This window comes from Terrapene carolina, unplaced genomic scaffold (genome assembly GCF_002925995.2).
Source record: "Terrapene carolina triunguis isolate 2854851 unplaced genomic scaffold, T_m_triunguis-2.0 Scaffold714, whole genome shotgun sequence".
Classification (NCBI taxonomy): Eukaryota; Metazoa; Chordata; order Testudines; family Emydidae; genus Terrapene; species Terrapene triunguis.
This window is the reverse complement of record NW_020665065.1, coordinates 11377448-11449536: the sequence shown is the minus strand read 5'-3', so window position 1 is coordinate 11449536 and position 72089 is coordinate 11377448. Positions and strand designations below refer to the sequence as shown.

At 47.0% G+C, this 72089-nt stretch overlaps 1 long non-coding RNA gene across 1 annotated transcript; it reads right to left on the bottom strand.

Annotated features, from left to right (window-relative positions):
- Nucleotides 1-42608: 42608 nt before the first annotated feature.
- Nucleotides 42609-47894, bottom strand: LOC112114077. Its single transcript, XR_002908719.2, has 3 exons — nucleotides 47789-47894; nucleotides 46532-46643; nucleotides 42609-44325 (listed from the first exon to the last, which is right to left on the bottom strand). It is a non-coding gene; the product is annotated as an uncharacterized LOC112114077 (long non-coding RNA).
- Nucleotides 47895-72089: the final 24195 nt, after the last annotated feature.

Here is a 72089-nt window from a genome sequence, read left to right as displayed (position 1 = left end):
AGTTCACACATGGTAACCCATGTCGGTCAGGGGGCCTTCTCTGTCCCCAATGTGAAACAAAAGGGGAAGCTGTGAGGAAAGGGGGCAGTTTGAAGGGAAACTGCGGCACCCTCGAGACATGCACATAACAACCAAATTAACCCTGTGTCCTCATTGGGGGCAACAGGTGTGTCTGTCTGTCTCCAAAGCTGAGGTAACGTGGTGGGAGAGCGGGGTGGAAACTAAAGTGGGTTAACAGAGGTCTCTACAGAAAACTGCTGAGGTGATCAAATCTATGAGAGATGTTGGTGTGGGATAGCAGGGCTCTGATGGATTTGACTGGTGGGGATAGGTTCTGTGGGAATACAAAGGAGGAGGTGAGGTCTGCGATGAGATGTTGAGGCAGGATGGTGGAACTGGCAGCAGGCTATAAAAGCGCAGGGACATCCTAAGTGTGATGGAGGATGATATGGATGGGGGGGGAGTCAACGGTGGAATGGAGGGAGATGGCTCTATATGTTGTGATGGGATTTAAGGGGGAGTAGGGTAGAAACTGGGGTGGGTTTTTGAAGGGACTGACAGTGTCTGCATTAGAACTTAGAAGCTAAATGGGAGTGGTGGGCGTGCTCTGCAGCGTAGGGTGGTGGCAAAAGCTGCGTGCTGACAGGGCTGAGCGAAGACGTTGAGGATGGAGAAAAGCTGATGCAATGGTTTATGGAAATAGATGGTAGAATTTGGCTGATGTGCGGCAGGGAGGCTGGGGTCAGGTGTGGAGGGAGAGTCCCTGATGGATGCTGAAGCTGCAAGGGAGGCTCTGGGAGCCGAGTAAGGCCTGTGAAGGAAATACTGGAATTGAGTTGCCAGTTGGAAGAGAGAGGTCTTGGCAGGTGAGTTGAGGGGAGGGTCAGCTTCCCCCCCCCCACCCCCTGCCCTTGCTCACTTTTAGATTTTTTTATAGCTCTACCTCAAAAAAAAAAAAGACTGACTGTGCATGCAGCACTTCCACTTCCCTGACTCTTCAGCTCCAAATGGTTCTTATAATTTATTTGTATTATGGTAGAGCTTAGAGAGCCCCATTCAAGCAGTGACCCCATGGTGCTAGGCCCTGTACCGACAGGGTAAAAGCCAGCCTCAAAAAATTGATAGTCCTAAATAGGCAGAACTAGACAAAAAACAATAACTAGAGCTGGTGGAAAAACTTAATGACCTTTTTTCCCATTGAAATTTCAGATTTTTGACACCACCTCGCCCCCAAAATGGGCCAAAATTTTCACCAAAACACAGACCTGTTTCCATTCTCACTGACTCATGTCGATGTCGCATCTCCAAAGTACAAAGCTCATTAATTACGCTTTCCCCGCAGAGCCCCTTTCTCCAGAGCTCAGGGCTCCCCTTTTCCCTATCAGAAAATTCCCCCAACGGCCCCTTTAAACCACCTCTCACCTCCCCATCTCTCTGATGCCGAGCAAAGAGAAGAGCAGCACTAAACTGCTGAGGAGTCCTTTGCAATCCCCCCTTCCATCATTTGCTCTAATACCTTTTTGATTATCTTGGTGGACACAGATATAAATGGTGCGCCTCCGATCCCTCACTCATGAGCCATCTCCATATTATTATTATTTTTTTTGCATTTTCTTTTTAAAATAAAAATGACTGCTGATGTTTATGCCCCTGTAATACATTATGTATTATTTTGTTTTAAGCGCTGCCTTTTGCATCCTGACAGTAACAATAAAATGTGAGTATGGGATTCCTAATACAGACAGACTAATGTTTCCACTGCTAGCCTTCCCTATCTCTTCTTTTTTTTTTTTTTCTTTCTGCTCTCTAAGCACTTTTGAAAAGGCTCCTTTTATATTCCTAATAAAATTAGAGCAAAATACATCCATTTACTGGAAAAGAGGTTTTTTGTTTTGGTTTTGGTTTTTTCCCCCTTGATAATAGCACTTTTCCCCCCTCTGCCTCCACCTTTAAAACACTGGTGAATATTCCAGTTCAAAGTTCTCTAAATTCATCTTGACCTTTGACTGATTCTCCCCTGTTGTAGAGCATTGATTAGTGCCCCCAGTCCAGGCTCATTCTTCTATGGGTGTCTGATGATATAATTCTCTCTCCTCCCACCATGTGTTTTATTTGCACCAAGCACGTATTTGCAGAGCCCTTGTAAATGGCGAGTCCTCCTGCTATAGCTGGGAGCTGAACTGGGGGGGACCTCATCAGTCCTTTTCTATCTCTAGATTCTCCGATCCAGATTCTGATCTCACTTACACTGATTTTTTGCCTTGCTGTTCCTTGTGTTGTTCCTTACCCAGGGCCAGGGGGCTGTAAAATGCTACCAAGTCACAACGGCTGGGGTTTGGCACTTGCTTTATGCTGCTGTCGATGCCCATACAAAGTGCAAGGCCATGGGGACTCAGGCCCATTGACTTCAGTGGCGTTACTCTTGATTTGTACCACAGAGAGGTCAGAATCAGGCTCTCTGCCTCTGGTTGGATTCCTTTCTTGTGGAGCACTCTTGCAGGCAGCCTGGTTGGAGCTGCTGGAAGAGGAGGGGAGGATTGGAACCTCTCAATTGGAAAGCTTTTGGAATCTGTCATTGTGCTTTGGAGATTTTAAATTTCCAGGATATTCACTTAGTTAAGGAACAGCCTGCCACACTGATTTAATGAGAGTGGGGAGGAGACAGCCTCCCCCAATTTTCCTTGTAACAGTTGTGTTAAAATATTGATACAGACACTTAAGTTTTTCCATTAACTAGTTGTTAGTTTTTAAAAAGAGTGCCCATTCTAGAGATCTCCTTGCGAGCAGAATCTTCAAGACAGGGCACCTCTTGCTGAGCACCAATTCATCCATTCAGGAGAACCAGGCTATAGATAAGGTGGGCTAGATTTTGGAGGTGCTGAGCACCCACAGCTTCCACTGAAGCCAGCAGAAACTGCTGGTGCTCAGCTCATCTGAAAACAAGACCTCACTGCAACTCTGGAACTGCTGCATCCAGTCAAATCTCCAGCCTATCCACTCCAGCATCCTGTCTCCGAGACTACATCTAACACTGGCAAATATAGGTCCTGTGGTTTGCCACGGGTAGTAGTGGAGGTGGAAGCCATAGCATAGTTGGGGATCAGAACAGGGTTCGACAGCCTGATGGTGAAAACTCCTGAGCCCTGTCTGTGCTCCAGTTTCCACTATTACTACCACCAGTGGTGAACTATGGGTCCCAGTCTGAGGATGGTCTTGCGGTTAAGGTATTGGAAGTCGATTCTGAGCTCTGCTGCAGTCTTGTTGTGTAGCCTTGGGCAAGTCACTTACCCTCTCTGTGCCTGAGTTCTTCATCTATAAAATGGGGCAGTAATCTTTCCTTTCTCCTGCCTTGTCTCTGTAGATTGTAAGCTCTCTGGAGCAGGAACTGTCTCTTACCATGTTTGTACTGTGCCTGGTACAATGGGGGCCCATTCTCAGCTCCAAAGTTTTGACATCCAATAACAAGAGTTGCTTGGGCTCTTTCTTGGACTGACGGTGTTCAGGCCTCAAAGGCACTGGCAGGATCCCACAGTTCTTCTCTCTGGGGTTAGAGGGGGTCTGGGTTCCTTCATCTCCATGCAGTCTTGAGCTTCATCAGTGGCTCCTGACCCTTGGACTGGAGAGTGTGCTACCTCTCTTGCTGCATGTCCATTCTCCATGTGCAGACCACGAATTGAGCCAAACTGAGTATGCTGGTGGCTGTTAATGCAGATCTCTGTTCGCGGGGACTCAGCCCAAGCTGAATCCAAGCGTTCTTTTTAAGATGAAAATGAGAAAAGAATTAATTTTAATGAGTGATGTTTTTGCTGCCGCTTGCCCTGCCATGTGCCCCCCTCCCCGCTGTGCTGCACGATCTGCCATCATGTCAGCATTCTGTGATCAAACTCCTTCCATGAGGGGATACCTTACAAGGGTTTCTGTGTCAGTTCCAGTCCCCAAAGAACTTTGCCAGTCCATTAAGAGCCTGGCAGGCTGTACAGGGAAATGCCAGAACAAGAGGGGAGGAGAGATGCAGGCTAGAGAATAAGGAGGCGGGAAAGAGGAAGAAAAGATTAGTTTGAGCAGAAATTCAGCATCTGAAAATGGCTTTCGGGGCCTTCAGCAGCCTCTTTGCTGCTGAGGGTGAGGGGAGCTGCAGAGAATTGCTCACCTTGGAGGGCACAGGCAAAGAGCCTTCTGAGCTCAGGAGTTCTACCCTGGGCTCTTGACAACATTCCCATGGTGCCCGGTTTGCTCTGCATCCCTGACTCATGGCTCCTAGGGCAAGATTCTCAAGGAAACTCAGCACACTGAAGGTAGATTGGGTGCTGGGCTGCTCTGCAAATCTGGCACAATTCAGATGACTAAGTGGGAGCTGAGCCCTCTTGAGCATCTGGCCCTGACTGCAGGTACTGAGCACCTGAAAATATGGCCCTTACAGCACGATCCAGTGCCTACCGAAGTCAATGGAAGCCTTTCTGCTGGCTTCAGTGAGCATTGGATCATGCCCCAATGAGGAAGTAAGAAAAAATTGAGAGAGTCAGTCTCTCTCTCTCTCTCTCATGCATGCCAGACTTGTTTTGCTGCTGCATTAGCCTCTCCAGAAGGCCAGGGGCAGAGAAGGGTGGTTAAGCCATAGTGCCCATCATTGCCCTTTATGGTGGTTACTCTTGTGATGCAGGCACTTGTGAACTGTGATCTGGACTGAGGTCAACCCAACTGGTTTCACCTTACTTTGACACAGTCTGCAACCTGGCTCCGATCTGGATGCAGTTTGCATACAGCAGTGATAGCATGTCCCATTGAGAATGATGCCAGGATGGGTGCGGTTCCTACACTGGAGAATGAGAGCAGGGTGAGTGATTGGCTGCCTTGACCCACGGGCTATAGGACAGAGTCTAGATGGTTGCGTGGTGGTCCCTGTAGCAGACTCAGCCTGGTTCCTTGCAGGGCACTAACCCTTCCCCCAACCATGTCTACACATGGCACAAATCTCACCCCTTGTTGGCAGCCTCAGCACAGAGGCCAAGGTGTGGATGGGCACCAGAGGCTCAGTTAATCCCTCACATCTAAGAGCGGTCCCCGCGAGTCAATGGGGATGGAGTTCGGGGAGTCTGTGCCATAACTGAGAACTCCAGGGTGCAGGAGGCCACAGCAGCTCTCACTCCAGGCTGTCCAGGTGCATAAGCAGGTACATATCCTCACCACAGTCTGTTGGGTCCCGTCTGAGCAGGGCTTCAGTCTGGACCTTCCCCCTGCATCCAAACTGAAAAATTCAACCTCCCACTAATGAAAGCCCTGATCACATTTAATCACAGGGTGGTACAAACCCTTGCAAGGATCCACACAGGACTCACCAGCAGGAACTCTAGCAGAATGGCGTTGTCTAGTGATCAGAGTGCGGTGGCTAGGAGTCCAGGAAGCTGAGTTCTAATCCTAACTCTTCTACTGGAGGATCTTGGGCAAGTCACCAAGGCCCCAGCTTTCAAAAGCAGCCCCTAATTTTGGGGTCCTCCATTGCTGGGTGCCCAACATTAGATGCTTATGCTTGAAAATGAAGACACCCAAAATCAGTGGAGACCTTTGGAAAAAAATGAGATTTCACCACTTGCTGCCTCAGTTTCCCCACCTATAAAATGGGGATGTTCCCCCATTTTTGCTCAGCACTTTGAGAGCCTTGGGGGAAGGCTTCAAGCTATTATCTTCACCTGCTCCGCTGTCCATTCCAGAGCCTGTTATGAACCCAATCCTGTTCCCATGCCCCCTCCCGATATTACATGTGATGCATGAGCTGAGGGTGTCCTGCTCACTCTACCCCCACCATCCAGCACACAATTCCCAATCTAACCCTCTTTATCTGTGAGATTCCCAACTGGGGCAATTTCCTCCCTGAGGTGCCAACACAGCTGAACCCAGCAGGAACAGCTGGAGAGGGAGGAGATGGTGGATTCTTGGCATGGATTTATATATATTTGGTTCCCTTCTGATAGGGATCTTGGGTACACTCCATGCCAGGCCATGCTGCTGGCTGTGCTCCTTTTACCAGCACACCGAGGTGCCCCCAAAAACCACATGCCCAAACAACTCCATTCAGATTCGGGTGTCTCCAAATCCTAGCTCACTTGGTCCTTGAAGCAGGTTCTGAGAGCAATCAAAGCTGCTGCAGTGCAATTTCCGACCTGAGAATTTCCTTCCTATTTGTGTGTGTGTATTTACGTGTTTCAAAAAAAAAAAAACCATTTTGGTTTTGTGCACTAAGCACTTTTGAGGGCGATATGGGGCCCCGTAATATGGAGGTTTATAACCTCCTCGGCTAATGCTCTCTGACACTCTGTTTTGATATCATTACTACATTATACTCACAATTTTTGAGTGAAAAAATACAGTACTTAGAAAGTCGAAATTCATAAATAAATTCATGTCAAACCGCACTTAATATTGATTTTGTTAGTGTTCAGATTCAATAATAAGGTACTGCGTGCATGAATATTTAAATATAATCATCATTTCTGCATCTCCTAATGGCCTCTGCTCTTCTACACTCAATTTAAACACAATTTAAAAACTATAATGTATTGAAAAATACTAGGATTTAGCAATAAATCACCATTGGGATACTCCAAGCCTTTTATAGGATGGCTCAATATCTGCTTCTCAGGGGACAGCACAATTAGATTCATGTTTTTAAACTTCTCAATTATCCATATACCATAATTTTATGTGAAAGTTTGTTTCCCTTCCTCCCCCCAACCTCGGTTCCCCCCTCACCCCCCCAGCTCCTCTCCCAGTAGGAAGCGGAGAAATCGCTAAGTGTTCTCTTAGCTGGGTTAGTATAGTAAAAAGGAGTCAAAGGTTGCAGTCCTCAAACTGAATTAAATCCAGAGACTGCCAGGGAAAGCAGAACGCTGACTCACTTAATCACATTATTTGGGGAAAAAATCTGGGAGGGGGGGATGAAAGAGATAAAATGACTCAAAATGAACTCGCCAAGGAGGAAGCAGAGTTTTTATATTTATTTAAAAAGCAATATTCATCTTTATCAAATAGAGGCAGGGTGGTTCGATGAGGATGGAACTGGCTGGACTTCTGCGCAGTTGCAGGCAGGAGAAGGATAGCTCCGGCAATTGTTCTTCCTGGCAAGATTGGCGATGGGATGGGAGAAGGGAAGTTCACTGGGACCTCTGGTCCCCTGGTGCCATCTCTGTTTGTTTATTGATAGGCAGTTTCTGTGGTGCTTGTTGCTGTTGGAGCTGGATGCCCCAGGCTCTGAGGTCAAAATTCTTATCCTCATTCTGTGGATGGGGAAACTGAGGCACAGGTGGGCAAAGCGACTTGCCTGAGAGCACGCAGTGAGTTGGTGGTAGAGCTGGGGGCAGAACCTGTGCCCTATATCACCAGGCCCCCCTTTTTTCTTGGCATCCTAGCAACAAGAGGTTGGAAAGGGGCTCAAATGTGTCTAATGCAAAAAAAAAAAAAATGGTGCCAGCCCCTATGGAAGGTAACAGCTGCTGATGGCACACTGGTATTGCTGGCTACACAGATGCAGATGGCATGTGTTACAAAATGCAGGTAGGCCACCAGTATGATTGGATAGGGATGGCACTCTCGTGTCTGATGCACATGGTACGTGAGTACTGCTAGGTGATGCACAGGAAGCAATAAATGCAGAGGGTGCACTGGCAGTGCTATATGCAGAGGGCACAGTGATAGCAACCCATCACATGGGTAGCATCAAAGGCTACCAATGGATCACTGGCATGAACAGGTTGTGCAGGGATGTGAGTAAATGGTGTACACTGCACTGGTAGAGAACACCTGATGATGTGGGATGGCATGGCACAAACATTGCATTGACGTGAACATGGGCTGGCTGCCTTTGCCACGAGTCAGCTATCGCAAATGAGTGGCGGTGAACCCATTAGACCACGTCACATCCACCTAAGTTATGTTTATGCCACATAGTTTGCTGAAAAACACCATTGTTGCATCCGACGAAGTGGACATTCACCCATGAAAGCTTATGCTCCAATACGTCTGTTAGTCTATAAGGTGCCACAGGACTCTCTGTTGCTCTTTACAGATCCAGACTACCACAGCTACCCCTCTGATACTGAACATTAGGAATGTGTTTTAATGTTGCATCTGCACAATTTTTTCCCTCCTGCAAAGCCAGGCTGCCTTAGGGCCATGCATCCAACTGCACAGACCTCTGAGGGGGGAGGAAATGATGATTAGTGCGGGGCAGGCAGACTAACCATGATCTCAGGGAGCTGTTCTGTGTACAGAACCCTATTGGTTTGAAGGCCTCCTAGCTTACCTGTCTGGGAGGTCAAGAACCAGATTCCTTGTACCCGTGGGAAGAGGAGATTCTCAGCAATTCTCATGAGGATGAGGCTCCCACTTTGAGCCCTAACGATTTGCAGGAAAACCTGCTTGAAATCCGGTCACCGGTCCAGGATTTGGGTATTGCCCGTCTCTGCCCTATGCCAATTGGCTGTTTCCACCAACCCCCTGGGGCCCCCTTCCCCTCCTCCACACTTTTCCATCTTACCCTCTTCTCCCATGCTCTATCCTCCTAACCACTCCCTTCCCTTTTATTTTCATTTAGCTGATTCTCTCCCAACTAATCCTCCCCCTCCCCGGCCACCAAAACACAGTGGCACTAACATGACGTTTGCTGAAATCCTCTGCTGCTTTCCCCACCCTGTGTCTGTTTTATGTATTGGGATTGGAAGCTCTTTGGGACAGGGACTGGCTACTCTTCTATATTTGTGCAGCGCCTGGCACAACGGGGCCCCATTAGTGATTTGGTAGCGGAATGGGATTTTTTTTTTTTTTTAAATGCAGCTGTTTGCAAGGTATGGGAAGGTAGAAGCAATCCGAGCTGAGAGGGATGAATGGGGAGCATGCAGGTGAGGCAATCAAAGTGCATAGCAAATTCAATTTCCCGGCAATTTATCACATGGGCCCCACCCTCCGCTGTGTGGAATCACTATGGAAAGTGCTTGGACATTGATAGATGCTAGCGGATTACTGGCATTAATAGGTGCAGATGGCACACTAGCAATGACAGAAGCAGGGGTTACCGTGGCGCTGATAGATGCAGGTGGCAGATACCAAGATCAATAGGCTGATATTCAGCGATGGAGATGGCAGATCGATAAATAGTTCCCTGGAATTGATAGATTCAGGTGAATTGGGATACAAAAGAGTCGTCGCACTTTTCTGTGTCCTGGCCTCAAACCCAGCTTCACCCATGCAAGACACCGCAATGAGATGACACTCACCATAGACTGTGCAGCTCCTCATAATATGATTGTCTCCCTCCTTTTTTGTGTGCTTTGGTCAGCAGTGAAATGGTTAATACTGCTGACATGTAAATAGACTTCATTAGGTTTCAGAGTTAACCTTTTGTTGAGCTGAAGAGGGGGACAGTTCACACCTCTACCAGTTAGAGCAGTTGTTCCAGGCAGTCTGCAGAGTTAGCCACACATCAGTTACACTCAGTTCAAATTCTGAAGATTATTATCACAACCAGGAGGGATAGAAGCTTTTTTTTTTTTTTTTAAATGAAGGTGTAGAATCAGTAGCTCAAAAAGGGAAGACTTTAAAAAAGATAGACTGACTGGCAGAGCCAATGCAAAGTGACCCAACTTAAGCCCTGCAGATGGCACTGTTGGGTTGTGTAGACAGACCCTATCCAGAGGTTGAAAGGGCAGGGCTTAAGTCTCTTCCTCTGACCAGAAGAAGTACCCCAACTTGCCTCTCCTAAGCACAGGCATTTGCATTACATTAAGACTGCACCAGAGAATTAACTAGTTCTTCCACCCAAGACATTCTAATGGGTGAGGTGTTTTCTGGGGAGGTGCAGGTGGCATCCTGGCACACAAGGTGCTCATCAGACATTGTTTATAATAGGTGAACCACCTCTGACAGCTGTGGCTTGCAATGATAAATGTGAATCGCAAATGGGTATTGATACATGCTGTCGGTGCTTTGGCGCTGGTAGATGATGCAGATGACATATTGCTATTAGTAAATAAATGCAGATGGCACCTTGGTACTGAGAGACATGTGTGACGCAGTCGGATAAAGTGGCATTGATGGCTGAAGGCGTGCACTGTTGATAGACTTGTTTTGCTGCCCCCCCCCCAGCTCTTTGAACCCCTCCGTTGGCTCCCTGTCTCTTATGCATCACACTGAAGCACCTTATCCTCATTTGCGAGCCTCTACATAATCTTCCCCCCTCTCTGCTTCCCATTCCCTGGGTTGGTCCCAATCCTTTGGTCCTGCTTCTCTCTACTGCTCCACTCCCGCTTTCACCTTTGGGCCTTGTCTCATACTGCCTCCTCGGCCTGGAGTACTCCCTGTCACCCATCAGGGACCCTCTTCCTCTTCATCTGTCTCAGCACTTGCTCAGCACCTGACTGTATTAAGGGGATGTCTGTCACAGTAGGGGGTTCTCTCAAGATCAGGGAAGTTTTTTTGCTGGCTGTTGAGGGAAGGAGGTAGGGGTTGTGTCGGGACTGAGGACAGAAATATGGGTCCCTTTGGAGAAGCATCGGAACGTTTGGCTGCTTATCTGACCTGAACCTTCGTTCCAAACTCTGATGTTCACTCATCACTACCTGGAAGACTGGATTTTCTAACCTTATCAGATTGTTGCTTTAGCCTTTGGAAATGGGAGACCTGGATTTGAGACCTACCTTGAGACCTAATTTTCCAAGGTGATGATTTTCTGCAGCTCTGCTTGAGGTCAGTGGGCACCTCTGAAGATTAGACATCTCAGGTTGAGCATGTAAACAGTGAGGTGTCTACAATTGCTGGCCACATCTGAAGATGTCTGTCTGTACGTACATACTCAGGTGATAAATGGGGGACCATGTGCATCTATCACATTGAGAGCATTCTGATCCCTAGAGCTCTGTGCGGATACAAAATTTGTATCTGCATCTGATCCACTATCTGCAAACATGGTCCAGAGATACCTGCAGATTTGCAGGGCTCTAGATATAAAATTTGGATCTGTATCCATCCACGATCTGCAAACATGGTCCACAGATATCAAGCTGCAGATTTGCCTGGCTCTACCGATCCCTCTATCTAAAATATCTTCAGAAACGGCTCCCCTTCAAATGCTGATTTGATTTTTGTTCTTTTTCTTTCTTTATCGAATGCTGAACTAATATTGGTTAGACTCCTGATTGGCTGACCAAAATCCCCAGTCACTGACTCCAAGATGCCAAATGAGATTGGAAAAACCCATAGGAATTTTTAACGCAGAGAAACAGACCAAGGAACATCCTGGCTTCCTTTGTCCCATCCTGGCTTCCTTTGTTTGTCCCAGCCAGACAAACAAGTAACTCTGTTGGCCATTTATCTCTCTGAGAGATCTTTGTATGTGGCCTTGTACACCTTCCTGGTGGTGCTGCGAGGTCTGAGCTGAGTGAGACAAGCTGGCTGTGACATGCCCTTGCCCTTTTCTTCTGGTGACCTGTGGTGAAATGTACCCTCAGTGTGAACTCTTCCTCGAAGGTGGAGGCAACAGCCCAGGAATGAGAATTAAGAGACATGGATTCTATTCCTCGCTCTGCCACTAATTCGGGGTCATCTGTAAAACAGGACTAATAATACCTTTTGTGAAATGTTTTGAGATCGCTGGATATGCCGAAGATGATGATAATAGATAACACTTGTCATCTTTATGGGTCATTGCAACACTTGCTAATTAAATCCGGAGTTGGATCTGGATGTGAACTTTGTTGCTCAGATCTGAATTCCCCTGAAGTTCAGATAGTTTGGATCTGGGGCTTTGGTTCAGATCCATGACAGCAATTAGGCCCATAAAGTCAGGATCTGGTTCTTCTTTCTCCCACAACTTGTCTAGACCAGACCCATTCTGTAACTAACTCAAATAGCATATAACTCATTGGGTACCATGGCTCCAAGTGGGCTCAGAAGGGGCCAGCTGCTTTCAATGACATGGCAGTGGAGAGCTTGGTGCTCTGTAGGGGATGTTCCTGGCACAATGGACTTGCTGCTGTATGTGCTAATGTATTAGAACTGCTGCATTTCTGACCCCTGACTTGCTGGGCCTAGATTGTGTTCTAGCTCTGGCATTGGCAAACACTGTATGCTGGGGTGGGATGGCTCATAATTAGGGACCAGCTGGCAAGGAGAATCAGTGGGTCTTGGTCACTAGTGGTTGGTAGTTGGTACAACAATTGTAGCATCTGGCAGATGAAGTTATGGCAGGTCACTTCAGAGTCTGAGACTCGCTTGCTGAGAGAAAAGCACAGCTAGTGCCCAGCCCTTCTAGTGGGAGTTGTCTCCTGTTATCCCCCAGCACTGGCAGCTTCACCTCCTCATGGCAATCTGCTTTGCATTACTCACAGTTCCCTGGCCTTGTGCTGTGGAAGTTACAGCTCATTACCCAGCTTGCCCAGCATGTGAATCTGCCTTCTGTTGCCCACAATGGCCAGCATGGAGCTCTTGTCACAGTAGCTTCAGTACCACCTCAGGGCCTCCAGCCTTGACCTGTGACCCCACATCTCACTTGTCACTGTCTCCACCAGCACATAACATCTTGTCACAATGACTTGCAGTCTCTTACCCCTAATGTCCAGCAGCTGAATCTCAATGTGGTGACCTATAATGTCACACACGGACATTTTCCCCATTAAATCAGAGTGCATTGGGAGGTCAGGGGAAGCATGGCCAAGGGAGTAACCTAGAGTGGGGATGCTAAGACCCTCAATCTCTCAGATATCCCCCCACTTTTCTCCCCATATAGGTTTTGTGTTGAAATGGTCCGTGTCACCAATAACCCCTTGCAAAGTCCAAGGCGTAGCCAGGTCTTAAGAGGTCCTTTCCCTATAGTGACGTGGGCAGATTGTGCCTGGCCTAAGTGGCCTTGCTTGGGGACTGCCCCCCAACTTCTTGCAGCCGGACTGAATGGAGTTCAGTAGCACAAGGGCTGCGCCAGGCTGCTATCACCAGCAGCATTAGTCCCTTCAAAGACAGCAGGGATGGGCTGTGGCCTCACCTCAGTTCCTGGAAAAATTATGGAGCAGGTCCTCAAGGAATCCATTTTGAAGCACTTGGAGGAGAGAAAGGTGATCAGGAACAGTCAACATGGATTCACCAAGGGCAAATCATGCCTGACCAACCTCATTGCCTTCTGTGATGATAACTGGCTCTGTGGATATGGGTAAAGTGGTGGACATGATATACCTTGACTTTAGCAAAGCTTTTGATATGGTCTCCCACAGTATTCTTGCCAGCAAGCTAAAGAAGTAGGATTGGATGAATGGACTATAAGGTGGATAGAAAGCTGCCTAGATCGTCAGGCTCAACGGGTACTGATCAATGGATCGATGTCTAGGTGGCAGCCAGTATCAAGTGGAGTACCCCACGGGTCAGTTCTAGGGCCGGTTTTGTTCAACCTCTTCATTAATGATCTGGATGGATTGCACCCTCGGCAAGTTTGTGGATGACCCTAAGCTGCGGGGAGAAGTAGATATGCTGGAGGGTAGGGATATGGTCCAGAGTGACCTAGACAAATTAGAAGATTGGGCCAAAAGAAATCCTGATGAGGTTTGACAAGTGCAGAGTTCTGCACTTAAGCCGGAAGAATCCCATGCACAGCTACAGGCTGGGGACCGACTGGCTAAGCAGCAGTTCTGCAGAAAAGGACCTGGGGATTATGGTGGATGAGAAGCTGGATATGAGTCTACAGTGTGCCCTTGTTGCCAAGAAGGCTAACAGCATATTGGGCTGCATTAGTAGGAGCATTGCCAGCAGATTGAGGGAAAAGATTTGTTCCCCTCTATTCGGCACTGGTGAGGCCACCTCTGGAGTACTGCGTCCAGTTTTGGACCCCCCACTACAGAAAGGATGTGGACAAATTGGTAGGAGTCCAGCGGAGGGTGACGGAAATGATTTAGGGGGCTGGGGCACATGACTTCTGAGCAGAGGCTGAGGAAACTGGGCTTATTTAGTCTGCAGAAAAGAAGAGTGAGGGGGGATTTGATAGCAGCCTTCAACTACCTGAAGGCAGGGTTTCAAAGAGGATGGAGTTAGGCTGTTCTCAGTGGCAGCAGATATCAGAACAAGGAGAAATGGTCTCAAGTTGCAGTGGGGGAGGTCTAGGTTGGATATTAGGGAAAAACTATTTCACTAGGAGGGTGGTGAAGCACTGGAATGAGTTACCTAGGGAAATGATGGAATCTCCATCCTTGGAGGCTTTTAAGGCCCGGCTTTACAAAGCTCTGGTTGGGATGATTTAGTTGGGGTCGGTCCTGCTTCGAGCAGGGGTTGGACTAGATGACCTCCTGAGGTCTCTTCCAACCCTAATCTTCTATGAGTTGTGATTGAAGTTCCTCCTCTGCCTTGGTGGGTTCTGCACTTTCTAGAAGATTTGCTCGCCTCAGAGGTTCATGGCCGTCCTCAGTTTGGCTCCTTTTGTTAGTGGCACAAACCTGCCATTCACTTGGCTAACCATCACTGGCCAGCATTGGGAAAACGAGAACAATCCCTGCAGGCTCTGCTGGCCCACATAATGGGTCGGGAGAAAGGCCAGAGACCTTCCCCTCTGGTGGGACCCACAGTCCAGATCAACTCCTCTTATATCAAATAGGGAGTTGAGGGGATGAGGGGGGGAACCCGGGCCCACCCTCTACTCCGGGTTCCAGTCCTCTTCCCAACACCTTCTTTATCCTCACCACAGGACCTTCCTCCTGATGTCTGGTAATGCTTGTACTTTGCAGTCCTCCAGCAGTACGCCTACTCACTCTCAGCTTCTTGTGCCTCTTACTCCTCACACATGCCCCTCACTGACTGAAGTGAGGTCCTTTTTAAACCAGGTGCCCTGATTAGCCTGCCTGTCTTAATTGATTCTAGCGCTTCTTAATTGGCTCCAGGTGTCCTAATTAGCCTATCTGCCTTAATTTGTTCCAGCAAGTTCTTGATTGTTCTGGAACTGCCCCTGTTCCTTACCTAGGGAAAAGGGACCTGCTTAACCTGGGGCTAATATATCTGCCTTCTGTCACTCTCCTGTAGCCATCTGGCCCGACCCTGTCACAGATTCTATGACCCCTCCTTACCGGCCATTGGTACTGGTCCAGCGCAGTGAAGAGCATGTGCTACAGCCTGTAGAAGACGTCTCAGGTGCTGCTCTGGCCTGTGCTCTCCCCAGAGCTTGGATCCTCCACCTGAACTGAGCTCTGCTGGAGAAATAAATTAAGGAGTGAAGGGAATGGGAGCAGAGAGTGGAGAGGGGCTGGATAGCGTATTTTAATCCCTGTTCTCTGAATTTCCCTTTCATCTGGTGCAAAAGCAATTACCTTTGATTTCTTCCCTGGCTGCAACTCTCCTTGTCATCACAGTTCCCAGATTGCAGGAAATAACCTGATTCTGTGTCTGAGCTGAGATGACAGCAGGTGAAACTCCTGGCCATGGCGTGGCTGGAGCAAGCCTGTTTGCAGGGGAGAAAAATCCAAGCTTCTGTAGAAGCTGCAGCTGAATTTGGCCCGAAAGCTTCTGTTTTTTAAAAACACACACTCTCCCCAAACCCCCCTCAAACCAACCCCGAGGACACTGATTCTTTGAAAGCTGCAGAACTTTGAACAGGTGCAAGCGGAGACAGCTGCCTGGACCCTTTGTGCAGATATTCCTGCTAATGCTTTCTTAGAACTTAATCTCCGAAACCATCTGCTTATGGCAAGCACATTTCCCTGAGGGTGAAGCAAACCCCTGCTTTACTCTGCTGCAGCCAGAGCAAGGATTTTTAACAGCAAAAAAAAAAAAAAAAAGGGTTCAAGGGATATGACAAGGGGCCTGATTCTCCTCTCTCCTACACCAAGTTGACTCTGGTGTCACTCCACTGACTTTAGGCTGGTTTCTCTAGCTTCACCTGTGCTCAAGATCTGTCCCAAGGTCATAGGGACAGTGGTCACGCCGGGATTTGGAACTGCTGTGGGTCAAGAGGAAGATCATGAACGCTGGAAACACACGGGGCCAAATCTTCTTATTCAAGCTTTTAATTAGGTCCTTACTCAGGCAGAACTTCCATGGGGCCAAACCCTGAAGATCTAGCCCTGACCTGCATACTCTCCACCCTCCCCATTGAGGGATTGACCGACCAAGGCATTCAGCCTATGATGCTAAGGAACCATTCTGGTGAGCTAGACAGAGCGTGCTGCATGTTTATCCAGGAACTAAATAAAGTGGAGAAGCAATTGGAAAGACTGTCTGGTCTCATGGCTGGAGCCCTACGCTGGGACAGGGGAGACCTGGGTTCTATACCCGGTTCTGCTGTTGGCCTTGTGCAAGTTTTGTAGCGTCTAGTAGACAAGGAGGGTGAGGAAACAGAGCAATTTGAGATGGGAATACTCTCTCACAAGGGGGCCCCTTATCTTGGTTGGGGCTCATAGGCACTGCCTTGCTAATAGTTCAGAACAAGCCAAAGAAGCTCCAAATTAGTTCAAACCTACCCATTGCCATCAGCCATTCTCCTCACTCATGACCTGTGGAAATTCAGGAGCAGAGGCCAAATCACTATCACCCAATCAGCTCCTGCTGCCGCCTGAACCATTGAGCTGCTAATGAAAAGCCAGTCTGTCAATTTCAGTCAAAAAAAAAGAAAAGAAAGAGGAGCTATTAGCCATTGCTGCCCTGTGACTGCCAGAGGCACTGTGGTGACAGGAATGGGTCACACTTCAGCGTGTGACTGAAGGGTCCGTAGCTACAGAGAGACACTTAGGGACTTCCCCCTGCATTTGGTGCTGGCCATAAAAAATTGATCATCCTTTGTTATAGCTTCACTTCTGTCACTTTCCATCCTGGAGTCTGTTTTTTACGGAAAACAAGCTACATTCATCAAAAATGACAGAACACAGACTTAATGTAATCATGTATGAGAACATGAATTGCAAATGCAGAACACAAGCACTAAAATGTATCTTCCATTACTGCCACAAAATGAAATAATCATGAACGTTTTCCCCAAGAATGAGAACACATGTAGAGTACACCGACACCTCGAGAAACGGCACCAGGCCCTGGCTTTAGGTGCAGGTGGGCATGGGACCTGCTTATGGCACAGGGCAGCATTCTGTGCTCTGCCATCATTGGCAGAAATGGCTGCACTTGTGGGTCCCAACAGAGATGCTTGTGCTGGTTATCAGCCACTGCTGCTTCATTGCTGTCTTTTTGGATGACACTTAAAGTCCTGGACATTTGTGCTTGCTAAAGATCCCACGGAACTTTTTACAAGAGTAGAGGTGCTAGATTGAGATGCTTTATTGTCTAGCACTTAAAGCAGAAACTGGGGAGTCCAGGAGACCTGTCTTCTATCCCCAGCTCTCCCATTGACTTGCATGTGACCTGGGGCAAGTCACTTTAACCTTTCTGTACCTCAGTTTACCCAGCTATGGTAATAAAAATTAATAATGCAAGTTTGACAAATATGGGTATTTTTGTCTCTGCAATTTGTAACTTGGTTAATTGCATTCTGTCTTCCCCTTCCAGATTCATTGGGGTGCAGCATTCCTGTGCTCTGTTAAACAGCTGCTGTCTCGCAGGTAGGTGAAATTATATGTATCAGTTTGAGAAGTACTTTGGTGCAAGGTTCTATATAAATGTGAGTGACTGGATTGTCTCTGCTGTTCAGGATGTCAAGAGAGAAGGAAGGCTGGTAATATTGGGAATTATTTAACAGATTTGTAGATGGAGGAGGATTTAGTTCATGTTAGTTATTTAGATTATACGCCCATTTCCCCCCTTTCCTTCCCCCCCCAAAAAATTCTTATCTAGCCTGTAGGCACATTTGCCACATATTGAAAATACAAAGCAGCTAATGGAGGAATTGGAGTTTGCCTTGCAGGAGAACAGTCAGGCGTCCAACATGATGGTGTCCAGAAGCGAAGCTACTGACTTTATCAAAGCATTTAGGCAGCACTAAGTGCTGCATGGAATGATCTAGAGCAGGGGTTCTCAAACTTCATTGCAGCGTGACCCCCTTCTGACAACAAAAATTATTACAGGACCCTAGGAGGGTGGACCGAACCCTGAGCCTGCCCAAGCCCCACCACCCTGGGTGCGGGGGAGGGCAAAGCCAATGCCCCAGGCCAGGGGGCCAAAGCCTAAGCCCGAGGGGTTCAGCCCCAGGGAGGGGGCCTGTAACTTTAGCCCTGCCGCCCAGGGCTGAAGTCCTTGGGCTTGGGCTTTGGCTTTCCAGAAAGTCTAAGCCATCCCTGGTGACTCCATTAAAATGGGGTCCCAACTCACAGTTTGAGAACCATTGACATAGAGGGAATAAGGCAGGGAGAGAGAGGCTGGTCTCAACCAGAAGAAGGCGCTGTTGGGAGTGGGTTAGATGCAGAGCAACATGATGTTCTTGATCTCCATTTTGGCTGCAGGCCCTGGGTTAAATGAAGGGATACACGTGGGATAGACCAGGTTCTGCTTCAGTCGATGGGGTGCTGAAGAGAACGGGGAGTAGCGAGATGTGTAGTGGTTAGAGCAGTATATGCCTCAGGCAGTGTGGGGCACTGTAGAAAATGGAACAGTGAGATTTTATTCTCTGATTTAAAATTGTGTCTCTGCATGAGAGCAGTTCAAAGTATAAAAAATACATAAAACAAATAGGCCCCGCAGCTGTAAAATCAGAGAGAAAATCTGTGGATCTGGAAAAGATTTTAAACTTTTTTTTGTACCGTATCAGTAAGGAAGAAATGTGCTGACACACTTCCTCCCAGCTGCTTATGAATCTCATGCTGTCAGGCATGTTTGCTCATCCATCTTCGTGTACCTATCCATATGGACATTCACACTCATACAGCCATGTATATGTGTTGCATACTTCATGTCTGATGTACGTGGACTTACACAAATCTTATATACAGCCACCCAGCTTCCTATGAGTTAACATGGACTCACATGCATGTATGCCAGTGCACTTCCATGTACATGTATGTACCTGTGTTCACACATTTGAATATGCAAGGACTGATGTACAAGAGGTGAACAAAATATTCACAATGAAGCACAAAGCTGCTCCAACTTTGTCAGGGCCGCCCAGAATTGGGGGAAGTGGGGCAATTTGCCCCAGGCCCCGCTGGGGCCCCGCGAACCCTGGCCTGGCGGTGTGGGTCTTCGGTGGCATTTCGGCGGCGGGAGTCCTTCAGTGCTGCCGAAGACGCGGAGTGACTGAAGGGCCCCCAGCCACCGAAATGCCCCGTGAGCCCTGGCCCGGGGGTGGTCCGGGTCTTTGGCGGCATTGCGGCGGCGGGGGGCCCTTCAGTGCTGCCGAGGACGCGGAGCGACTGAAAGGCCCCCCCGCCGCCTAAGACCCAGACCACCGTCGGGTGAGTACAAACGCCGCAGCTCCCCCCGCTTTGCCCCAGGCCCCCTGAATCCCCTGGGTGGCCCTGAACTTTGTACCGTTTCCATTTCATGCCCAGTGGGGGTGTTTGGCCTATTTTAAGTGAAAGGTGACAGTCCTGGGAGTCTGAAGTTCAGCATTTTAATATTTGGCATGGTTTTAACTAGCCATGCCTTAGCTCAGAAGCTCTTCGGATCAGGCAGTCTGTCTACCTGTTTGTCTGTACAGCATCTAGCACACAGGGCCTGATTGGGACCCCAGGTGCTGCTGCAAAGCAAGTATGCTAATTAGGAACAATAGCAATTGTCCGATTTTGATGGAAATTTGAGGGGCATGAAATTGCCTTAAAGGCAACATCAAAAATGTTCACATGAAATTCTGGAGAAAGTTGGTCATCTGATTTACTCAGCTCTGTTTCACGCACTCTGATAAGCTTTGCACGTGTCCATCTATTGAAACTTGCACTTCACACATGCACATGTACACTCAGAAAGCCATGTGCACTCTCGCATGAATGTAGATGTCTACTCACACCGCTTGCATAGATGTGCACACCTACAGATTTCCATGTAGCCACATGTTTGTAAGTCATATCTATGTGCCCATATATTCTCCCAGGCATTCATGTACAGGATGTGTACATCATTATAAGTGTGCATGTAGAATATGTACATACAAATGTGTGTGTATATAATATATATAAAATATGCTTTATACATGCGTTTGTTTATATATATATATATATATATATATATAGTGAGAGATACGTAAATGTATTTGTGTACACACAGAATCAGTACATTTGTTTATCCTCCCACTATAAATACCTTCCAGAAGAGGGCACCTATCTCCCAGCCCAGACAGCCTTCTGTTAGCCCACAGCCTCTTACACCTGGGCACTTAAATCTTTCTTGCCAACTAGAGGTTAATAATGCCAGCACAGAGTGAAATATTAAGGCAGGCACTTGAAATTCAAAGTGTTTCTTTTAATTAATGGGTGGATGCCACAGGATGATCCAATCCAGCTCTTAAATTAATCTTAATTACATGGATTTTGTAACTTTGGCATTAGCCAGCCTAACAAAATATGTATTTCATAATCCTAGAAACGACTGAAAAAGGCTGTAGCTGAGTAGTCAGCCGATGATGTTATCAGCCTCTGTGGCTGTGGGTGTAAGTGTCATCAGGGAGTGTCTGAGATCTTATCTGAAAGCCCAAATTAATTCACTTCTGCAAATATCAAAACAAGCTTTTTTGGCTGGCATGTGGGGAATATGCAAGACTAATTTCTGAGCTGTTACATCTTGGAGGTTCTGTGCTGTCTAATGCTAATGGAATAGGGAGTCAGGATGGGTAGGAGGCAAGGGAAGGAAACCCGTCATACATCCTGCAAGACAATGAGTACCGGCTACAAAATAATACAAAAAGCCCTCTGTTGCTCATGTTCTATTTTACTTATTGTTCTAATGGTTTGGGTACAGGACAAGGAGTCAGGAGACCTGTGTTCTACTTCTAGCTCTGCCACTGACCTGCTGTGTGTCCTTGAGCAAATCACTTTTTCGCTCCCATCCTTGGTCTGCCTTGTCTGTTTTTTAAATTGCAAGATTTTCTGGGTAGGGACTGTCTGTCTGTACAGTGCGTAGGACAGTGGGGCCTTGAACTCGGTGGGCTTCTCTAGGTGCTACTATAGCACTAATAATAATGGGTGGACGGTATTGTCCTAGGAGACTTGATACTGGGACTCTCTATAAGGGATGCACCTATGGGGTCTCTCTAAGTGGTCGCTGTGCCAACCTTAAATATACAACAGAGCCTGGGCTAGATCATCTGGGTTGTTCATCAGAAATATACGCCCACCTAACCAGCCACCAGACATCCTTTGAACAGGAAGCATGGCCTTTGGTATTCACCAGGGAATAACATAGCTGCTTCTCACAAATGAAATGGAAAGATGATCGAGCTGCCTGGAAGTGAACGCCATTGGGAACTGCCGTTTGGCCTCCTTTTTCCAAATTCAAACCAGAGGGACGATGCAAGGGTGGGGAGTTTGTTTGTGGCCAAGAGTGACCAAATGTGGGTCAGTGGGATGTCACCACTCCCCCACTGTCATTACGAGGCTGCATGGGGCCAGGATTCAGCAGTGTGCCCCCAGCTCTGAGAGGGAGCTGCCTGCATGAGCGTATCCCAGAGCACACGCTTTCTAATACGCACGGACACAGCTGGCCATTCACACCTGCACATTTGATTCCCATGGCATCACTCCCCAAATCTCCCCAAACATCCTCTCATTAATCTACAACATAATAGAAGCCTCACAAATGGCTGTAGCAGTTTTCCCTCCACCATGGGCAGGTGGAGGCTACCTGCGAATCTCTACATCTGGCCAGGTTTGCCCTCTATGTGTGGTTGTTTGGGTGACAGAGCAGATTGTCCGAAGATGAATTCTCCAGCATCCCTGTATTCTGGTCCCTATGATCAGAACCTCTTTGCGGTTAGCTGATCTTCTGTTACAAAAGTTTTCTCTTGTCCTCATTAACCATGTTTACCTGTTTGAAGCTTTTTCCTGAGAGTATTTTATCAGGGCATTTTGTTTGTATCAATTTGGGTGTTTGCTTTAACAGCATTTTCGCAGGCATAATTGGAAACAATGTTAAATCTGATGTCAATTTGCCTAATTGATGTGAAAACTTGATTTAGGCCAGGGAGGGGTGGATTTCCTCACCTTGGTCTTATGAATAAACTGCTCATCCGGAAAGAGAGGTAAAATCCAGCGCATACTAGCAGCCAGTAGGGTTCTGTCTACAGGGCAGGTTTTTCAAAGGAGTCAGGTGCTCATCTCTCATTGAAAGTCGATGGGATTTGGTGCTTAACTCCCTTAGGCTACTTGAAAAGCCGAGCCCCTTTTACACATTACAAACATACATTACAAACAATGTATGTTTGTATTGACTGGAGTTGAGGGCTGTAGTAGGACACTGTTGTTCCATGTGTTGGGGAAGGGGGGGAAAATGTTCAAAAGTGGGATCTAATGGAATGAGATGATCTTGGAGGCAGAGTGAAGAAGATAAGAGCAGACACACAAGGAGCCATTCAGTCAAGACAAGGCAAGTTGCAGGATGATAAGGCAACTGGAGGCTGAGGACCAACAGCAGCCCAACCAGTAACCAAACCAGTGCAAGGGAAGTGCCAAGGAAGCGGAGGCAAGGGAGCCAAAGGAAAAGGCATCTTAGGCGGCTTTTTTTTTTACCAACAGGGAGCAACTGATCTGGGAACATGGGAGTACCAGGGAACCTGGTGTGTGTGACCCTGAGTTCCTTCAATTCAGCACACAAAGAAATTGGTTTGTATAGGAATATAGTAGCACGAGGGGTTAGATCTGAAGGAAGCGTATTATCGCTCTGTCATTAGCCAGTCTCTAGCTATTGGGAGGAAACTTTCCTTTGTGGGCAGGTTATCTCATAACTGCATTCCCTGTGGTCTCTTGCACCTTCCTCCAAAGCAGCTGTTCCTGGGCCAACATTAACTCTGTTTACCTGCCCTGTAAACTGTAACTGATTTCTCTGTTTGCTAGTTGGCTTCCCTTTCCTTTCTCCATTTGCAGTATGGCTTCCGGTGTTCAAAGCAGCCTCAGATCTTTGAGACGGTCCCGCATGAAGCTAAGGTAGCTGCTTCTTCAGAAGGACTGTCATTTGCCCAGCCTTAACTATGGAGTCTTCTAGGATGCCACAGCCTCCTTCCTTGCTCTAATCAGCAGGCCCAGTTGATAAGCATCCTGAGATGCTGAACTCACTGAACTGTTGGTGGATATTTTTGAAAAGTTGTAGCTTAAACAAGCAGGTCCTTGATGTTGGTTCTATCCCTGCGGCCTGGAACCAAGATTGCTTGGTACTGATCTTCCAAAAAGGCCGAGAAGAGTAGTGCTGGGCAATGACTGGCTTGTCAATCAAACTTTGATTCAGAGTAAAACAATTTGAACAAATGCAAAGGGGGGAAGATCATGTAAGCGCCATTGTGATAGCAGCAGCACAGGCATCACAGAGCATAGAACATAAGAACGGCCATACTGGGTCAGACCAAAGGTCCATCTAGCCTTGTATCCTGTCTACCGACAGTGGCCAATGCCAGGTGCCCCAGAGGGAGCGAACCTAACAGGTAATGATCAAGTGATCTCTCTCCTGCCATCCATCTCCACCCTCTGACAAACAGAGGCTAGGGACACCATTCCTTACCCATCCTGGCTAATAGCCATTAATGGACTTAACCTCCATGAATTTATCCAGTTCTCTTTTAAACGCTGTTATAGTCCTAGCCTTCACAACCTCCTCAGGCAAGGAGTTCCACAAGTTGACTGTGCGCTGTGTGAAGAAGAACTTCCTTTAATTTGTTTTAAACCTGCTGCCCATTAATTTCATTTGGTGGTCCCTAGTTCTTGTATTATGGGAATAAGGAAAAGTTATTTACTTAATCTACTTTCTCCACATCACTCATGATTTTATATACTTCTATCATATCCCCCCTTAGTCTCCTCTTTTCCAAGATGAAAAGTCCTAGCCTCTTTAATCTCTCCTCATATGGGACCCGTTCCAAACCCCTAATCATTTTAGTTGCCCTTCTCTGAACATTTTCTAGTGCCAGTATATCTTTTTTGAGATGAGGAGACCACATCTGTACGCAGTATTCAAGATGTGGGTGTACCATCGATTTTATATAAGGGCAATAATATATTCTTTGTCCCCTTTTTAATGATTCCTAACATCCTGTTTGCTTTTTTGACTGCCTCTGCACACTGCATGGACGTCTTCAGAGAACTATCCACGATGACTCCAAGATCTTTTTCCTGATTAGCTGTAGCTAAATTAGCCCCCATCATATTGTATGTATAGTTGGGGTTATTTTTTCCAATGTGCATTATTTTACATTTATCCACCTTAAATTTCATTTGCCATTTTGTTGCCCAATCGCTTAGTTTTGTGAGATCTTTTTGAAGTTCTTCACAGTCTGCTTTGGTCTTAACTATCTTGAGCAGTTTAGTATCATCTGCAAACTTTGCCACCTCACTTTTTACCCCTTTCTCCAGATCATTTATGAATAAGTTGAATAGGATTGGTCCTAGGACTGACCCTTGGGGAACACCACTAGTTACCCCTCTCCATTCTGAGAATTTACCATTTATTCCTACCCTTTGTTCCGTCTTTTAACCAGTTCTCAGTCCATGAAAGGATCTTCCCTTTTATCCCATGACAACTTAATTTACATAAGAGCCTTTGGTGAGGGACCTTCTCAAAGGCTTTCTGGAAATCTAAGTATACTATGTCCACTGGATCCCCCTTGTCCACATGTTTGTTGACCCCTTCAAAGAACTTTAATAGATTAGTAAGACACGATTTCCCTTTACAGAAACCATGTTGACTTTTGCCCAACAATTTATGTTCTTCTATGTGTCTGACAATTTTATTCTTTATTATTGTTTCAACTAATTTGCCCGGTACTGACGTTAGACTTACCGGTCTGTAATTGCTGGGATCACTTCTAGAGCCCTTTTTAAATATTGGCGTTACACTAGCTAGCTTCCAGTCATTGGGTACAGAAGCCGATTTAAAGGCCAGGTTACAAACCATAGTTAATAGTTCTGCAACTTCACATTTGAGTTCTTTCAGAACTCTTGGGTGAATGCCATCTGGTCCTGGTGACTTGTTACTGTTAAGTTTATCAACTAATTCCAAAACCTCCTCTAGTGACACTTCAATCTGTGACAGTTCCTCAGATTTGTCACCTACAAAAGGCGGCTCAGGTTTGGGAATCTCCCTAACATCCTCAGCCATGAAGACTGAAGCAAAGAATCCATTTAGTTTCTCCGCAATGACTTTATCGTCTTTAAGCGCTCCTTTTGTATCTCAATCATCCAGGGGCCCCACTGGTTGGTTAGCAGGCTTCCTGATTCTGATGTACTTAAAAAAACATTTTGTTATTACCTTTTGAGTTTTTGGCTAGCTGTTCTTCAAACTCCTCTTTGGCTTTTCTTATTACATTTTTACACTTAATTTGGCAGTGTTTATGCTCCTTTCTATTTAACTCACTAGGATTTGACTTCCACTTTTTAAAAGATGCCTTTTTATCTCTCACTGCTTCTTTTACATGGTTGTTAAGCCATGGTGGCTCTTTTTTAGTTTTTTCTGTGTTTCGTAATTTGGGGTATACATTTAAGTTGGGCCTCTATTATAGAGTCTTTTAAAAAGCATCCAGGCAGCTTGCAGGGATTTCACTTTAGTCACTGTACCTTTTAATTTCTGTTTAACTAACCCCCTCATTTTTGCATAGTTCTCCTTTTTGAAATTAAATGCCACAGTGTTGGGCTGTTGAGATGTTCTTCCCACCACAGGGATGTTAAATGTTATTATATTATGGTCACTATTTCCAAGTGGTCCTGTTATAGTTATCTCTTGGACCAGCTCCTGCGCTTCACTCAGGACTAAATTGAGAGTTGCCTCTCCCCTTGTGGGTTCCTGTACCAGCTGCTCCAAGAAGCAGTCATTTAAAGTATTTAAAGGTTTATAAAGGACAACCCAGACCAACTTTAGTGCTCTTCTGATTCAAATGACTAACATCACTTGTCTGAGTCCTTGTCTGTGATGGAGAACTTTCCCTGGTATGATTGAGGCTGGTCCAGTTGTGCCGTGCATCCCCTACTATAGATGCACTTAACCTTAAACCGGTGTATCTTAAACTGGGTTAGCGTTGTAGGGTCAACTACTGCATTCAGCTCAATCTGTTTAGAAGAGTCTGTTTTGCACCGGTGGAACTGGATGGGTTTTGGTGTAAGCTTTTGATTATTGGCAAAGCCTCAGATTCTCTTCCTCTGAATTAACTGGATTTCCCACTAACTCACAGGGTGGTGTCAAATTAGGGGCTGATCGGTACCTTTTGTGCCCATTTCTAAGGTCCCCTTTTGAGCTGAAGTGCTGTGGCAGCTGGCAGGCAGAGTTCCAGGGCACAGCCAAGATCAGAAAGACAACTGCCGCTCCTGGCTGGTCAGGAAGGGACAAAGTCATTCTCTAGGAATGACGACAGAAGGAAAGCTGATGGCAGACACCCCCCCATGACTTAAATATTCTTCCAGATCCTGCCTGCAAGCTACAGTGGCATCTCTCCTTCAGAAGTCCATGGAAATCAGCAAGCAGAAACCGGGGTGTATCTGAGCCTTGAAATGAAGGCTGAGCAGGATAAAAAGGAACCTGCAGAGATAGAGAAACAGGGGAACAAACTAACAGGACCTACAGGGAAACAAAGTGTGTCAGGCTGAGGCGCAAGGTCTCATCTCTTGGGTTACTAAACAAAATCGAGCTGGCTGAGTAAGCTCATTGGACAGGGTTCTCATTAAAAGTCTATGAAACCACAACAGCTGCCAGAGTATGGACATCTGCTAGGTGGAGAGAGCCAGGGGGAAGCAATGCACAAAGCCCTTTCCCCGATGGAAGCTGCTTGCAGATACAGTAGGACATGGAAGGTGAGTCCTCATGTAAGATGCTGTTACTTGCAGCAGGCAGGTTCTCCTAGCTGACCGTGGCTACCAGGAGACAGTTTTACTCAGAGAAGCGATACCTAGTAGAAGAGCAAGACCGTTTAATGCATGGACAAGTTCGTCAGGGTCTTTACTGGTACCCCTAATGCCCTTCTCTAAAGGCTGCTGAATAAACCCCGCAGCTCTGCAGCGCTTCCCCAGGTGACATATTGTTCCCAGTGATGAGCAAATTCTCTGTCAGCTTTTCCAAGGTTCCTCCAAAACACAGGTTTCTCCTGGGACGTTGGCATGACATTGAAGGCTGCTGCCTGCAGTTGTCTTCATGGTCTGTATTAACTTCTGGGCTGAGGGTGAATCTTCTCCTTTTACCAAAGCACTGTTCCCTTTCTGAAAGTCCACACTTAGGGCAAACCCATCTAATTGTCAGAGAGATGCTCCAGCGCTTCTTAGGCCTCCTACTTATGGGTATGCCCTCTTTGACCTCCCAGATTAATAAGTGTTCAGCCAAGTTTGTGTATTTCAAGACAGCTTGCTAAATACGCCCACCACTACCCTCTGTGGACTTCTTTGACATTCATATTGAGGGAGGCTCTGTGGTGGTTGATGTCTTCAGGAGTATGTAGTGGAGAGAGGCAGAGGAGAATAACCCTCCCCAGGTATTTAGTACCCTGATTGTTTAGAGTCTCCTGTTTGCAACGAATATGTGGAACACGTTAGCAGGGAGACTAAGATCCTCCAGCCACTCTGTTTCAGATTCTGTCCCTTTATCTATGACTGTACACACCCCTCTATCTGTCTCTGCCCACAGTGATGCAGGGAGCCCAAGCTCACAATTATTCAATTGCAAAAGTTATTTAATGCAAAAATTATTTTCATTCATTGGTCTGTTCTTTGCACAGGGCCCAGAGGGGCTCCATGTCCATTATCTGTGACACTGATGCCTAGCTTCAGGCTTCTTTTCTCTGGCCTAAGCATGTATGATCCTATAGACTTATGGGGTGAGAGCCTATCCTCCACCATCTCCATGTCTTATGGGGAGGTCTATTGATTGAGGCCTCAGACGGAACATGGCATCTGAACTCCCCGCTCTCACACAAGGAAAGAGATCCCAGGCATGTGGACCATTGGAGAAGCCTGGGATTACATTAAATTTCACCACGGAGTCTGCATCTCAGGCTGATTGCAGGGGGAGATGGCATCCTTGCTTGTGTCCATTGATGAAGCAGTGGTAGGATATTATTATTTATTAACACTAGTACCTAAGGACAAGCCAGGTCAGGGTCCCATTGTACTAGGCTCTCTACTAGGGCTGAACAGGGCCACTAAGATTTCTCTCTTGCTTCTTCAACAGCAGAGTTCTGGTCCAGGGCTAGGGCTTCCAGGTGCTATGGTAATACAAATAGCTAGTAATAAGAGTAGGCCAGCCAATACCTGCAAGTTAGGACAGGGTTTGGTGGAGGAAGAGTTTGTAGAATTAAGCTCAATTCCCTGGGCCTGATTCTCGTTTACACCAGGGCTCTGGCTTTGCAAAGAGGCCTTAAAGCAGGGGTCAGTTGCCCCCTGTTGAGTTCTGTCTCCTCCAGTTTCTCGAGAGGCCTGGGATGTGGTGGTAGCAGTAGAAGGTCAGTGTCTAGTTCTCTAGCATGGCGTCTGTCTCCCTGCTCCTGCTACAGAGCTTGAGGGTACCAAGGGCTGAATAATCACACAGGGCCAGCTCCCCAGCTGGCATGAATCAGCATAACTCCCTAGCTGTGAGCAGATCAGTGCCAACTGACGGAAGTAGAGGACCTGGCCCCGAGAATGCATTACTCTCTCACTACCCCCTTTGTAAGTCAGACAAGTCCTTTGAGTGTCCTGTCCCATTGCAATGTTAGAGAAGGTCACCTCCCCCCCCCCCCCCCCCCGCTTCCCCTTCCCCCTTGGAAAAGCAGCATTCCCCCCCCCCCTTTGCATTCCCAGTCCCTCACGCTTCACCAGAATTAAATTCATCATTCATTTTTTATGGTTTATACATAGCAGTAATTTATGTTTTCAAATATATTGAGGTCACACTTTAGCAGAAAAAGAGTGTTTCACATTTAAATTGAAGGCATGTTCGTTCCATTAAAGGGAGATGTTTTGGACAATTTTAAAAGGCTAAAAGTAGTAGAAAGTAACATTAAAATAAAATTTGAGAGATGTAATTACACCTAATTGTACCATAAAATAATCAATACCGCATTACATTATTTCTGACTTCCCCGGTTATAGCCTTTTTTTGTTAAGCTTTTGAATATTGATGAGGTGAAAGGGGTCGCAGTCTACTCTCGGAGGTCTAATGGAGGTGGAATTAAGGTGATGTCCTCTCCTATTATATTTGCACGGAGGGGCGAGCGCTCGCCTTGCTCGAGCCAGGGAGATAACATGGCATCAGAAGCCAATACCTCGGCAACATTTCTTGAGCCAAGATTAGGCTGTCAGTAACTGCTGACTGGGAAGCTGGGAGCAGCCGCATACTCTCCCCTTCGCAGACCCACTCAATTAGACACGGCAGAACGCAGAGGAAATGATGTTCACGTCAACCGAGATCATTAACAGCTGGAGACCAGGGGGGAACCAGTTCCTTCCAGTTCAACCAACACTTTTTGCTTTGTCTCCTCGTTCCGGGAGTTTGAGGAGGCTTTTTGTGGTGTGTTTATATTTGTGTAAGTTCCTTCTCTCTCCCCCTCCGCCCCCCAACAGACCCTTCCTCTGTTAAAATGAAAACCCCACCTGGTCTAGGGGCATTCACCCTCCACCCCCTTACATACGCACATAACCACACCAAGGAGGGTTCTGCAGCTGTAGTGATTCGCTGCAGGTGCTCAGGTTGGAAGCTCACCTCCCTCTGCATTTTGTCCCAGCGAGTACAGATCTGGATGCATGTTCCTCCATCACCCCAGAGTTCTCACACTGGAAGAGGACTGTTTATGGGCCTGAAAAGTGATGTTCTTCATTTGGTGCAGCATCCCTGTTCCTGTTTAAACTCCAGAGTTTCTCCTGGCCTGTGATAGGAAGGGGTCACGTGCCAGGAGGGGACTGGCTAGACCCTTCTCCTGTCCCTGTGCAGTTTTCTCCTGAGCTGGGGATGAGTCTGTCTGTCTTTTTCCTACCCTGGGTTGGAGTCATCTCTGCATTTTTCGAGCAGTTTTGTCTTAATAAAAATCGAATAAGGACCCCAGGATTGGGTCCTTAACTTCTGTGCCTCTCAGTGGCTCCAGCTGTAGAATGAGGATAATAGCCATTTGAGTAAAGGCCTGAGATCTCCAAGACCCAGGTGCTATCAGGGTAAACTCTGCACCCATTGAATCAATGTCAAAACTCCCACTGACTCAGTAGTGACAAATAAAACCATTTATAAGAGCAAGAAAGTATTATTACTGTTGTTTGATTTTCCTGAGATCTCTCTTTCTGTCCCCACATCTATCTATCTATCCCTCTTTATATTGGTTCTGTTTTAATAAATAAACAAAATCCAGCGGTACTTCTGCATTATCCATTTCACATTGCATGGCATCATCAGATTACAGCGTTCTTTACAAAAGAAAAGATAATGAGCAGGCTCAGATCATTACCATTAATAATAAAAAACGATATAATGTATTTTTAAAACTTTTCTTAATGCAACACCAGCCCATCTGCCCCAGCTGATCCTGTCTTCCAAAATTAAACAAATGAATGAAAGTGGTGGGAGGGTGGTATCCAAAGTACAGCTCCAATCCTGTGATCTCACTGTTCTCTGGCTGTGGTATCTTTGCAGAGGGCCTGTTCTCCTCCCCACGCCTCAAACATCACTGCATCCTGGGAAAGTACCTTCCTATGGTACCCTGCAAATTACTCCTTCTCTTCCACCTGCCTCTGTGCATCTCAGTTTATTGCCCTTGAGCCGCTTGTTGTACACCTCTAAGCACTCCGCCTGTACCACTCACTCTGCACTCCAAGTTATTCCTCACTGTGACCCCCAATGTGTAACCCCCCAATTATTCTTTCCCTTATATTGCCCCCAGGGGTATCCAAAAATTATTCCCTTGTGTCTCTCGCTGGGCACCCCATTGTGCCTTATCTCCATGTGGCACCTAGTGTATTTTCCCTGTACCCATCAGAGTGCACCCCATTGTGTTCCCCTCTGCAGGTCAGATGTTACCCCTTTTGTTAGAACAACTGGGCAGTTTATTTGCACAAAAGCAGACTCCCGGCAGCCCCCCGCTGAATTCCGAACTCTGCACCTATGAGCAGATTGAATTTGTTTCAATTGACTAACAGAACAAGCAGCAGCAGCTTTTTTTTTTTTCTAATTTGGAAATGGAAGGGACAGTATTAGGAAATTTACATTTGCGAATATGATATTTAATTAGCAATATTAATAAATTAATAGAAGTAAAGAGCCTTGGTGAGACTCCAGATTAATAAAACATGCTCTAGCTGAGTAAATGAGGTGAGCTGGAGATGTGATGCCCATAGAGAATTGAGGGTGAAACTCATTCACCAAATACCCCTTTAACCAATGAATGAGGGGCAGTGCTGGTCGTGGTCAGGGACGGCAGGGCAGTTATGCAGTCGGTCACTTCCAGAGCAGAAGTGCAGAGGGCTGGATTCTGCCACATTTACTCATGCAAGTAAAGTTATCCCAGAATCGATGAGGCCTCTTGCATGGGGAGTCCGCACTCCCCTGCATGAGGAAGGGGTGCGCAGTCTGTCCCAGGGCGTGTAGACGTTCATTTTCAAATGAAGGCCCTGATCCTGCAGTCTCCGCTATGACAGCAGATCCTCAGGCAGGTGTGGAGGGAGCTTCTCTCACAGATCAGCTTGCAGGACTGGAGCCCTGACTGCATGTTTATAGACCATCCCCTGGGTATTCTGGCAGCACTAGAGTTAGGGGTGGGGAGGGAACCAAATCACGACCCCCAGTCTGAATCCCTTTGGAGAAGCTTGGCTCCAGATTGATCTACCTCATTTCTATAGGGTCCATCAGAAGAGGAGCAAACTCCTAAAGTCCATGGGGGACCTCCCCAGGCAAATCTGAGTCAGTTGGGAAGCACGCAGCTGTTAAACAAACAGCGAGGTAGATGACTGAACCTCATGGCTCAGGCTCTTTTCTCTGAGATGGGGCCAAACTCTCACTCTCCATTCCAGTTCTGAACCTGGTGGCCCACCCCATCTCAAGTTATGAATGAAGTGGCTTTTTCAGCCCTCAGCCCTTGTTCTCAGTCAGTGGCCGACACTCAGTGATGGCTTCATTCACCCTCACTTCTTATAGTGTTAGATTCAAGATGGTCAGTTACCTTGGGCTGCCAGCTGGCTCAGAGGCAGCTCTGGGTCTGTCTTGCCCTGCTGTTGTCATCATCCTCAGCTGCTTTCAACTGCTTTGTATGTTTTGGTGGTGGAGGAGGGTTAGAGAATATCTTTTGGGATGAAAATCCTCTTGCTCCTTTCTATCTGTTAGTGTTTGGTTTATACCACGCACATTTACATACTTAAAAAACCTCCATCCCCACTACACCACACAATATTTATACACCTCTACCCCGATATAATGCGACCCGATATAACACGAATTCGGATATAACGCAGTAAAACAGTGTTCCGTGGTGGCGGGGCTATACACTCTGGCGGATCAAAGCAAGTTCGATATAACACGGTTTCACCTATAACGCGGTAAGATTTTTTGGCTCCCGAGGACAGCGTTATATCCGGGTAGAGGTGTACGTCGTTTGTGGGCTTATTGTATTAGTTTTATTATAGCCATGATAGAGGAAGTTGAGTGACTTGGCTATAATGAGGCAGTGGCAGAGATGTAAATAGAACCTGGTGTCCTGGGGCCTAGAAGAGCAGGAGACCAAGGGAGAAAATTCTTTGACAGAGCCATAGATTTTTTTTTTAAAGCCAGAAGGGACCATTATAGTCATTAGTTCTGATCTTCTGTGCATACCAAGCGTAGAATCGCACCCAGAGGTGGCTGTATCCAGCTTGGTAGCTTGTGTGGACTAGAGTCTGTCTTTTAGAAAGACATCAGCTCCGGATTTAAAAACTCCAAGGCCTGGTCTACACTAGGACTTTAATTCGGATTTAGCTGCCTTAATCCGAATTAACCCTTCACCCGTCCACACTACAGAGCCAGTTAATTCAAATTAAAGGGCCCTTTAAATCGATTTCTGTACTCCACCTCGACGAACGGAGTAGAGCCTAAATCGATTTTGTTAATTCGAATTAGGGTTAGTGTGGACGCACACCACCGTATTACTGTGTTTAAGTTAATGGGGTAGTGTGGCCGCACACCACCGAATTAATGTGGTTTAAAACCGAATTAAGGTGCTTAGTGTGGCCGCGCACAATCGAATTTATACAACCTGTTTCCCAAATTCGAATTATCTAAATTCGGATTAATCCTGTAGTGTAGACATACCCCAAGTGGCAGAGAATTCACCATGTCCCTTCATAATCTGTTCCCCTGGCTTACTGTGCTCCCTGTGAAAAGTTTGCTAGTTATATTGTAATTGGCTGCTTTTGCACTGTTCATGTGCGGGTGGGAGTGGGGGTGGGGATGGGAAAGGGGTGCAGCGGAGCAGTGGGATGTGAACTAAATACTTAAAATCTTTGAAGACACTTGTTGTGAATGCTGTGGTGTAGTGGAGAGGGTAAAGGGCCAAGGGTCAGGAGACCTGGGTTCTAAATTCAACTCTGCCACTCGCTGCAGTATGGCCTTGCATGAGTCATTTGGGGCTTGTCTACACAGCGAGCCAGCATGTGGCAAGCCAGGGTGTGAATCTATAGCAGGGGGTTCTCAAACTGGGGGTCGGGACCCCTCAGGGGGTCGCGAGGTTATTACATGGGGGGTCGCGAGCTGTCAGCCTCTATCCCAAACCCCGCTTTGCCTCCAGCATTTATAATAGGTAAAATATATTTAAAAGTGTTTTTAAGATATAAGGGACGGGGAGGGGGTCACACTGAGAGGCTTGCTATGTGAAAGGGATCACCAGTACAAAAGTTTGAGAACCACTGATATAGCCTCCTGCACGCTAACTCACTGTGTGCACCCTGCTGCTGTGCAGTAAAAGTTCTTTGGCAAACTCCTGTGTAAAGCATTAGTGCTCAGTAGCTGGGCCCACATGGTCATTTAGCATGCTATAGATTTAGACCCTGTCTGGCCACGCTTTAACACGCCATGTAGACAAGCTCTAAGCCCCTTTTTTGTGCCTCAGTTTCCCCATCTATATAAAGGGGATAATAACATTTACCCTTTGTCAAGCACTCTACCTTGTTTGCATGAGGCGTTCTGCTCTCCCTTCCTTTGCGGGGTCCTCGTCATTTCAAGCCCAGTCTGTGCTACAAGGAATCACAGTTGCCGCTGGGCGCAGGCTCTTAGTAGCGCTGAGCGCCGTTTGCCCTTCTCTGCACTTGTAGCTAACCCTTGTTCTGCACCAGTTCTGCTGCCACCACCTGCTGTCAGCAAAGGGGGATTCCTGTAGGGCAGACAAGACCTTGGAGCAGTGACTTTCTCTTATGAGGGGTCTGATTCTGCCTGCCTCATTCCTGCCAAGCAGCATTCCATAGGCTGTCCCATTGAAATCCGGGCAGAGGACTAAGATTCAGTTTAGCTTGAAGCAGGGCATTGGAGTCACCCAGCTGGGGTGCTGGGGCCACGGTGGGAGTAGGGCTTGCAGGTGCTATGGCAACAATGGAACGTGCTGTACATGTGCTCTGTGTTGTTTAAAAAGGTTTCCCCTTTGAAATGCCCGCCTGATGTATCGCCACAGGCAGAGGCCTCCAGCAAGCTGAGTGGCTCTGCCGTCCTAGGGAAGGTTTGCCCCAGGGAGAAGAAGGGTCTGAGTGCATCATCGGACGGCTCCAGCCAAAAAGGCAGCTCTTCTCAAGGCAGACCCAGCAGGGGCGACGGCAAAGCGATGTCAGCGCGGGCTGAGCGGAGAAGAATGGACGCATTAAGCAAAGGTCTGACACAGCAGGAGATAAACTACTGTGAGGTTCCCAGAGGCCAAGCGCAGCTAGGTGTCCCAGTTTAAATACAGATCTGTCTTGCAGCTTGGAGCAAGGGTGCCAATCCAACCTGAAGGCTGCCGTGAGAGGAACATACTGTCTGCTTTGGGCCAATCGGCTGCTTTTCACAGAGGCCCCCCAGTCAGCAAAGCACTTGAGCAGCTGCTTAAAGGTAAGCACGTGCTTGAATGCTTTGCTGAATTGGGGCCAGGGCATCCGGGTTCATCTGCACTGAACAATGTTAGATCTCTTCATGGCAAAGGGAGAGTGAGATCCGCTCTTGCCCTGGCCTCCCCCGCCCTGCTCCATCACAGCAGGCAGTGACCTTTGCAGAATTGGGGCATCAGGCGGCCTGGCTTCCATTCTGAGGCAGGCTGCTGAGTTGCTGATGTGGTGAACTGGGATTTTTTGGGGGTAATATTTGTATGATTCCTGTGTGTGTCTTGGTTTCCTCCTACACCTTGCATGGCTACCTGGGGTGGGGTGGGGATGGTTAAGTCTGCTCTGAGGGCAGAACAAGAGACATAGATAGGCATGTGTCATCGAGCTGTCTGGCCCATTAAAGAACAGGCTGAAATGGACCCAAATCAACAGAGGATCTGGCAAGATAAAGAGACGCACCGACAACTGAACAATCCACACCCAACAACAGGAAACCCAGCGGGCAAGACGTGAACTGAGCTGGAGAGCAAAGGGGAAAAGGTGGCAGGTGACGGAGAGAAGGGCTGACCCTGGGAAGGAGTCTAGTAGTAGCCTTGACCTGGGTGATCAAAGGGACAAGAGACGGAGACAGAGACGGAGTCCATCACAGCTTGGCTGGCTCGTAACGTTGCTGGTTTGACGAGGATAGACTATGATTTAACTTCCTGCAGGAGTCTGGCTGGGCTAGATTCGCTGAAGGGAACCACGAAGAGAGACGGAACGCTGGTGCCAAAGGCCCAGTCTCGACGTTTTAGAGGCCACAGAAACTGTGCGGGTCCTTGGGGCCAGGCACAACGCACTGCCTGGAGACTGGTGATGAGCTGGGGCATAGACCAGTGCCTGTGACTCTGTACAGCTGGGAAACCTTGATCATTTCACCCCTCTGTGCCTCAGCCTCTCCATCTGTAAAACTGGGATGCGAAGGGCAGAATGAAGCCGGCTCTTGAGTCTGCCCTTGCAGAGCCTGTGCAGCGAATTGCTGTCAGAGGAACACAAGCTGAATGGAGCCTTGCTGGCCCATTCAGCACCCCCAAGCCTGTAAGCAGTAACGTGGTGGAGGCTCTCACCTGGACACCTGGCTCAGGAGGGGATGAGAGGGAAGGGCAAAGGGCCCCTCAGGAACTGAGCTTCTGGTAAAGGCAGCGGCTCTCCCAGGGCCTGTGTGACATCCACGCGCATCGCTGTGGCTCCTCTGCAGAGCATGGGCGAGGTGATTTTTTTGTTAGTGGACAGAGCTCTGGCCCCATGCGGCTGTGCAGGGCGAGATCCAAGGCCACGGAACACTCAAATGCTACAAACTCATGGCACCTAGCACCTGAAGGGAAGAGGCATCTGTGGCATGGATTGGACATGGCAAGTGAACATTCAGTGGAGGGGCAACTCTCCTCCAGAGAAGGCAGGAGGTTATCGATAAGAGGAGGAGATCTCTCGGCCGTTCTCCACATCCTCAGCACTCGCGGGAGCTCTTGTGCTTGAGTTGTGGACTAGGCACAAGGGGCCGTGTTTCCTCACTCGTTACACAAGGCCCTAGGACTCCTGGGTTCTAATTTCAGCACTGCCACTACCTGTCTCTGGGCAAAGCTCCTTGCCTCAGTTTCACCATTGGCAAATGGGAACAGTAGTAGATGATGGGGCTGTTTGTGAGGCTTGATTCACCCCCTGCTCCTGTGTGGGAAATGCGACCAACTCAGAACCTTCCACTCATTCCAGGCAGCACTTTGCACTACTGTAAAGGATGACATCAGGGGCCAGGCAGAAGGGGGAAAACCAGTGCATGTGATTACCCCCTCTCCCTTTGTTCCTGTGTTGCTCAGCCTCCTGAGCAGTGTTTGAGCCCAGCATATGGCTCCCTGCACTGAGTCATGTTGGCCTTGCCCGAACCCTTTGTTAGCTTTGGAACGTTTGCTGACAACCCCACAGCAACACCAAGCCCAGTTCTGAGGCAGGATGTGGCCAAAGTGAGCCCTGTGCCCACAGGCAATGCTTTGCACATTCTCCGATGGGATGGGACATATGCCAGAGAGCCAGGGAGCATGTCCGCACAAGGCTCTTCCTCATTGGTGAGCTGTGCAGTACTGGCTGAGTACATAGCTCAGCCCAGCCTCCTGGACGGCTCCATCTCTCTGACCCTCTCACTCCCCGCACTCTGACTGCTCCTCTCCTTGGCTCTGCTCCCACCTGTGCCTTTCTTCATGCCACCCTGAATCCTGGAACAGCCTCCGTCTTGCTGTGCACCAAGCGAGCAACACTTCTTCTCCTTTGGGGCCATATCAAAACTCATTTTTTTCAGCATCTGCTCCCGTAGTGCTTTGCACTGCATCACGGCTCCCGTAGTGCTCAGCACTGCATAATGGCTCCCCCCTCCCCTACTGCTGTGACTGCATCATTGCTCCTTGCTCCTTATCACTTTTCCTTGCGCTGCATCACTGCTCCCCACTCCTCTACTGCTCTGCACTGCATTACTGCTCCCATCACTGCTCCCTGCTCCACTACTACTCTGGTCTGCATCACTGCTCCTCTGCTGGCCTATGCTGGATTATTGATCTCCACCAATCCGCTCTTCTTTTCTACTCCTCTGCACTGCTGCTTTCTGCTGCAACACTGATCTCTCGTGCATCACTCTGGATTGCTCTACAGTGCATCACCCATCTGCACGGAGCCATTTGTCTCTGCTGTGCACAGCACCACTGCCTCCCTGCTCCACCTCTGTCTGCTCTCACACTAGGTATTTTTTTTTAAATATCAAACAAGTAATGTATGAAGCCAAGTCACATAGACAACACATGTCTCCTGAGATCCCCCATGCTCTCTCGTGCTGTCATCTCTCTCCCTTTCCTACCCCTACATGCTGCTGCGTTTGTCTTGTGTTATCTCTGTGAGCTCCTTGGGACAGAGACCCTCTCTGTTTATTCAGCCATGCGGCCTCTCCACACCCATGCTGCCAGCTAGATGATTAACAATCGGGGCTACAGAGCATGCTGCTGTAGTGAAAATACACATCAAATGGTGTGTCTGATGCAAAGAGCTGAGAATCCAAGGGTCTGGCCATGCGTTCCTTGTGTGCCCCAAAGTCCCATTGGCTTCAGGAGGAGCCTGAAGATAGTAGAGCCCTAGAGAAGCTCACAATGAAGTGCTAGTAGCACAGGTAGCAGTTGGTGCAATGGCATACGCAGGTCTCCCGGGACAGGTGGGGTTTCCAGCGGAGATCTGAAGGAGGACAGAAGGGTACTAGGAGAATATAGATAATGATCCCGTTCGTGGCGTAAGGGCCCACCTGGAAACAGGAGTGGGGGAAGGAGACAAAGGAGAGGAGTGAGCTTCGGCGGGTGCAGGGTGTAGGAAGTGATGAGCTCATCGAGGTAGGTAGGAATGGAGCTCTGCAGCATCAGGATGTGGAATATGCATTGGGATCATCCAGGGGTAAATAAAAAGCCGTGGTGTAATCTCCAAGGTGTGGGCCAGGATGGTACATTCTGGGATTTGGCTGCCTTTGATGACAGCAGCACATGCACAGGCTCTGGGACTGACGCACCCATACAGGGAGGGCAGCTGTGTTGGAATCTTTTGGTGACACTGCTGCTGGGATCATGCTAGGCAGTGAACACCTATTGGGCCTTAGCGGGACTGGGCCTTTAAGCAGTCAGGCCGCTTTGCTTAAGGTCTGAAAGGTGAGCTGCCCGGTGTGCAACAAATGAGCCCCATCTAGGTGGCAAAGTGCCAAAGACAGCATTGTCAAATAATGCAGGTCCTTCCAAGGAGGAGGCTGCAGGTGCCTGGCCCTGGGGCTGTATATGCCGCTGACTCATGGCCCTTGGATACTGTGCTGTGCCCACTGGGCCTTTGCTTCAGCTAAGAGGTGTGAGCAGTGCTCTTGGCCAATTACGCTCACACACCGTTCCCTTACCCCCTTTGGTGTGAATGCCAGAGTGTTGCACGCGCAGATGCTGCAGAAAACCGAATCCCGCTGTATTTGTCCTTCCACTTCTCCTGGGCTCCCTTGGCCTCCAGGAGCCAACTGTGGTGTCCAGATTGCACCAGAGCCGGGCTCCTTGTGGAATTCCACTGTCCAGGTGCTGAAATGACTTGCCAAGACAATAGCTTGTTCTCTCAGCCTCACCAGCAGCTCCCAAAGGCCCTGAGAAAAGCCTCTGGCAAATATAGTATAGCAAAAGGAACATAAAGTGATCTCTAAGTGAAATGCCCTGGGCCTGGGAGGAATCAGGATCCTGGTCTCTGCATTTAAGGCCCATCCCTGGGGCATGCACAATCCCAAGAGAGAAATATAGCAGTCCCCCGCACAGGGCCCTGGTTGTTGGTGTGCGTCACATGGAGCGTGGGCCTGACACACGCCAGAGGCTGGCAAACGTCATACAAATTCCTGGAGACACCCTGCTGCACCACGCCACCTCCTTCCTGCCCTGCCCTTCCAGTCCTGGCTCCCTAAGCTGAGGCTGCCAGTCGGATCAGACTTGGGCGCTGGTGTCGTGAAAAGGAGAGACCAAGTGGCACACGTTCCTTGGAAGCCTGATAGGGGGTTGTTGGCTGAAGTCAGTAGCCAGGAATTGGCTCTGCCCCCACTACTTGAAATGGAGCTCCATGTAAACGACTAGAGTGGATGTCGCAGGAGACAGATGAAAGAGGGTCAGGGGCACTTCAGTGATATGGACCAGAATGGGGGTGGAGCCTGACTCCTGAAGGCACAGCCCAAGGACGTGGTTTCAGGCCTGTTCTCGCCTCTGACTCAGAAGAGCGCAGCTGGGCTCTGGGAGCTCCACTCTGCCCTTGCAGCCACGTCGATGATGACACAAGTGTAACCCCAGGCAGAAGGGACCAGGGCCAGCTTTGTGCTCTGCAAGTCCTCAAGCAAGGGGAGATCCCAACCTGCCAAAAGCTGGGGCCAGAACTGGCTTGCGAGTTTTCCACACTGGCCCCAACAGGAAGCATCATGCTTGGCTGCATCTGGAAGACCAGGGGAAGGCTGAATACCTGGGGAAGGGAGACTTGGTCTTCATCCTTCTGGTAACACAGCCAGAGGAGTGAGAGTCTGGCAGTGGCTGAGTTTCCTTCCCCTTGTGTCCAGCTGAAGGACACAAGGAGTATCATGCTGGCCCAGTGTGAAACCGGAATGGAGAATAAAGGCTGCAGCCTCCCAGGGCACCAGGCATCCCCTTGCTTTGTCTGGGCTGCAGCCCAGCTCTGCAAAGGGTTCAAAGCCCCAGATGACACTGGCATTGCTGCCTGAGCTTGAAGTCAGGGAATTTCTGCTTCCCCCTTCTTTGCTCTGGCCCTGAAATGTGGCATCCTCAGCTGAGCAGCTCATTACTTTGTGAAATGTGGCAGGGATCCAGCATCTGTGCCAGGGAGGGCAGCAGGAATCTGATGCTAGTGCACAGCTCTCCCAGCAGTGTGATCCACCTGCCCGCATGCTAATGCCACGATTCACACTGCCAGCCCCAGGTAGGGATAGGAGCCTCTCACTAATACACTAGTACCTGGATTCACACTCCCAACTATTGAGTATGGCATGAATCCGACACACCATGCACTGGTTCCAGGAGTCACTCTCCCAGCTACTGAGCACGGGATGGAGCATTCTGCTGGCTTTATTTTCATCCGCTAGAGCACCAACACACTAGCTTCCTGTAAAGATCCAAGGCGTCTTCTGTACTAGGTCATGTTCTCCGAATGCCAGAAAATCGACTTCCGAAGCAGGTCATGTTCTCACTACTGAGCCATGGCTCACGGATAAGGGCTGGGCAAAAAAAGTGCTTCAAAAACACCCTCAAAGCCAACACAAAGAAGTGCAATATTGACATAAACTCACAGGAAACCCAAGCTCTCGACGGACCAAAATGGAAAAGCACCTTGTGTCAAGGATTCCAGTATTTCGAGATCCAATGGAGACAACAGGAATCAGAGAAATGGCAAAGGAGGAAAGAACCTGCAGCCTGACTCAACAATCCAGATCTGCCCCTTCCCTTGGGAAATGTCTGCCCCAATTGTGATAAGATCTGTGGATCCCGAATCAGTCTCATTACCCACCTGCGGATCCACCAGCGATAACTGACTATCATTTTATGGAAGACAATCATCCTCAAACTCCAAGGGCTTGTCGACGAGGATAGTTAGGCAGAACTATAACTAGAGCTACCACTAGAGGGCACTCAGAACTCTGCATGCATCTCACTACCATTACACAGCCAGGGTGGATTCAGACAATCCTGGCTGGAATCCTCCATTGCTTCCTGGGGCATTACCCCAAAAGAAATTTTTCAGAAGCACTTGGGTTTTGTGATGGGGTGTTTAGAGCCCAGAGGTTGGCTGGGAAGGGATTAATCTCTCTCTCTCTCAGCCCTACCCCTCCAGAGGCAGCAACACAGTTCACTTCCCTGAGAACATAGTTTGATGGGTAGCAGGCTTAGGCTGGCTATGGGGTCTCCCACTCAGGGTGCTCTCTGGGGGCTGAGTCTGGCAGTGAGACTCCTGTGGGGATGGAGGCATCTTCAGAGAAAGGGCTGGGGCTGAAGTGAACCACTCTCTAGACCTGTGAGTTTTGTCTGGGGGAAACCTGGTTGTGTGTGTTTGGCCCTTCAAGGGGCGGGACATTCTTTACATATACTCTTCTGCCATACAGCACAAGCCAGAACAAAGGTATTAACACCTCCCCAAGGCTTGGGACCCTCCTGGCTTTGCCCAGCCTGCCACGCTCCCCAGTGAAGTGTTCCAGCATCCCCTCCCCAAAGGGAACTCAAGCATCTAACAGGCCCACTCCATTTCTAAATAATCTGATCTCCTAAGTGCCCTTGAACACAGCCATGAAACCCCCTGGGTGTGCCGTAGGGATGGACCTGAGCCAGCACTCCAGCTCTGAGCACCCCAAGCTTTGAGGGGGCACCCCAAATTCACATTGGGATCCAGAGTTGGCACATAGGATCCTACCTTTCTAATGTGCTGGACCAGAACCCTGGTGTTGCCTGCCCCATCCCCCTGCTGGGTTGACTTTGGTGATCTGAACTAAGCCCGTCCCAGATCCTATTTCAGTTTCAACCAAAAGGACATTTCCTGAAGCTTTCAACTTGGAATCAAATCTCCAAGGAACTTAGGGCTTCAGAAGTCCTGGACTATATTCAGAGCTGCTCTGAACCCATAGGTATCCCCTGGTCCTTGGCTTTTAACAAATGTGACCATTTCTCAACAAACGCCTCATACCGTAGTGCCCCAATTGGATCCTTTCAGCTGCCACCAGGGATGTACAACTGGCAAGTGCAGTTTGTCCAAAGTCCTTTAACTAGGCTTGTCAGAATTCAATTTTTTTAAAATCGATTTTATCAATAGTTATTTTAAATATTTTTTTCTGATATTTATCAATTTAAGTTTTCCCAGTTGCAGGAAATTATAGGGTGCTCAAACAATGGGGTGGGGGTTCAGAAGATAATTATTTAATGACAGTACACGCTGAGATTTGGAAAGTTAAAGCTTTATAACCATTAAAACTTAAATTGTCAACATCACATGTCAAAATATACAAAGTCAGTATCCTTAAATCAAACTCTAATAAGTTCTCAAGTAGCATTTTCTTTCTTTGCCTCTCTGTACATTGTGATTGCTATGAATGGAAATATCTTTTCTTAGTTTGAGGGTGTATGGTGAAATCGATGTTTACCAACATTTACCGATAAAAATTTACCTTTAACTGTGACTGACTCTCTGTCACCTAGGCAGATCTGCCGTCAGGTGCGGGAGATCTATCCCCAGTTCCATCTGGAATAGAGGCAGTAGGATATGGATATATAGGGAGCAACGTCCTTTGGGGACTCTCGTTCAGCAGTAGCTAAAGTGTTTTCTATTTGCAACTTTGCGGAGGTTTGTAACTCGTCTAAGGACCCCGGTGGCCAGTAGGGGGCGCCTTGGTTATGCATTATTCATTGCTCGGCAGTCCAAAGTCTCTCATTCATCTGAAAGAACAGTCTGCCAAGGAGATCTGGTACAAGCCATCAAAATATTTTGGCAGCTCTGCAAAGTGACAGTTTAAGTGAACACAGAGGGTGTTTAACCATTTAAGGGCTGAATAATGAGACAAGCACAAAGGAAGGATTTGTCGTTCCCCAGACTCAGCCAGCTCAGCGCAGTTATTAGACCAAATTGTCATCTTGCCACATCTGAGCTATATCCTTCTCCCCCGGCCCCACCAGCACCCCTGTGCTTTGTAGAGCACCAGAATCCAGCAGCAGCCACATTACATCACGCTGCAGGTACAGGAGCCACTGCTGCCTACACACCCTGCTTCTGCAGAGCCTGGTTATATAAGGTTTAATTACAATACATGGCTCTTGTGTAGTGCTTTCTAGCTGAAGATCTCAAAGTGCTTTCTAAGCACTAAGCAAGCCACAAACGCCCTCTCCCCACCTTGTGTGGGAGGGTTTGTTACACTTTTTTTTTTTACAGTTGCAGGAAACTTAGGTACGGGGAGAAAGGATTTGTCCAAGGTCACACAGCGAGTCAGTGGCAGAGCCAGGAATATAATCCAGGGAGCTTCTTGATTTATTCTTTGCTTTTACTGCTAGGCCACACTACCCTTCCAGAGAAACCGCTGTGCATGGAATCTGTTGGGATATGGTGATCAAACTGGCCATTGTGTTGATCCAAAGTAAGATCCCCCAGTGATCTGCATGTTCATGGCAGAGCAGGCTCCTTTTGGGAGCTGCTTGCCAGTCCCTGTACAGGCAGTGCTGGGGCAAGCCTGCCCATTGCCAGAGTTGGTTTCTCTTTATTTATTTTTATGAACTGCAGGTGCAGAGGGAGCAGGTCCTCAGCTCAAGGTCTCGGCATCCAAGGCTGGGGGAGCCAGTTTGGCTGCAGCGTGTTCATGTCTTGGAAAGTGCCATGCTCCAGCACCTCCTTCTCTTCCTCCGCCCCCTGCAAAAGGTCAAGGAAATGAATGGGACAGCGAGATGTGCGATCTTGGAAATTTTTAGCAAGCCGTTGGTTTTTACATTGCAGATTTCACTCTGTGTGCACGGCTGTTAATATCAGCAAGACATTAGCTCTGAAAAGCACCCGTCACACTAAAAGGGCTCCGTCAAACTGGCTTGCCGTGAATTACTGGGCTCAAGCTTCCTTTATTAGCCTGGTATTTGTACAGCAGGAAAATCAACCTCAGGCCCCCACCAAAGACAAAACCTCGTAGCAAAAAGAACTTTACCTCCAGAAGAGCTGATGGCTACTCCAGAATCTGGGGTAGAGGGGAAATGAGAGATCACTCTTAGTAGGGAAGCTTCTATCTTGAGAGACCACCCCAAAGTCATCCTATTCTGCTCCATCTGTATTAAAATTCCCATCTCTATGGAGCACAATTTTTTGTGTCATTCCTCGAACTGTCACTTAGGACCAGTTACTTTATTTAGGTAGATTTTTGTCTCAGGAAAGGGATGGGCTCTCTGTGTGCTGGGGGGAGACCGAATCCCCAGATCCCAGCAGGTCTGCGGTTACGTGTTGGACTCAGGGTCACAATTTGACTCAGATTTCGTTTCATTTGCACAAAGACTCGTTGACGCCCGGGCCTAATGAACATCAATATTCTTAATGACAAGGAAAAGATCTGTTTTATGGGACTCCAGACAGGCAGCGAGTCTCTGTGCTCCTATGTTCCTGCAGAATCGCAGGAAAGTAGCCCCTGTCTCTCACATGTCCGGGCTTCCGTCCTTGCAAAGTTCGGACCCTGAGTCTTAGAAAAGGCTCTCCAAAAGAGAGCCCCTTCTATGGAAACCTCTGTCAAAGTTTTGCAGACTATCTGCTTTGCTGTCCTCCCAGTCTTGCTTTTGTGTTTCCAATAAGCAAATCCAATCACACATTCTTCCTTTATAGTGTTGATTAGACTGCTATTTTTCCTACTATAAGATTAATAAAATCATGGTTAAATTTTGAGGGGGGGTTAGTTGTTTTTTCTTGTTTACCAAAACTAAAAATGCAAAGAGAAGTGAGATTAAAAAAAAAAATTGTAGCAACCCAAGTTTAAGATTCAAAGGGCTGCATTTGTCAATTTCACTTGGACTTTTTGGTTTGTTTTGGGTTTAGGGGTTTTATTTATTTATTTATTAAAAAAAAATTTTCCATATAATTTTGCATTTCTCCCCTCCGCCTTTTGCATCTTTGGCTACCAGATGTGTCCCACACTGAAGAATTATTTCTCCTCCCTAGAGTGAAATAAATGCAATCAATATGAGTATTGCTCTCAGGGCCTTGAAATATTACATTAATGTTCCATGTGGTGACATTTTAGCTGGAATTTTCAAATACATTATGATGGTTCAAATTAATATTTATCAGATCAGCTTTTATATTTTGCAAAAGAGAGAGGGAGAGAGAGAGAGAGAGTAAGCATTATTAAAATACAAAATGCAGATGAATTCCAAAATCGATGGTCCATTTTACCAGCACTTTCAAGGAGCTGTGTTTTGCTTTCTGGTTTTGTTTTTAAATTTATTAGTTTTACAGGCAAATCTATTTATCTTCTTTCATTTTTGTTCACCCTTTCAGTATTTTCCAGTTGTTTCTTTATTCCACCCCTCTTTATTATCCCAAAATGTAAATTATGACGTTAGCTGGAGTTTTTAAATATTTTTTCTTTTCAATGATTAAATCTGCTACATGACATCTTTGTCCTTTCTATAAATTAAATCATCTTTGCTTTCCACCTTTAGCCACTGCCAGCAGCAATACTCTGATTGCCAGCAATAAAAGTCCTCACTTTACGGTCTTTATTTCCTACACAAAGCAACCCCCTCCCCTCCCCCCCCCCCCCCCCCCCGTGCTTATGGTGCCTTTTTTTACTATGGGGGTGGTGGGACTTACTCCTGTTTTCAGTGTTTCTCCATAAACAAGGAATTTGTGGAAAGAGATTTTTTGGGCGGGGGGGCCGAAATCACATTCCACTTTATTTGAGTCATTCCTAACAGATTGTTCTATGAGGTGGAAAATCCAGGCAGATTAATGGTTTCATTTGTTTTGCCTTTTAAAATTTTTTTTTCTGATTCGGTGAAAATGCTTGAAAATACCTTTTCTAGACTAAACGCAGCTTTAAAGATTTGCAGATTACCAGCAGACCAGCTGAATTTTTTTGTGAAACAATACTACTTGCAAAATAACCCTTCCCTCCCCCACACATGAAAAAATTTAGGAACTGTCTAAGATCTTACAGCATTGTCTTGAAAGCCTGTGCAGTTCTTAGAGGAGAAATTTTGGAAGGGTTAATATTCCAATTTAGAACCAAACAGCACTTCCAAACTTTTCCAGCTTTTTTCTCTGTTTAAGATAGTTTTGCTGTAAAAAATATTTCATTGTTTGGTACACATTCACGTGGATATATATATATATACACACACACACACACACAGAGACAGAGACACATACACATTCTCTGAGTATATAGCTATACATACACAACACTGCCCTTCCTATTTTCCTTCAATGCTGATCTGGGCAAAAGAACGACAGGAAACTTAAAAAAGAAAAGGAGGAGGAATCGATTGTTCGACCCGCACTTGAACTCTCCTGAAAGAGATAAAGCAGAATTTTCAATAGGTCCCCTGCCCTTTTCACCAGGAGGGAAAGAGGAGAAGAAAAACAAGAGATATTTATATGACAGCAGCTGCTGAAAATAGCATTTCAGAGCAATAAAAAAAAAAGGCAAAAGAGAGTCAGTGGTAAAAAAGAAAAAGCTGAGAAACTCTTCTTTTTGTGCTCCCCAACTAGTGTATGAGTGGCTCATCCTGGAAATGCATGCATGCTTCCTATAGATCTGTTTGAAATTATAGTTGTCATTGAGAGTGAATTTATGCTTCTATTGATCTGCAAAAGGAAAATATTAAATGGTTTGGTTTTGATCTTTAGCTGACCTCAGGGTCAAGGGTAGCCTAAGATTAGTATTCATAGAATTCATCACCAAATTGTAGTCTGCATCCAGTTTATGCAAACATAGGGAAAACATCCAAAGATAAATACAAAGCAAAATGGCAAACAGTTCCTTCCCCACCTCCTCCCCCAAAAACCCAGACAATCAAAACAGGGAAATATATATACATGCACAAAACCAGAGAATCGTTCACAACGTACAAAGGGGAAAGAGAAACAAAATAGCTAGAGAAAAACACACACCCAATGAAACACACAGGAAAAAGACACAGGACCCAGAACAAATATAAATACTTACAGTAAAACATGCTCACACAACCATTGCAACACAAGTACAAAGAAACACACAGAGAAAAACACAAATATAAAGAGACATATGCACAAGTATCCTATATAGTGAAACACACAAAGAAATAATGTACCCACCAAATCTCACACAAAGAAAAACAGCAAGCCCAAACAAGGTGAACACATGCACAAAGTGAAGCGTACTCACAAACATAGTGAAACATGCTTATAACAAATGTACATGGCCCATACACAAACATTGTGAAACCCACTAATAGTGTAAAACTTGCTTGTTCTTAAACATAGTGGTACCCAAAGTTAGTGGAACATATAGGCTTAGTGAAACACACTCATGTACTAGTGAAGTACATGTGTGTAGTTGTGAAACTCCTTCATAAAGTGAAACCCACTCATTTCCAGATACAGGGAGGCATGCTCCTAAGCATAGCAGAATGCATTAAAAAAACCCTCTGACATAGTGAAACTGATTTACTCACGAAGATAGTGAAGTCCACCTACAAACACGGAGGTTCATGGCCACAGTGAAAACATTTCTGCCTCTTCACAGGCAAACCCACGGCCATATACAAACCAACATGTGCACCAAAGGATATATGCACAAGAGGGATGCACTCAGGACTCACCATTCAAACCCATCTCTGTCCCCAATGGCAGAAGTGTTTGACTGGTAATGTTCACTTGCTAAAAATAAACACCAATTGCCTCATTGCAATGGGAAGGCACCTGTGACCTGCAGAGCCCTAGATGGAATTTGGACCGTGTTAAATACTTGGGTTCAAATCGGTGAGGGTGATCAAGACGTTTCCCAGACACACATCCCCTGTGTCATCAAACTCATGCACAGGGCCCTTATAAATGAGCAACAACAAAAAAAAGAGTGCAAACCAAAAAGTAGGTAGATTTTATGTATGGGGGGGGGGGGGGGGGGGGTAAGAAACATTTCTTCATAGAAAACCTTTTTTTATTCAACCTGTTTTCATGGAACATTTTCATTTTGGCTGAAATTCTCTTGTTTTGTTTTGGTTGCTTAAAAAACTGAAAAAAATTCATAGGAAAAGTATTTTTTAATTTCTCTTTAAAAATCATTGGCGTTTTTGACCAGCTCTAAGCTTTACACATGCTTCATTTCTATTGGATAGTCTCTGCTATACACCTCTACCTCGATATAACGCTGTCCTCGGGAGCCAAAAAATCGTACCGCGTTATAGGTGAAACGGCGTTATATCGAAGTTGCTTTGATCCGCCGGAGTGCGCCGCCCCGCCCCCCCGGAGCACTGCTTTACTGTGTTATATCAGAATTCATGTTATATCGGGTCGTGTTATACCTGGGTAGAGGTGTAATTGTTGTTTATATCACAATATACAGGCCCCAACAAGATCAAGGACCCATTGTGCCATGCCCAATATGAACACATTGTAAGAGGCAGTCCTTGCCCTGGGGAGCTTACAGTTGAGCTAGACCAGACAGAGAAAGGGAGCATTATTATCACCATTTTACAGAGGGGAAACCGAGGCACGGAAAGATGAAATGACTTGCCCAAGATCACCCAGGGCGTCTGTGGCAAATTGAACCCACATCTCCTGAGTCCCACTCCAGTGCTTTAATCACCAGATCATCCTTCCTTTCAAGTTAAATACTCTCTGGCATGGATTTATATTGCTGATCATTTGTATCTGTAAAGTCCCAACAAAGAACATAGCACTGGTTCTGAGCAGTTTACAATCTAAGCCAATGGACCTAATAAACCACACCCCATATGCCCTCTCTGCTGAAGATTCTGTCTTAGGTCTTGTCTACACTAGAAGGAGTTTGCCTGTATCCTAGTGGAGATGCAGCATATACCAGCAAACCGTGCTTTTGCCAATGTAGTTTATACCATTCCCTGAATGAAATAAGCTATACCGGGAAAAGCTAATTTTTGCTTATATAACTGTGTCTACCCTAGGGCTTTTGTCGGCCTAGCTATGTCGGTTAAGGTGTGTAGACTAAGCATTAAAGCATCTTTGTATGGGCAGTGACCGCATTATGGACCTGCACCGGCACTCCGGGTTGTAAGAGAGGAAGGCGTGGCGTAGGTTGGTGAATAAACAGCAAGGGAGAGAATGCCAGAGCTGGAAGGAGTTGTGAAGTTGGGAGTGTGAGATGGAGATGGAGGGAGAGGTGCAGTGATATTTACTGATGCAATGGAGAGGGGAAGGAATGACTGCAGAGATGTAAATACAGTTTGTTTGAAATGGGGCCGATTCTGTGTAGGTCATACAAAGGGCATCCCCTGAACCACCTGGAGTCACTGGGGCAGTGGGTGTTGAAGGCATGCAGGACAGGTCCGTACACAAGGAGCGATCTGTTGTGTCTCCCTGATGGTAAGGAGGAACCAGGCCGTAGTTATTATGGGGATGCTTTATTGAGGCTGCAGGATACAGAGCCTGTGGTTCTCTCTGGCTCTGCAAGGTCTTTGGAGAGGAGCACTATGTTTTTCCTACCTCCAGAGTGCTGGGGAGATTATATATTCTATTGCAGCATTCCCAGTATCTCCTCTCCATAGTGAAAAAGGGCCGTTTTGTGGATCAGGTGTACCCAAGCTGGCTCCTTCCTTGGCACGACCTCATCAGCGTTGGTTTTAGAGATGCTGCTTCTGTTCAGTCAGACACCGCGGGGGCTGGAAGGTTGACGGGGAGAACGAGAGAGGCCTGGACTTGGCATTTTTAACCCACCTTGTGCTGGCAGGAGCCTGGACCTCAGTGAGCAGTCTCATTTTCTCTCCTCAGGCTTCTGCCAGGCCTGCAGGACAGGGAGATCCCGTAGGACCTGATCCACGCCCCTTGAAGCAAGGAGGAAGATTCCTACAGACTTCAGTGGGCTTTGGATCAGCCTCCTAGTAAGCAGAGTTAAGTGCAGATGTGCAAAAACAGAAAGCCTTTAATTCACAAAACACAGGGATCCGAAACAGGCTAATGAGCCATGCCAGGGATTCAGTCCGGCTGCAGCCTTGCACTTTCAGACTAAGCTGGAGCCTGCATTCACGGTGAGCACGGTGGGCTCTTGTTCCAGGAGAGCTCTCTTGCTGTGTATATCTCACTAGTCTGGTGTCCTCTGGCACCGCTTTATTTCAGCTCTTAACAGGTCTCACCTAGGGAGATTTTCAGGTCCGTGCGGGATGGGGTTAGGGAGGATTTCCCTGTCCCGTGCAAACCAACCACAGCAGTTGACTTCTTGCTATGGTTGAAGCCTGCACAGATCCCCTGCCCACAGCCCAAGGACTTGGCTGTGGTGGTGAAGTACAAATAACACTCGCGTGCGCTCAGCCCACTACAGCCCAAAGGGAGAGGGGAAGGGCAGGATTCAGAATTCCAAGAGACTGGTATGTGGTCATGGCACACTGGCACCAGTGACAGCACTGGCAGTTCAGTGTGTCTCTGGAGGGTGGGGGATGGTGAGGGGGCAGGGGACGGTTGAGAGAAGAAGACAGGGTCCGTCTGTTATTATGGAGAATGGTGTTCCACCCAGCTGCCTATCAGTTTGCTCAAAACCAGGGACGATTGCAGTGCTGAGTGGCCTGGTTAGAGACGGGAAAGACCCACTGAGTCATTGAGTCTTGTCTCCTGCAAGGGTGGGACACAAGCCTCCTGACACGGGACAGACTGCATATTTAATGGATGTTTGCAACAGGCCAAGAAGCAGTAACACAAGGCCTTGGTTTTGCTGCTGTCTGGGCTGCTGACTCACTGTGTAGGGTTCGGTCAAGACCCTTGGCCTTTTTGTGCCTGTTGGAGAAACCGGGGAACAGGCAGGAGTCTCAGTGGGTGAATCAAACGGCTCTCTGGGAGCTGAGTTTTGCTGGGGATTAGCCCTTGTGTTGCTGGGAGTGGCTGTAGCATGTTTAAAAGTGTGGGTTTCCGCGATAGCCTGGAACAGCTCGGGGGGGGGGGGACTGCTCAGTTTGTAAAGCGCCCAGCACTGAGGGGGCGGGGGGTGAGGTTTGGCGATACTTGGATGCTAATAGGAGTAGTCTGGATTGAGTCTTTCACTACAGTATTGAAAGAAGTCTCTCGCCTACTGTGTTGAAAGAAGGAGGGCATGCCCCGCCACTGATCCTCCCCTGGCTGTGTCAGACCTAGGGATTCAGTCATGTTTCCACCCCTCTGGAGGAGAGGGTACGGGGGAGTGTGAAAAAGGCACAGGGGCGGAGGAGGTGGGAGAGGCCTGCTGCTGTTGTTCCTGGTGCCCTGTTTACTCTCTATGACTCTTCGTAGACCTTTGAACTCCGCATTTTGGAGACCAGCTGGCACTGCATGCACCCTGTGGATGTCCATGGGCTATGGGGAGTTTGGCAGCACAGGTTAGCTAATCTGGGGAGGGGCTGGATCTCCTCCTAACTCCCCCTTTCCACGGGGTTTGAAGCTTCAGACATTCAGTGGAAACAACCTCCAGGGTCTGAAATACATCTGTGTGTGGGTCTTTTCTCCATTCACCGACCCACCCATCATGTTCATCCGGCTCTTCATCACTGACCCGTCCATCTACCAATCCACCCCCCAACCAGTCCCTGACTTACTGCCCATTCATCCACCTATTCATCTCCCCACCAGTCCACCATGCACACATTCATCCCTGTCAACACTGGAAGAGGTGTAGGTGCTTCGCTTTCCCCACGGAGTCAGTGCTGAACCTCTGCCTCCAGCAAGCTGGGAAGGGGCACTGTTCTATGGAGCACCTGTCTTTGGAACGGCATATAAAACTGTGGTCTTGTCAATTTGTTATCATTAAGATCCATGGCTCTCTGCCTCAAGAGTAACAGCTCTAATGTGTGTGTCTGGACCAACTTCCAAATGAGTGACGTTCTGCTGACCAAAAAGTCCCCTGCAGTTTCAGCTGGGTATGGAGTTCTCCTTCACTTCCTGTCCTAAACGGCTGTGTAGTGCCGCTGTGCACTTTTAAATAGCTGCTGTGGCTGGCTGAAGTGATTTTTGTATTTATAATGGTTTGTAAAGCACTTAAGGCTATCTCGGGATGGAAAGCACTATATAAATGTTCAGTAAGATGATGTTATTTATCCATGTAATCACCCATCACTTCCACCCAACCCTTGTCCCTCCCCATCCCATCCAATCTGCCATATTATGTACTCACGCATCCAGCCATGCACTCATCAATCCACCTTTACCCATACACACAAGCACTCAGGTACTAGGAGTGTGAGGACTAGACAGATAGATTAGATTAGATTAGATAAATGCTTCCAATCCACCCACTGGCTCTATTCATCTAACCCCATCCAGTCCCTATAGACATGTGGTAAGGTTTTCAAAATACCTGCATGACTTAGGATCCTGAGCCCCATTTTTAAAAGTGACTCAGGTACTTTGGAGCCCAAATCTCATTGAAAGTCAGCAGGACTCAGACTGGCAAAGGTAACATTTTCAAAAGTGCCTATGGAGCAGATTTTCAAAGGTATGCAGGTACATATGGGTGCAGATAGGCACCTCTTGGTATTTTCAGAAGTCCCTAAGTGAGGTAGGTACCTAAGTCCCATTGATTTCAGTGGGACTATGAACTTTTGAAAATCTTATCTGCATCTTTAAGCACTTATTTTGAAAATCTGGCTCCAAGTGCCTAAATTCCTTTTGAAAATGGGACTTAGGCTTGTGAGGTGGTTTTGAAAATTTTACCCCTGGCCAACATCAGAAGAATGAGATCTCCTATTTTCTTAAAACTAAGTGGAGAAATAGCAACAAGCTGGAAGTACAATCTCCACTTGAAATGGATGGAGGCAGCGCTGGCACGCTGAAGCATGAGTCCTGCTGACATGAACCTCATTGACAGGTCACTTAGGCTGTTTTGAAAACCCCACCTGTAGGGCACAGACCTCAGATAACCTCAGTCTGCCATGTAAAGGCTCTTCTCTCCTCAGTGAGCAGTTTCATGATGGAAGCGAGCGACAGAGCCACATCCCACAAATTGTACCTGGACCATGTGATAACTCGTCAGATCATCCAGGCCCAGCCTTGTGCAGGGCAGTGTCACACTCAGACGACCCTCCACTTGATAAAGGTATCTCTGTTTGATTGGCCTCTCAGCCTTTGTCAGTACGGGACCTGTTCCTTGGATGAGACTGGGTCCCAGATGGGCAGCTGGGAAAGGGCTAGGAAAACGGGGTGCAGAAAGAAGGGGAAAATTTATGAAAGGCAGCTGAGAGTGACTGAAGCATCTTCAACTACTGTATAAGACCATGTACTCTATTTAACAGAGTAGGGCACTAGGAGTCAGGACTACTTAGACAAATCCAGACCTTAGTAACCCAATGTGCCAAATATCTCTCTCTCTCTCTCTCTCTCATAACCCTGATATCTGAGCACTGAACTCCCTTTACAAGCAGAATATTGATGCTTCATTAGAGTGGTAAAGCATTTGGAGATCCCTAGATGATGTAAGTGCATGGCATTATTATTAGAACCTCTCATTGACTGGGGCAGGAAAGCAGCCGGGGTGGGTTTCTGTAGTTCCTGAGCTCCGCATGTCTCTCTTGAGGTCTTTGAGCATCACTGACATACCCTCTTCCTTGGCAGTAAACCAGTGCCCTGCCTTAGCATGCCTTTGGGTGAGCCAATTCAGTGTCAGGCACCGTTGACTGGAGCAACCCTTCTTGCCAACATCTGAGCACCCTGGATTCCTGCTTGACTGGACGGAGAGTGGCAACGATGGGGTTGGGGAGTCCCTGTGTTTTTTACTGGCCTAAAAAAATACAGCCCCATCTGCTTCAATCATCAAGGGACATTACTGCCAAGGATGGTTTTGGACTGAGCAGCAGCAGTCCCTAGCCGGGAATGTTCCTAAGAAGGATCCCGGACAGCGCTGGCCAAACAAAAATAAAGGAATTTGGGGGCTTTGGTGGACCTGATCTTTGAACAAGCCCAACACGTTCAGTGAAATGAACGTCCTGCTTCTGGGACAGCCACTGACGCCAGCCATGGTATAGCATCATTCCGCACTGTGAACCCATCTAAATCCCATGAAAAAAACAAACTCCCCACGAAAGATTAAGGAGAGATCCTGCCCCTGTTATAAATTATACTCACCAAGGCTGAGCGAGCAAACAAGCCTTAAATGGTGACGTTCGTTCCATTTCATGACTAGCAGCTCCCAAGAGATGGGTTCTGTTCTTTTTTTTCTTCCTAAAGGTGTTTTTTTGGCTGGGGGCAGCACAAGTGGGGTGGGCAGATGCTCCATGAATTTATTTGGCTGGAAGAGGCAAGAATCTGTCAGCAGAAAAAGGGGCTGTCAGCAGGAGAAAGTGAGCTGCAAATTGTCCATTTCTAAACGGCTTGTTCATATGACACTTGTAAATTCAGAAGCCACCTGTTCGGCCATCAGTCACCAAGTGAAAATGAAGCTTTCCTGAAATCAAGATTCTGACAGATACAGAAAACTAAAAAAAACAAAACAAAACCCCAACCCTTAAAAAGAAGAAGAAAAGTCCTTGCGTTTGCTCTAGTGTGAAATGAGAATTGGGACTGGTTGGATCTTTCCTGAAGCCCCAGGAAAAGGGCTTTATTTCCCCGCTCCCGCCAAAAAAAATGATATGTACTCCTTTCACACAAAAACAAACGAAAAACAACCCCCCCAAAAACATCATCAACAAACACCCCCTCATATACTTTTGCAAAACTCCTGGAGCGTTTCTGGGGAAACAGGTTGCTAAAGCAAAAAAAAAAAATGACGGTAGATTTGGGGAATGGATTTATTCTTGCTAAAAGATCATTCTGGATGGGAACAAGTGGCATGTCCCTTTGAAGTTGTGAAACTAAAGAGCGGATTAGCTGTGATACCAAGCGCCGTATTGGCTTTCCCCTTTCCATGCAAGGTCAAATTAAGATTGGACAAGCCAGGGACCCAAAAGTAGACTATATAAAGCAGATGATTATTTTTCGCCTCTTAGGGTGTAATGTGCTTGTTTCTCCTAGGGAGAATTGCAGGGCAGCAGCCAGCAGGGTAGGTATTACGTGCTAGGTTTTTCTGGCTGGCCACAGAGCACATAGCCCGATGCGCCTGATCAAATAGCTTGTTAATTTCATCATTTCAGACTTTTATGGTTTTTCCAGTTGCTGCTGCTTTTATAAACAAGCATTTCGGTGACCTTCCCCTCCGGACATCAGCGCATTCAGCTCTGCAAGAATCCCAAGCTCTGAAAGTTTATAAATAAGCCTTCTATCAAGTTCCACAACAGGTGTGACCTCCCCCCCTGTCCTAAAACTGAACAGTTTCAACAAGCAAATAAAGACTGCACAGTCCTGTCTTAAAGGGGAAGCACTCCAGAAAGAAAAACACATAGGCCCTGATATGGCCAACACCACGCCCGACCCATCCACAGGGAGGGCTTGTGCGGTCATGGTTTTGGGAATCCCAACCCGATTGGGTGGATAGTGTAAGTGAGAATGAGAAAGAGCAGACAATGTAGACAATAGAATATGCTGTGCCACCCCATATTCTATATCAGCACCAGAGTCAAAGGGCACCATGCTAGTGATACTGTGAACTGGCCTCAGCCAGTGACAAGGGGTTCGATCCTGAGAGGTGCTGAGCATCGTACCTGCTGATTTTCAGGGTTTTGACCTAAGGCACAGGCTTTTATGGGACTTCCCTGACTCTCAAGATATCTCCCAAAATCTCAGGACTTTTGATAGGACCGGTGCCAGTGGCATGGGTGGTACAACAATGATGCTGGATGGAGGAGAAGAAGGATAGAAGGAAGGGTCCTGCTGCAGGTTGCAAAGCGTTAAATCTCAAGGTTCTCTGGATTCTCTAAAACGCTGCAAGTGATGGATTGTTTTCCTGATTTCCAATAATTACATTTATTTCACATCAGGTGTTTTTCCAAAGAGAGAGAAACACTGGGGCATTGGGCATGGACTGGGGGCATCCATCTCAGCGGGAAACCCCAGCCTATGCAGTTCCTCATTGAAGGGTAAGTACTTTTGATTCCAGACTGAAATCAGTGGGAGCTGAGAATGCTCAGGCACCAGCACCTGCCTGATCCTCAGGACGGAGGATGGAGATAGGATGGCTTTGCTGCTTTTGATTTCTGGAAATGTTCCTGACATGCTGATGGGCCGAATGGTCACTACAAAGAGGGGACTGTCTATCTCTTAGGTACTTCTGTGTACCCACCACTGTGGTATTTGTGTACCTCTCAATCTGTGAGTCAGGGCAGGGCTATTTATCCCCATGTTACAGATGGGGGAACAAGGCTCAGAAGGCTAAGTGACTCATTTAAAGTCACACAGGAAATCTGTGGCAGAGCAGTGGCAAGTCCTAGACCCTAACCACTGGACCATCCTTCCTCTATTGAGATTGCCTAGTAATCCCATGCCAACTGTGAAGCAGACTGTATCGTGCATGCCACAGCCAAGCAGGTACTGTGCAGATGTCTCCAAGGCACTCTGACAGAGCTAAGAGCCTCCTATCATGGGTGTGTATAAGTTAGGACATCTCAAAGGTGGGCAGCATGTTTGTAAGCAGGGGCATGCCATATACCCTATATTGAAACTTTTCATCCAGCTGGACACACTCAAGGATGTACTAGTGGATCATACATGGATCACAGATTTGGAATTGACAGGTGGGTTTCATCCTCTGACTTCCATGGAGTTTATCAGGGACGACTGGACACAACCTTCTTTAGGTCTTTATGGATACAGATTGCTGATGATATCAACCCAAGCACAGGCCAATCTGAAATCATCCATCACAACTATGGCCACTGAGACAAATTCTGCTCTGAATTACACCAGTTAAATCTGGAGTAACTCAATTGCATTCACTGGTGTAGATGAGAGCAGAATTTGTCCCACTGATTCTAGTTCAAAAAACAAACCAAAAATTCAGACAGCTTCTCTCTAAAGATGGGGAAATCAGGTGGATTAAAATTCAGGTCAACTCAATCCTTCACCCAAAACTCAACTGAACCTCTGGTGATTTGCGGGGAATAAATAGTGGTTAACTTTTTCCATTTTTCTTCATCTTCATGACAGCTGCTGTATTTCCAGTTTCTGGCTAGGATTGTGAAGCATTAAAATACTGCAAAAGAGGGTATTCCCAGCCCTGATCAGAATCAGGCAGTGCCAGAGAAGGAACCCTTTTCCCATGAGATTTCTGACCTGCAGACCAATAGCTCAGCAAAACATCCAAACTTTTGGGTGCTTATCTGAGCCCAATCCAACCTCTACCACCACTATGTATCCATCAGCCTCATCGATTGCTGTCTGACTTGCTCAGATTAATCCAACACTGCTGCTCTCACTTGACAAATCAGATGTCACCAACTTTACTGCAGAAGTTCTCACTACAAAAGAGGACATGGCATATGCTTCTGTAGCCTACTGGTGAGTGTGTGTTACAGGTCCCGCTCTGTGCATGGTTCACAGGGGATAGGAGTCTGTGACAGCCCCACCTAAAAGGTGTTGGCTCTTTAGTTTAGGTTCAGGCTGTAGCAGCTCTGGAGGTCCATGGTTCAATATCCAGTGCACTGGCCAAGCACTTATGTGACACGTCCTATGGAATCACTCTAATTGGCAACTGTTTGCATTTTTGCTGGGAGGGGCATGGGACAAGGTAGGTGCAGCCTCATGTGTTGGAGTCAAGAAACCAGATCCACATGAAATAACTTCCATCTCTCTCTGGTGTTGAAAACTCTACATTTTTGTCTGTCACACGTGTTGCACTGGTAAGAAATTGAGTAACTGCAGAGGGGTCCGTGGGATTTTTTATATAGATTATTGAGAGGGACATCCTATAAAATAACAGTATCATGCACAGAGGAAAAGATTCTGAGATGTCGATGGGGCACAGACCCCAATATAATCCACGACAAACGGGCCTCAAAAAGAGATCACAGAAGAAATTGGCTATACCCAGTTGGAGAGGAGGTTATGATCTAATCAGTACAAGCGAGGGAACCAATATAACAAATGAGACAGGAGGGCCCAATGTAAATCAATACAACAGAAGGAATCAGTATGATCAGGCAGGCAGGAAAGCCTGATATAATCACGAACGCTACAGTGCTGAGATACTGTGGTGATGGGCACTATGGAAAAACCTAATTCAATACGATAAAAAAACTCAATGTAGTCAATGAAAGTTGGAGAGAGGGATTGGATATTATCGTTGGGACTGGAGTCGTTGATAATGATACAATCAACGGGACATCAGGACATCTAGCTTGCAAGCCTCATGCTGTCCATCCCAGCGCTTTCTGCTGTTATAAAGGAACTCTGTTGTTCCTTATGGAATGTGCAGGACATATCCATGTGGGTGCATATTGCTGTGATGTAGAGACAGCACGGATGTCACCTGGAACAAACAGCTCTTGTCCATGTGGTCAGGCAGAGGCTTGTGTGGAGGACGTATAAGCGCTGGGGTGGGTGAATGTTCCATCGAAGGAAGGGAGTCGGCCGCTGCTGCAGTCCCATGCTGCAGTCTCATTTCTGCTGCATTATGGAAGGATTTGGGTCTAAGAACATTCTAAATACCCTGCTGAGAACAATAAGAGCAGCCATTTGGCTCATGGTGAGCCCGTCCCTTCTAATGCACTTACTGTCCCTCAGGGCTATGTCTAATTACTGCTCGAACACAACGGTTGCAGCGATCCTTCACACAATGGGATTTATTGTCAGTCTTTTCTTCTCTTTTCTTTTGTGCCGTGCTAGTAAGGAGACTTTAACTCACCACCCCAAGCACAGAACGAATGTCTGCAGAACCCACATCATGCCACCAGCCCACAGATGTCCCAGGAGACCCCAGCACGTGTGGGTGTAGTGGGGACCGATTACTTCTGGGCCCCATGTGAGAATAGGGGATAGTCTCTCTTGGAGGTGAAGGAGCAAGTTCCCTCCTGAGGCCTGAGTCCAACAGATTGTGTGTGTGCGGTGCACATGTATGTGTGTGTGCATTATTCTCCAGTGTCACAAGATATCAAGCTCTGATCTCCACCTTCCCCAGTGTAAGACTTCAAGGTTGGACTTTGGATTCTAGCACTAATGCCAGTGAATAACCTCATGTCTGCTTAGCAAAAAAGAAAAGCGCCCTCTCCAGCCACAATCTCTATTGGAAGGCAGCTTTCTAACCAGTTGTTCAGTCACATGTCATAAGGACTCGTTGCTCTTCTCACTTAGCAACAACTTAATATTATTGTTGGATGGTTCCTTATTTTTGCTGTGTCGGCATGATCCATCCCAGATTGATGGGCCTTGGTCACACAGCGGAGTTGTATTTTTCCCTTCAAAAGTTACTGTAACTTCTCCAGGTTTTTTGGTGTGTCCATTGGCAATAGATAGACACAAACACAGGCCCTTGTGCACCTGTGCAGATCCATGCACACACAACGTGTAGATGTCTGCATGTTTCCAAACACACATGCATGTACACGCATTGTCGGTGCACATACATATGAAGGTGGATGGTTCCATACGCCAGCTGAGCCTTGTCTAGGTTCAGATTCTGCTTTCAGATATATGCCTACCTCACTGGGAGAAATCTCACTGGTCAAACCCTGTTTGCAGTACCACCACAGAAGCATGGTGGAGACCTGTCCACACAGAGATGAAGGTGAAGAGCCCAGTGATGCTCACACCCTGCTGCTTGTTCCCTCCTGTTAATCTGTGAAAGTGCAGCGTGCTTTACTGCCTGAGCTGAGAGCGCAGTTAGCCCCTTATGGCTTTGGTGTCCCAAATGAAAAATGTAACCACTAGGGGGAAAATAATCTCAGCAAATCATCCATCCAGCCCAGGAGAACTTTCAAAGCCCAGTGAAGTTCAGCATGAGCCAGAATTTAACCCATGAGCTTAAATCAAGAGGGTTTCCCAATAATGATCCCACATGCCTGGCTCCAGAACAATCTCAGATGATACATGAGGCTTATCTTCAATCTCCAATGCAGGAGCAGGGCCAGAACCAAAACTCCAGCTCCAGGAACTCCCAAACTTTAGAGGGCTCAAAATCTGGATCCAAGTCTTGTGGCTTGTGCATCTCTATGGCGTGACGCTTGGGACCAAAATCAGTCCTAAGTAACTGAACCAGGTCCACTTACTGTCCAGAGTGCAGTCAAATACGGCCTAGGGCCCTGTATTAGCCTAAAGATAGAGCTCGTAAAGTGTGTTTGTGCACGTGTGCGAGAACTCGAGGGGCCTGATCCTGAAGTCAGTGGGTGTTGAAGGCTCTCACCACCTCTCAGGATCAGGCCCTTAATCTAGAGCTCTGCACGGGGCCCTGTGCTGCGTTAGAGACAGAGATCCCTGTGTGTGTCTGCGTGTACACGTGAAATCTAAGGACTCTGTTCTCTGCTCAATGCACTTGCCTTGTCCCCGCTAATATTAATAGGACTTAGGTGATCACACCCACGAAGAAAATAGACCCCTAAAATAGCTCCCCTAATAGGAGCTCTGGGACAGTGCTGCACTCAAACTAGAAAGCAAGGAGAGCGTCAGCGTGATAAATCTAAACCCAGAGCCTCATGCTCCTAAATCTCCGGTTAGTGGCTAAAGCGTTTGAAAGCAAATATAGACACAAATTAAAATGATACCATTTTTGACAAAGTAGACAGTAGTTGAAATATAATGAGGCACTGTAGAAAAATGCCCGAGCACTTGCTGGGCGGATTAGCCAGCATTCCTTCTCCTCCATTGAGTGGTGTCACAAGCTAATAAATATTTCAGAATTGGCTGTATTCAATCCAGCCCTTGTCCCGGTTGACGTCTGTTCTCTCAGTTTTCAGAAGGAGACAGGTGCAGAAGGATGAAAAGGGATTTAATTACTAAACATCCCCAGCTCCCACTATCCAAACACATGCTGTACTGTACACACACACCTACTGTACATGCACGGCCCACGGTGTACACACACACACACACACACACACACAGCCACACCTACTGCACCCACGTACTTTGCAGCACACACACACTGACTGCACGCACACATGCACTGGAAATGCATGCCTGCCTTTTGTACATGCATACTGGGCATTGAGAACACTCATGCACTCGCAATGAACGTGCGTTCATTTGCACTCGCATTGTACACTAACAACCCAACTACACACATATGACATAGGCAAGCATGGTTCTTTTGTCCCCTCCTGGTGGACAGTCCACATAAAATAATAAAACTCGATTACAGCTGCTAGATAGTAGAATTCCTCCTTCAGCTCAAGTGATAAAAGCTTATGGTTATAGCAGTGAAGGTCCTGGGTGCAATCCCTGCTAATGACCCAAATAGAGGATAGTTATACAAAAAGTTGTGCACATGCTGTACACTGACACTCATGGCTATTGCAGATACACACTCACACACAGGCTGTGTACATACACTGTGTGCACACACATACATGTGCTCATCTTTACTGCAAATATTCATGCATATTCAGTGTATACACACCTACTGCACATGCTGTAAAAATACATACATTTACAGTGACTGTATACACACAGTGTGCACTGACAAAGACGCTCACCCTACTGTAAAAGCATTCATTCATGTAGGGGTAGATTTTCAAGTGCTGGGCACCAACAATTGGGGCCAGGATTTTAAGAGAGCTCAGCTCCCATTTAGGCTTCTAAATAGGGGCCACATTTTCAAATGAGCTACAGGAAGGGGTGCTGCTGGTTCAGTGGGAGGGGAGCATTTCCCATCTGGGTCATTGCCAACCCAGTGCCCCAGATTGGTGCTGGTGGGGAGCGAATGCTGGAGGTGCCATTTTTTTCTTTCAAAGCCTTGACCACTTATTGGGACTAAAGATCCTACTGCATTTTTCACCACAGTGATTGTGTTAGCCCTGGAGTCCTGGGCAAATTTCAATATGAGCAGTTGCATTCCACCTCCCTAAATGCCCTATGTAGTTTCATCTGTACACAGAATCCTCCTTCATTTCCTGCTTAAAGTGTTGTGTAATGTTCCTATCTGCTGTTAAACAGCCGCTGTTTTCCACCATAGAGGTAGCTGCACTTCAGGGGTAGCAGTGTGACCTAGTGGCTTCAGGAGATCTGGGTTCTATTCCTAGCTCTGCCACTGGGGGACCTTGGGCAAGTCACCGCACCATTCTGTGCCTCAGTTTCCCCAACTGTAAAGTGGGGATATTGAAACTGACCTTCTTTGTAAAGTACTTAGAGATCTACTGATGAAAAGTTTATGAGAGCTAGGTATTATGGTATAGAGATTATTAGTGTGCTGTGGGGTGGAAGGTCCTAGCGGATATAACAATATTGTTGTTATCAGGTGCTTCAGGCAGGGAAGAAACAAAGAGACTGTGTTCTCTAGCCTAATGGAGAGAAGAAAAGGGAAGGTTAGGGGCCTAATCCTTCTCCCACTGGAAATTTACATTGACTCCAGCATGAGTGGGATCAGTCCAGAGAGTTCAAAGTACACGTGATGATACTGCCTAGAAAAGCACGAGTGACAGATGAAGAAACCAGACGGTTGTGTGTCTGGGCTAGAAAGGGTTTCAGGATAATGTATTGCTTAGGTCCAGTAGAGAATACCACTGGTAATTAGTGCATCAGAAAATTGGGGGGAATTGTGTATCTTTGTAAGCTGGGCTATTAAAGTAAGCCATGAATGCTTAAAGAGGGAAGTTGGTTTTGTTGTTTTGTTTGTTAACCTTAGAGAGTGGGAAGTAGCACTAGTGGTCTTTGGGACATGTGCTCTGTGCACAGTGATACCAGGTCCCTATTGCACTCATATACACTGCAAATACAGGCTCATGTACTGTACATCCACCACTCCCTTTCACAGATGCGCACACTGTCTCTGTGGTCATTCCTACTACATATTCACTCACAGCATGTAAGCATGTATCTCCTCACACTCATACCTTGTATTTGGAAGCTGCATGGACACTCAATAAAAGCACTCACACTGGATATGCGCACACTCAGATTGTATACATAGGCATGCATAGCGTACACACAAATACTTTACACAGACTCAGATACATGGTAAACACACTTGTAGCTTGCACAGTTGCACAGAGTTTGCACTAGCCCAAATCCTCTTGCACACACACAAACTTTACACAAAATCTTAGGTGTACTGTGTGTGCGCACACAAAACTTAAGCATCAAGTCTTATTGTTTATACATAAATATTTTATGTACACTCACACATGCTGAACAAAATGCTGTACATGCTCTTATGCTATCCACACACTCATGTGCAATACAGAGTACACACAGATATACTGTATAGAACTGCACTTGTCAAAACTCTAGACACACACTAGTATTGTACACCTCAGGCACATTTGCCTGTTCTCAACACAACATACCATACTCACAAACACTCTGTTCAGTACAGTATTCTATCCCTCCTGTAGAAATCTGTAGGATGGTCCAAAAGTCCATAGAATTAATCTCGTCTCTGTTCAGTCCTGTAGGGTTTTAGGATAATTTCCATAGAACCTTATCTCTGTTAAAGTCTATAGAACTTTTCCATAAGGGCAAGATGAGAGGGACTGAATACTTTTAAACAAAAAAGCTTAACAGAGTTGATTTCACTGTAGCCATCCTGATTACCTGGCTTGGGAATCTACCAGGCCGTGGGAGTGTTGGTTGGATTTCATATACAAAATGGAGTGCATTTTGTTTGTTTTCATAAACTGCTTTTTTAGGTCCTGATCCTTCAGACACGTGTACACAGACTTAACTTTTAGCACATGAATAATCCCTCTGAGCTCAGTGGGACTAGTCATGTGCTTAAAGTTAAGTGCATGGCGTTTGCAGGATGGGGGCCTTAAACTGTCCTTTTCCCTTCTCGGTGCTGAGCAACCTCAGCTCTTAATGACTCCATTGGAAGTAGAGGGGACCCACAAGTGGCGCTCGGCACTTTGCAGGATTGGGTCTCCCTAGTGCTTTTGTTTGCATCATGTCTCTCTGAGAAGCTGGCATGAAACTGGGCACCTTCCTTGGCCTGTCTGGCCCCTTTGGCTCTTCTTCTTTGAAGAAACAAATGTGTTTGGCTTTGCAAGGAATTTATTGTCCACCTGTAGTCAATGGTCAGTAACTGCAAGCCAATCTCCTGCAATTCACAAGCCAGGTGAATGTATTGTACAGGTGGGTTTGTGCCAGAGGGGTCGCTCACCTGCATTCAATGCACCTGGCTGTGGTGACGGGAGGGGAATTCATTCTCTCTGTTCGGTCAGTCCCCAGCTTCCACCACACAGTGGCTGGGAGGTGCCACTACCATCCTTTGGGGTGGATTCAAGGTTTGAGGGTTTCTTTAATATTTATACCCCTTTTCCTAAAATGGTCTTTATAATGAGTCAAGGCCTTGCCATTCACTGTATTTCCTAGACTTGCCCTATGGGATAGAACTTGCAAGCACACGAAATTACACTCCTCCTGTTGGGGTTTCCAGCATTCTTCTCTCATGTTGTCCTCAGTCGGGGTCCTGGTAACTAGCAAACATCCCTCTTCAGGACAGCACTTAAATACAGGGCTGCCCGGGGGGGAGGGCAAGGGGGGCAATTTGCCTCAGGCCCCGGGCCCTGCAGGGGCCCCCACGAGAATATAGTATTCTATAGTATTGCAACTTTCTTTTATGGAAGGGGCCCCTGAAATTGCTTTGCCCCAGGCCCCCTGAATCCTCTGGGCGGCCCTGCTTAAGTATGTGCTTAAGTCTCATTGCAGTTGATGGGACTTCAGCATGTGCTTAAAGTTAAGCATGAGCTGAAGTGATATCCTGGATGGGGATGAACTTAAGCACACGCATAACTGCTTTCCTGAGTCACAGGCTAGGAGTGGGTTTGAATGAAATCCAGTGATGCAAAAAACTCAGGTGTGTAACTAGGACTAGGATTAGTGTGAAAAGAGCACATCTCTTCCATTCCATTTAGGTTTAAAAAAAAAAAACTTCATTAAAAGAATTGCAGGTTTGTTCTTAGTTGGGTTTGTTTTTGTTTGTATGGTTTGTTGGTTGGTTTGTGGTGTTGTGGGTTTTTTTGTTTTTTGGTTTTTTTTGGTGGCCCCAAAATTGATCTTTCTGTGAAATGTTCACATAGTGGTGGTGTTATTCGGTTTTTTTTTGCCACAGAACAGGTGGAATTTAGAAATGGCTCCTGTTCTGATGTGAAAATGGGTCAGTGTTTACTGGGATGAAATTCTGAAATTCCAAATGGTGAACACTTTGAAGATTTTGCAGAAATACTAATTTTTTAAAAGGAAAACACCCTGAGGTTTGGCTCTCCATGGGCAGTTAAGTACTACAGCAGTGAACACAATAGGGATGGATGGCTGGGAGGACAGATAGATTCCCCCCTTAACTCCAATGAGAGTCATGGCGCATTTAAATTCCAACACATTGCTTAGAAAAATGTGTCCTTTCATATTCTAATAAAACAGCTGGGTAAATTCCCTTACTTGCAGCTAAAAAAAAAAAAACTTGAAATGAATTTTTAATACAGATTTGAGTGGGATTGCAGTAGGCGCCTCTGATCTGATAATTGTGCTGGATCGTCCGCAGTCGTCGCTTTTCCTGTTTGAAATGTTGTGTGTGAGTTTAGTGCTGGTGAGAGGTGCCAGATCGACAGCCCTGGAGGCCTTCTTGTAGCCAAAGAACGAAGTGGCAGGCATAGTGAGCTTCCCCTGCACTGCTCTGCTCATCCCTTCATTCCTAATCTGTGCCTGTTGTATGGGAACTGGACCAAGGCCATCCCGGCTTATTTCAGACAGGCCGCCACACGGCCGCCGAGATGGGCTGGATTCAAAGTGACTGCAAAGGGGGAGCTGTGACGTATCGAGCAATGTAGCATAGGAATAGGTTTTCTCTCCATTTCACCGTTGCATTTCTGAGGCATCTCCCTGTCTGCGGGGGCAGCTGCTGTTTTTCACGTCAGAGCTTCCAGTGTGAGTGAGTCACCAGGCCCTCTTCTCCCTTTTATAGAGACTTTATATTTGTTCTTTCTTCCACTCTCGCTTTCTTGAAAGGTCACCACACTGATAAGTACATCTTTGGCTTTAAGGCCTAGTCTACACTAGAAAAGGTTTGCTGGTCTAGCTATGCAGGTAAAGATTATTATTAACTTTTACATTAATTAGTTGAGCACCTAGGAACCCCAGTCCTGGACCAGGACCCCTCTGTGCTAGGCGCTGTGTAAATATAGAACAAAAAGAGAGTCCCTGCCCCAAGGACCTGGCAAACCCTTGTGGTGTAGATATAGCTTATACCGGCAAAAGAATGCTTTTCCCAGCATACCTGATATCGGTTCCCCAAGTGAAACAAGCTATACCATCAAAAGTGATTTTGTGTTGGTATAATTGGGTCTATACTGGGGGTTTTGCTAGTATAGAAATGTTCAAAACTCACCCCTCTAACCAGCATTACAATACAGGCAGAAGTTTCTAGTTTAGAACTGGCCTAAGTGCACCAGAAAAAGGCTCCATGTCCTATTACCAAGCCCCCTGAGCCAGTCTGCCTTGGGAGCCCTCTCAGCTTTGCTCCTGTGGCTCCACAAGATGGAGCCAACAGGAACGGTGCAAACGCCAGGGGTTGGGAACGTGGCAGTAAAGGCAGAAGGCAAATCTGAGCAGGAAATGCTGGTAAAGCCACGTTGTCTTCCCTGTGATTTTCCGAGCACTTGGTTTTCTTCTCATTCTGCCAAAGCTTTCAACAAGACAGTTGTGCTAAGAGATGAAAGGGCAAAGATTCTCTGCCTCTCTCCCTTTTTTTTTTTTTGGCATTCTGGAGAGCCATTGGCTGCTGCCTGAGATATCCTGAGAGATGCGGCAATTAATTTTCTTTTAATCAAGGTCGGATGAAGTAAATTGGTGCGGCTCTGCAGCCCCTCATTTTCTGTTTTTGCAGTGATGCAAAACAAATATGATCAAATTATGCTCCTTCTCACCTTATTGAATTAGGAAGCGTGACTGATCCGGGAGAGCTGAGATGTTATATACTGTACCAATCCTCACCATCCCCCTCTTCCCCGACAAAGCCACCGGGAATCTTTTTTGCAGGTTTTTATTTCAATCTGGGAGGAAAGTGTGTATGTGGGAGAAGAGACAGATCCCTATGTATTTTTCTTATACAAAGAGGTTAAGAAATATACTTCCCACTACAGTGATGTGGGAGTGACTCCAGTAACTGGCTGCATTCTGTGCTCAGAGTTAAAACTAAACATCAGGTGAGAATCTGACAGTAGGTCCAGGATAAAGAAGTTACAGGGCAGCTTTGCAAAACAAAACAAAACAAAAAAAATTAGAAGGCTTCATGGTCTGAGCCTACAGCAGGATCGATCTATTGATCTATCTACCTGTCATGTATTTAGATATGTAACTTATGTCTTTGAGAAATGGGACTGGGAGTCAGAATTCCTGGGTTCTAGTCCCAACTCTGCCACCGACTCCCTGTGAAGTCTGGGGCACATTGCTTCGCTGCTCTGTGCCTCAGTTCCCCCTCCCATACAATCTGGATGATGATGATGCTTTCCTTGAGATCTGCAAATGAAAAGCATCGCATTCAAGCAAAACGTTATTTGCACTTTGTTAGTGCTGAAAGACTATTTTGTGTTAATTTCAGTGCAGTGTGACAGAGCTCACGTGCACGCACACGCGCTCTGTGCTGTCGTGTGGAGACTTTGCTTATTGTGAGCTTGTTCTCTTAATCTAAAATTAATGTTATTCTGACTGACAGTGTCTGTTTGCTCTTTGTATGTGGAAGAACATTGCAGATGATAATCTTAATAATATTACCTCTTATATGCCACTTTTCATCAATAGATCTCAAAGCGCTTGACAAAGAAAGTGTCATGCTGTGATCGATACCGCAGTGGCCATATTGCTGTGCAGCATATAGGGATTTGTAACACACACTTGAGGGCACACTGGCCCTTGGAGGGTCAGGCTGTTAGGACACCCATTGATTTTAGTGGGCCTGCTCACCTCAGTCAAGGCTGCAAGATTGAGCCCTTAGGGTTAAAACACGAGCTGTTGCTCCCCTCCAGGGTACAAAGCTGGGAGATATGCTGCAGGGGAACTGAAAGCTGAGTGGGCTGGTCTGAACATCATCTCCCTCCCTAGGAGAAGCTGCAGTGAGTGTACCTTGAGAGACTGATTTGGAGCTGTTTGTCCTGGGAGAAAAATGCTAGGGGGCCTGGGCTAAGCATGTTGCTGATTGCAGAAGGGACAATCCCAGGCACCGCTGCCATTCTGCATGAATCCACTATGCATTGACTGGAGGGTGATGACCAGGAATGGGGAGCAAGCCTGAAGCAGTGTTAAATAACAGATAGCTGTGGACCAGTGCCCAGGGCACAGCGTGGGGCTCTGAGCCCTGAGGAGTTCTGACCCTGGCTCTGCTGATGCTTTTCACATTGAGTACTCCGTAGCACACACAGCAGCTTTACACAGGAGCTTAGGGTCTGTAGTGAAGAAGTTCAAACAGGAATTGATTCAGGGAAGTCCTATGGCCAGTGTTATGTAGGAGGCCAGACTAGATGATCATAGTGGTCCCTTTTGGCCTTAGAATATGATGAATCTATGAAGACTACAATACCCAATGAAAACGCAGCAGGAGTCTGGGGAAAGATGGTGCAGTAAGTAGGACACTAGCCTGGTACTTAGGAGACCCTAGTTCAATTCCATGCTCTGCCACAAATTTTCTATGAGAAGTCACTAAGCCTCTCTGTGCCTCAGTTTCCCCTCCGTCCAATACAGATAGTAGCCCTGCCCTACTGGACAGGGAGTGTAGTGAGGCTAAATACCTTACAGATTGTGGAATACTTTGGGTGTGTCTACACTGCACTGAATATCCAGGTCTGTGCCCTGGCTTGTGGACTCTGTGTTTCCGGGCCCACTCTTGAGTGTCCACACTGCACTGTAAACCTGGGCTTATAATTGCTGGACTCGGGTCTCACAGCTGTACTATCGTGTTCACATTACACTATGCAGACCTTCTGACTTGGGTCCTCAGCTTGAGCTGCATCCACACTGTAAAACAACAGGGTTTGGACCCAAGTCACAGTAGGACAGTCGGGCTCTCACCCACCCCACCCCCTTAGCAGGGTCCTAGAGCCTAGGTCCAGGGTGCTTCCTGACCTGAGTCAGACTGATTTGTGTGTGGATAGAAAAGGAGCTTGGGCTCAAACCTGAGTGAGAGCCTGGGCTTAGTGTGCAGGTTAGACATCCCCTTTGAGGCCTGCTGATGAAAAATGCTATCTAAGAAATAGGTATTATTATTTAGAGAAGCAGGATGGCATGACCAGTTAATCCTGAAATCTGGACAGGATGCTACCAGGAACATCCAACTGTAGCAAGAACACAAGGACTTTAAGGACCACAAGTGGTCAGGGCCTGGGTTTTACAGCTCATCCAACAGACAACACCTCCCAGTGCCCCAAGCAGCGGGAAAAGACATTGGTTCAAATGTGACTCAGAGGGAAGAGCGCCACTTGCTGAATTGCCAGGTCCCCTTCCTGCAGCATCTCAACCAGAGAGTCACACGTTGACCAATCCCACCCCTACTTAGCACAGGAGAGGTGATCGCTGCACAGCCTAGTAAGGCTGCGGACATCTATAGAGAAACTTGGGCTTCTTGACACCTCATTTCACAGACTGAAGCAAATAGCTAATATAGTTTCTCAGCCTCTCTGTGTAATATCGACAAATAAGGAGGCTCTTCAGCTTTTTTTAAAAATTACACTGGGGGGGAATGTATTTAGCCCTTAGATCTTAAATTATAGACTTAATGTGATCCATTGCCCTGACTCTTTGCCCTGTTAGGTAAATCTTATTTGGATTGTACAGCTCATTTTATTTAATTAGAGTGTGTAACTAGCCCTTGCCCGGGAGGTGGGCATAAAAGGAAGGGAAGATGCCAGCACTTTTGTCTCATTTATTGTGTTCTTCACTTAAGCATGAATCTATCTATCTATCTTTGTACTGTCACACATCACCAGAATCTGAGTACCTTCCACATAAAATAGATTGGCAATAGCAAGATTGTAATGGACATTGTAGAGTCTCTGACTTGTCTCTCATTTTGGGTTATAGAAAGCTTGGCTTCGGGCAGGGATTTGTTTGTCTAGCTGTTGTGAATGTCTTTCTGATTATGGTGGAAGAGCTTTATCTCTACCTCCACAAAGAAAAACATGTTAAGAGAATGGGGCGAAGGAAGGAAAGCAAAGCTTTGAAAGCACTGATCATCCTAGAAAACTTAAAGAGAGGCAGAAGACCCAGAGAAGGTCAGAGGAAAAGAGACACCAAGAGAGACATTAAGAACACGCTTTTATTGTCCCATTCTTTCTTTTTCTGTCCCTTTTCCTCTTTGCCCACCCCCCCGCCTTTCTTTCCAACATTTTTCTTTGAGATCATGTCGCTCTATGCATCAGCCAGTCCTAATTAAACCCTCCCCAGCAAGAGCATGCAAATGTTTGAGGGTTACTCTGTCTCTCCATCAATCTCATTCCCTTGCAGGGAGTGGGTGTAAAAGTGTCTTTAAAGCAAACATTATAGATAAGGTTACAGACTAGGCTAGTGTCCTGAGAGTAATTAGTGATTGTGGCTGAGGGGGGAGGGGAGACACTGGCCATTTCATGGTCTGAGTCAGTATCCTCCTGGAAATGAGTAAACAGAAGCAGTAAATACCCACCTCTCCTCTACAGGAGTATCCTGTGCTAATAGAGATTGGGGAGATCCATGAAGAGAAGCCCAGGGCTGACTGAATGTAGAGGATGAATTATCCTTTTGGCCTCCATTCCTCCTGACCTCCCACGTCCTTCAGGCCCCATAACATTTCGCATCCCTCATGCCTTCTCTCTCTCATCCACATCCCATCAGGTATCACGCAGTAGCCCATGTTCATCAGTGACCCAGATTCTTAATGATCTTTATCATCCAATATCCCTCCTGCTCTACGGTGTCAGTGCCCGATACCTCTCTGCTCCTGGTAACCCTCAATGCCCTCTATCTTTAATTGTCCTGTATCTCTCTCCTCTTCCCTCCATTCTCTCATTCTCTCAGCTCCTCCCCGTACTAGACACATCCAGCTCCTGCAAGAGGGGAAAGAAAAACAACAACCCACAAACCCACCAGCTCAGCAGATTTTACTTGGTGGGCTTTTGGCATTGGATCCTGCCCATATTTCTGTGAGTCATTGTGCCATTCGTGATCGGAGCTCCAAATGAAACTTACCAGGAATTTTTATTACTCCAGGAACAGTAGAGTAATAGTCTAACCTACCAATCATGCAGGCTGGCAGGACGGCTCCCATGGGAGTGCAGGGCAGAGCAGTATTAATTGTCCTTTTTTTTTCTTTCCCTGGCAATAAGACAGGACTCCTACTCCCTCCCTGCCCCCCCATCCAGCCTCTTCCTTCCAAAAGCTCATCACCCTTAATTTGTCTGATCCGTGTGAAGTGCAGCGACTTAGGTTTGGAGGGAAACATATTTGGAATAATTCTTCCCCTGAGGCTAAGGAGACATTCTCTGCCCTTGGGTGTCTGGATGCTACAAATCATGAATGACATCCTCTCTGTTGGTTGGAGGATGATAATACCCAGCTCTTTTCATCCATAGATCTCAAGGCACCGTACAAAGGCGGCATGATTATCCCCATTTTACGGAGAGGTCATTGAAGCTCAGGGAGGTGAAGTGATTTGCCCAAGGTCACCCAGCAGGCCAGTGGCAGAGCTGGGAATAGAAGCCAGGTCACCTCAGTCCCGGTTCTCTGCGCTGCACGGCTCATCTCGCAAGATGTGAGAGGGTCTTCCCAGCCTTCCCCAGTGGGAATCACTTC